At 40.9% G+C, this 72,089-nt stretch overlaps 3 protein-coding genes and 1 pseudogene across 3 annotated transcripts; 3 read left to right on the plus strand and 1 right to left on the minus strand.

Moving 5' to 3' along the window:
• Nucleotides 1–10,579: 10,579 nt before the first annotated feature.
• LOC146630108 (uncharacterized) lies at nt 10,580–13,247 on the plus strand. The gene is made up of 2 exons (XM_085356772.1): nt 10,580–10,631; nt 12,058–13,247. Exons 1-2 carry the CDS (start codon nt 10,580–10,582, stop codon nt 13,245–13,247), a joined length of 1,242 nt encoding a protein of 413 aa, XP_085212898.1.
• A 21,003-nt stretch (nt 13,248–34,250) lies between these two features.
• On the plus strand, nt 34,251–35,033 carry LOC146630109 (somatostatin receptor type 3-like). Its single transcript, XM_085356776.1, has one exon. It carries the CDS (start codon nt 34,251–34,253, stop codon nt 35,031–35,033), a length of 783 nt encoding a protein of 260 aa, XP_085212902.1.
• Nucleotides 35,034–36,357: 1,324 nt separating this feature from the next.
• On the plus strand, nt 36,358–39,089 carry LOC146630110 (ras-related C3 botulinum toxin substrate 2-like; annotated as a pseudogene).
• A 7,510-nt stretch (nt 39,090–46,599) lies between these two features.
• Nucleotides 46,600–47,835, minus strand: LOC146630111 (serine protease 1-like). The gene is made up of 4 exons (XM_085356778.1): nt 47,663–47,835; nt 47,244–47,305; nt 46,837–46,979; nt 46,600–46,755 (listed from the first exon to the last, which is right to left on the minus strand). The coding sequence occupies exons 1-4, from the start codon at nt 47,833–47,835 to the stop codon at nt 46,600–46,602; spliced, it is 534 nt and encodes a 177-aa protein (XP_085212904.1).
• Between the last annotated feature and the right edge of the window lie 24,254 nt (nt 47,836–72,089).

Here is a 72,089-nt window from a genome sequence, read left to right on the forward strand (position 1 = left end):
GGGGTGGGTGCAGTTTTCTCTGTGGTGGGGTTGGGTGGACTATCCAGGGCTCTGTGGAGCCGGAGGGCGCTACTGCACTGGGCCCCGGTCTGATGGGCCTGGGCCCCCCTTCCCTGGCGGGTCGCGAAGGGTGGGAGTGCCTACTGGGGTCAGCGGGGGAGCTGGCCCCAGGGAGGGGTTACCTGCCCCTCCCTTCCTTCCCTCCCCATCTCCAGCTGCCTCCCTCTTCCCGCTCCTCCACAACCACTCACACATGCAGGGCCTTGGAGTGGGGGTATGTCACCAGGGTGCAGAGGAGGCTACCCCCCCCCCGTCCCCTTCTGGCTGCCTCTGCCTCAATTTTATCCCACAACTTAGACATTCACATTATTCACACTCTCATTACACATACATATAGGATCTTGGGGGTGGGCACAATCACGGAGTCCAAATTACCATCAGGGTGTATACCTCACCCCTGACGTCGTTGCCCACCTCTCAATTTTAAATACACTTAGTCATTGAGGGCTAGCAGGAGGGACTATGCGCTTACCTGCTGCTCCTTGGCAGGTAGCTCCATGCCCTCCTGGGTTTTAATTGCACCTTAGAACACATATGCATCAACACTACAATGAGCGGGTGGAGGGAGGTTTGGAGTCTTCTCCCACCCCCATTCTCTGCGGCCTGCTGGAGCGGGAGGGCTAGTAGGAGGAGTTGGCCGTCCGACTGCGGTCTGGGGTGTGGGGCCTCCCTGCTGCTGCGGAGTCGGGGTGGTCTGCCTCTCCCCACCGCAGGGAAAAGGGTAACACCACCTGGGTCTGGGTGCAATTCCCCCCTCCAGGGACAAGGGTACCTAGACCCGGTTTGTAGAGTACGCTTGGGGAGTGTGATTGTGTGTACAGCGTCTCTTTATGTCTGTCTCCACGTTGGTTGAGTGTGGAGTGAGTGCATATGAGAGCATGAGGGTGGGAATGGATGTTTGTGTCTGTGTGTGCCCGTATGTCTGTGTCTATATGTCAGGTTGGGTATCAGACGCCACCTCTCTGGGGACACCTCAGGCCCTCCAAGGTTTGGAGGCCTATCTCCACCCACCACCACTTCCCCTGCCGGTGGCGGACTCCCTCAGGTGTCGGTGCGTTGGTGGTTCTTTGTATCTGGGGGTGGGCGTCCGGGTACACACCGGCTCACTCCTTGGCGGCCGCTTGTCGGGGCCTGGGGCCTGGGGCTCGCTCGGGCCCCTTTGGAGGTGGGGTGCCCCCGGCCTCTCGGCCTGGGGCTCGGTCACTCAGGCGCAGCTGGGGGCCGGCGGAGCTCACGGGCGCGTCACTGCAACTCCCCCTGACTTCTGCTCCGCGGCTGCTGGGCGAGCCCTCATCTGGGACTCTCCTCAGCTCTTACTGGAACAGTGGCGCGGCTGCCCCTCTGTTGGTCTTCCTTGGTCTCTTGTGTTCTGGGGGCCTCTGGATGTCTGGAGTTTTGATCTCCTCCATACCCACTTCACACCCTGGAGGACGGGGCTGTGGCCCCCCCACACTCCCTAGCAGATCATTACATGGAGAAACCTTTGGAATGCAAGCATGCTGATCCACACAGGTATGCACACATGGGTATTCACAGACGCGGACTAAAGCTTTCTTGGCTGCTGCCTCAAAGCACACTGTGCGCTGTCTATCTTGCGTGCTGCACAATATCGTTTATTATTTAGTAAATATTGATATCTATGACTAGCTAGTTTATTGTGATGGTGCTTTGTTTTCTCTATTATTATGTTGCTCTTTGTTGTTTGCTGTCTCCTCTGTTTGTTTTTTTTGTTTTTTGTTTTTTTCTCCATACAGGTGACCCAGGAGTTCTTTTTTTTTTTCTCTCTCTTCCCCCCCCTTCTCACCGTCTCTTCTCCCCTTTGGTTTTCTTTCTTTCTCTCCCCCTCTTTCTCTCATTCATTCCCCCTGTCCTATTTATTAAAAAAAAAAAAAAAATGACAAAGGATGAACTGAAGCTCTGCCATCACGTAATGTCGCATACTGCTGTTTCTGATGTCATTTAAAAAAAAAAAAAAAAAAAAAAAAAAAAAAGGAAGAGGGTAGACCCCCCCTCATCCTAGATAACACAGTAAGGAAGTCCAGCAGTTCATTTATACACAAAAAGCACTTAGACTAGAACAGACGTAATTACGTTAATCCTACCATAAAACAATAAGAGAAGGTATGACCTCTCTCATGCTCCCAGGATGTAGGTGTGGAATGCACACCAAGCCTCTGTAGCCTGTTAAAGATCACACAACTTATCACTACACAATTGATTATACACCTCTAAGCATCTATGGTTAAATATTTCTAAGCATAAATGACAATCAACAATACAAACTCTAACAGTACGCTACTTTGTTCTAGCGACTGTAAAAAATAATTGTATTCATGAAATAAACTAGACTTTCACAGTCTGCATCTTCCACAGTTTTCATGCTTTTGTTCACTCCAAATTTGACACAAACCCACAGACAACCAGAGTTAACTATGTGAAGCAATCACAGACACTGTAATGGCTGATTTTTCTAATAAACACAATCAGGTTAACATTAAGGTTTAACATTGAAGGAGATTTGTTCCATAGTCACAGTTATACTTGTATTTCCTTTACTTACATCCAACACTACTATGTTCTGTTTCAGTCCAGGTGCTGGCAGTTTATCCTTTGTTGTTTGGACAAATAAGCTTAAAGCTAAACCTTCATGTTTTTGATGGGAAAGTTTGTTAAACCATTGCTCAACTTATGTCTGCACAGAGCAGATAATTATGATGTACTTGTAAAAAGACTTGATAAGCAGGTCACAGCTGAATCAAGGGGTAATAAAAGTAAGACCACGCGGTCTCAGCACGACTACACATGCAGTGGGTTATCGCACACATTTGAAAGACTCATTGTGTAACTCAGGATGTGACCCCTTATAAAGGAGACAGAGAAGTTCTGTTGTTCAGTCAAGTAAAACCTGGTGAAAGCGCAATTCTAAGACTCTGGTCGTTGCTTAAGTGTATAGATAAAAAATCATTTTTTCATACATTATTTTCTTACTATATTAGTATAATCACCAAATCGATCATTTCATATTTATCCCCTGAAACGATCTACATTAACTTTTCTATCCCTAGAAATGTGTTTCCAGAGTCCCAGGTTTAGTGACTTCCTGTCCACCATCACATCAGCTGAGTAGTTGTCAAATTTGAGGGGAGCAGAGAAGATCAGACACCAGTCAGCAGGTCAGAGGCCATCTCTCATTTCACAAATCAATCACTTGATTTATAAATGGAACAAACACCCCATCAGACCAGGTAATGACCCATTATGAGACAACAGCCGTCTGAGAGGAGATGTTCTGTATCACAAAACATGGAAAACAAACAAACTCTAGGCATTCTGAAATATATAAAGCTCAACAAAAAAACAAAACCATATCAGATCCTGATGTAATTCATTTTGTTGTTGTCTTTATTAGTCATTTAAAAAGAGGTCTAGAAAAAGTGTCCAGAAAGAGATTCTACTATTTATGCAGCACTGCCCCCGTGTGGCAACAAAGACACACAACAGCTTCATTTCTCAGCCTGTTGCCTTCTTTTTCCTTCATGATGTAAACAGTGAATGAACTGAAAGAAGTCAACCCATAAACTGTTAAACTGATACAACAGTCATGATGATTATGTAACAAGTTGTAGTTGACTTTCTGGTGGTGGTTTTGGTATACAATTTAAAAGCCATTTTCTTTTATAAATACACCATACACTTTGTTCTTGACCATTTCTTTTCCTCATATCCTTAATGGACAGTGGAGGAACACTACATCTAGCTTCTGTTTAACATTTATCCAGGCGCCCCCTCACTGTACCTCTACAGAAACCAAGGGAGAGAGACAGACACACAAAGATTTCCACTTGAATCTTGATCTCAAAATAGAAAAAGTTTTATCACAAAATAATTACAAGAGCTCAGCCAGGTGAGATATAGCAGAACCATCAATTCAGAGTCTGACAGTAAGGGTGAAGACGAGCCTGACTGTTGGTCTGCTCCAAAACAAGCCCATAAGCAAGCTTTGAAATAATATGTTACAAAATTGTGAAACTGCGACATGAAATTTGATTTGAAAATGAAATTCATCCTGATCAGGAGCTGTTATGATCTAAATGGTGTTCTAGATCCAGTAAGCATTCATTCAACTTGTCTGCAGCAAAATTAAAAATAAGTTACCACATGTTGTTTTTTAAATTGGTAAATAATTGATAAAATGTTAAAAGTACTGGTTGTGTTTGACCTCATCACCAGGATGAGTTGGAAATACTTCAAATTCCCTCAGGTGGCCTTTTGCTGGTTGGATTGCCACTACAGTCTGTAAACTGTGGAGGTAATTTTGTGAGCTCATTGGATGAGCAGTTTCTGAAATACTCAGACCAGCCCATCTGGCACCAACAACCACGCAATCTCTTTCCCCCATTCTGATACTTGCTTTGACCTTCAGCAGGTCATCATGAACATGTCTGTATGCTAAAATACTTTAATTTGCTGACGTCTGATTGGTTCACTAGACATTTGTGTTTAACGAGCAGGTGAACAGGTGTACCTGGCAAAGTGTGTGTAACCCTCAGTGTTACTGACATGTTCCACACTGATGCACAACAATACTCTGTGCCCCACACTGTTTTATTAAGTATGTCTAATCACTGTGGACATTACATGTACCTTCTTAGAGGAGAGGTCAAAGGTCAGTTACCTTTATAGGTTCCTGCTATATGTTGTGACATATACACAGCACAGTTGTAGGAATGATAGTTTCTAGATTAAGTTGATAAAGTTGACCTTGAAGACCACAAGTTTGAATGGATTGTTAACATGACCCCACTCTACAGCACTGCAACATTTTAACATGAGTTATTTAAGACTTTCCAGGTATCCTGGTTACAGAAAAAGATTGATGAGCAGAAAAAAAGAAACAAACTTTAATTGTTTCTGATTAGAAGCTGTACAATCCGGACTGACTTTAACAAATGTGCTATAGGCTCAGCTGGAAAATAGTGAGCTTTACAAGACTGATTTTGTTCCAAAGGCTTTCACAGACCTCAACCAATCCTAAGGCTAATTAGCACGGCTAGAATTTTAAAAACATTTGTTAAATGTTGTCATTGCTAACATATACCTGTTTTAGAGCATGCTGAGTAGCGAGAATGCAAAGTTATTGTTACCTCTAAAAAAAATGTGAAGATGTGATATTAGCATGTACGGAGCCCCTCTGATGACATGGTCCAAAAAATAAATAAATTGTGGCCACAAAATACTACTTCGTGGCCACGAAATGGGTATAACGTGCGCACGAAATGCTTATTTGTGAGCACGAAACACTTGACCAATAACCGTGATCCTTCCCAGGCCCTTGCAGTTGGTTGACAATAGAATCTATCCCAACGTCCGGGTCGTACTTACGTCTGCAATGCAACTGGGCTCTTAATATCCTGTTTAAATGTCTCTCCATAATAATGGTTCCTTTCAGTGCCAGGCTTTTCAAAATGCATGTGTAGCTCATTCCCAGCCTAAAATTGTCAGGGATCTGGGTCTGAGGGACCTAGACCTATTATTGTGTATTGTTTACTCCACTGTAAATAAACGCATTTTGGGTCCTCCTTCCCCACACACCCAAGGTCTGCCACGCAGACCATGACAAAAATAAAACTCAATCATACTGTCTCTGGCCATGTTGTACAGGTTTAGCCTACTCTTATGCTTATGTCTCTACACAGCTGTCCAATGTATCAATATGATGTGCGCACGTCATCTATTTGTTGCCACAAATGCGTAATTCGTTGCCACGTTATACCCAATTCGTGCCCACAAATTAGCATTTCGTGCGCACGTTATTTCGTGCCCTCGAAATAGTATTTTGTGGCCACAAATAAGTATTTCGTGGGCACTTATACTATTTCGAGGGCAGGAAGTAGTATTTTGTCACCACAATCTATTAATTTTTTGGAGGATGTCATCAGAGGGGCTCCGTAAGCATGAGCTATATAGTATCTCCAAGAGAAAAGCGATCAGCTGATCATTGATCAGTTTCATGATTTAAGTAGCAACAGGAGAGAGAGGGAGAGAGAATGGGAGAAGAAGAGGCAGCTGGCCACGTAAAGACACAGAAGAACTCCAGCTTTGTGTATTTGTTTTTCATTCAAGCTGAAGTCCGGGACAAATCGGGTTCCTTTTCAATACGAGACGCGGCCGGTCCAGCGGCCACCACGGGTCTCTCCTCCTCCTTCCTCCCCTTTCCCTCATCCACCTGCTGTACTCAAAATTTGTACTCAAGTACAAGTACTGTTACACTGGTTAAATTGTACTCAATTACAAGTAAAAGTACTGGTGTTAAAAAAATACTTGAGTAAAAGTACAAAGTACTCTTCTCAAAAACTACTCAGAGTATTAATTACTTTTTAACAGACTGATGTTTTATTCTGTCGTCAATAGCAGGCATTCAACTCGATTCACCAGTATAAATATTTATGTTCAAAGCACATTTCTCAGATGAACAAGGTATAGAAAGGTAACTTGTTTTGTAAATAAATGTAGATATAAAAGAAGGAATTTTGTTTGTTAAAACAATGACAAATATGTTTCTGAACATGCGTAGAACCATTTAAACTTTTCCCCATACACTGAACAACAGGCAGGTGAGTGTCTTAAACTCTTAGCATTTCTGTCACACTTGAACCTTTTGTTCAGTTTCAGCAAGAGCTGGTTTTCTAAATTGACAAAGGCAATCCGACTTGGTTTGGCTGTGAAGAGTAGACCAGCACAGCTAAAAAGTCGTTCACACGCAGCAGAAGCAGGCAGAGCTGTGTTCAGTTTAAGAAAGAGGTTTTTGATACCTGAGAAGGAGTGCAGCAGCTCCATGGTGTCTGTGGCACAAGCAAGGTAACCATCAAGCTCAACTGCACTTTGCAGCCTTCTGGAGATTGGTCTGGAGAAGAATTCATCTTCATCAGATGACTCTCTTTGCTGATCCTCACTCTCATGCTCTGTCGTTTCAAGATGTTGTTTGATGTATGTCAAGGCTGTAATTGCAAGTAGATAACACAATTTTGTTATTTAAATTTCAGTGATTATTCCTGAACACAAATTTAAAAACGGCAAATTCTCAAAAAGGATTGTTTAGTATTCAGGACAGACCATCAATAGCTTACAATGTATTAGGTGAAATACTCACTTAAGCATGTGTTCAAATGTAAAAATACACAAAAATGGGATCACATGAATCCTTACCAGCCTCTGTTACATCTGCTCTGTCAGTCCAGGAAGTCTTGAACTTGGGTAAGAGGACTGCAGCTGCAGCCAACTCTGGATCCTCCATCATCGCTCCAAAACGCTTTTGAAGGCCATTTTGCAGGGCTCTGATGAGTGGCACACATGTCTTGCTTGATGTCTCCAGCCTGCTAAGTTTGGACAGTAGTTGTTGGATTACTGGCAGGAGCCATCCCATAAAGGAAGTGGACTCAGACTGAAGAATGTTTGAAGCTTTCACCAGTGGCTTCATGGTGGTACAGTACTCCCTAAGGAATGCAACTTCTGCAGGACTCAACCTGTAAGACACAACAACAAAACCCACCATGACTATAATAGGGATCTTCTGATTTAATATTAAGAGTCTGCTCACGTTTTTAACCATCCATTAAGGAAAATTCACAAAATTTGCAACCATATTGGTAGGTGTCCAATTTTACTCACATTTTCACCTTGAACTCCTCACAAATGCTCCTGATGGCATTTTCCCCCTTCTCATCAATGATGCGTATTATCCTTTCAATGGCAAGGTAGGTTGAATTCCATTGTGTTGCATTGGGACGAATGATCTGTAGTTCACACTTGTCCTCTACCACTTCATTAGCCAAATGAGTTTTGTTCCAAATGGCCTGGCATTTTGCAAAGGTTGCACGGGAGAGCCTCTTGTAGGTTTCATTCATGCTCTCTGCTAGGGCAGCATCAGATGTTGCCACAAGGTTTAGCAGGTGACATGCACATCGCTGATGAGGCGGGAGTTGATACTCCAAACCAGAGTCTTCATCAAGAATTGCACTTGCCTCATGGTAGTCAATATGGTCAGTCAGGTCAATAGTTTCTGGGTCTGCTTCATCTTCAGCTTCATCTGCATCATTTTGTGCCCCAAACATGTGGAAGGCCTTGACAAAGTTGGATCCACTATCAGTTGTGGTTCTTACAACTTTGCCTCTAATCTTGTATTGGCAATGGATATCATCAAGCGCACCAGCAAGCATGTCAAATGTGTGAGACCCTCTCAATCTTTTGCATGCTGGTGCTGCAGATCTTCTTTCCAGGGACTCTTCCTCCAATGGCATGTGACTCCAAGGTAATTTTTCTGATGAGCTGACCAACAATCAGTAGTGGTAGCAACCAATTTGACTTTATCCAATGCTGCAACCAAAGTCATCTTCATGTGATCAGCAGCTTCACAGATTCTGGCACGGACAGTGGGTCTGGAGATGACTTTGGCTTGAGGTTGTAATGTGGTAACCAATTCTTTGAAAGATGGCTGTTCTAGCACTGCAAATGGCTGTAGACCCTCACATGTGAAATTGATGACAAGCATGTCAACAGTTGCTTGTGGAACATGTTTGTTTGCAGCTCTCAACATCAGGTCTGGTAACTTGGCTTGTGTATTTGCTGAGAGCTTGTTTGGTGTGGCTGTGGTCTTTCGCTGACGAGATGTTGATGCCACAGTGATATTGTACTGCTCAATCTTCGATGGATGTTTCCTCTGTAGAGATAAATATTATCATACGTCAGGTTCATACATTACTTCATAACATCACTGTGATTAACACTACAGGAAAACACATTTTTAAAACATCATTCAACTAGACATGAGCTAATCTTTGATTGTTTAGCATAGTATAAAAGAGTGGTGAATTTGGTCAAATCTTGCAGATATATTGCTGTATTTATTTACAAATGTAAACCAATTTTGAACGATCATTGCAAAAAACATGAATTTCTGTATACATTCTAAGTTCTGTAATCTGTATACTATTTATAAAAAGAGTATCGACCAATGTATCAGTATCTAAATTTTTAACTCCTTTTTATCAGTATCACCCTAAAGTTTTCAATATTAGTCGGGTTCTAAAAATACTAAGAGAGCAAAATATGTGTATATAGCAAATGTAATTTAAGAAAAGGGATCACATACACAAAAATGCTGCCCATACAGCTAACAAATAAAAACAATCCACATTATGTTCTTTAAAAAAAAAATCATATTGGGAAACATATAACCCTACTGATTAAGAGCCATGTCACTATGATAGACCTATATCAGGCCAATGATCCTGATCAACTGATCCATCGGGCTCTGATACATGTCAGCTGAGAGCTGGAAGATTAATTTGAGATGCAGCTCAGCACTGTGTTCAAATTTTGTTTTTGTTTTTTATATAGGCCAGCTGATTGTAGGCCTGTGAGTTTTAAATGACTACAAATTTAATTTATTGTAATGACGGTGGTTATCCAAATAATAAGCTAAAACATTCCTACGAATTTAGCTCAATTATGCACACACACGCACATTAGCTAGCTCCGTCTTATTTTAATATCAGGCTAACCAATGGCGGTGACAATATCTTAGCCAAACTAATAACCTTAACACACATGAAAAATAAGAAGGCAATATTGTACACGTATAGTTGTAAAACCTCTTACCTCAATGTGTTTTTTTAAGATTAGACGCTGAAGTCTTGTAAGCTGAAATGACTGTAGAGGTCAAACAAAGTTTGCACTGCATCTGGACGCTGTCTCCTTTTCTCCCTCTGCACATGAAAAATTCCTCCAGGTATGGCCACGGGCACGCGTCCTCCGTCTTTTCTACGTCGTTTTCATGGTTGACAGTGTTGTCCTCTGTCTCCATTTTGGCTTCTTTGTCTCCAAATCTTCCGTCTATAAAGTAGTTTGTACTCCACCATGTAGCACCTCCAGACACCTGTGCCTGCTGCTGCAGCAGAGTTTATCTTTGCTTATGTCTTAAATTGGCCGGTCGGGATTGCACGGCCTTATTGGCTGCAAAAATGCAGACGAAAGGTTTGAATATTAATTCAAATTGTGGGCGTACTCAGTAGTACTCAGTAGATTACATGGTGTAAGTTGTACTCAAGTATGAGTAAAATTACACACTTGAAAAATTACTCATAAAAGTACAAGTACCCAAAAAAATCTACTTAATTACAGTAACGTGAGTATTTGTAATTCATTACTTCCACCCCTGACAGTAAATGACCATAAATTAACTGTAATTACACTGTGGTGAGCTCCATTCCTATACTTCTATCACGTGCACGTGTACACGTTGACAACCGTAACCATGGCCGCCGAGGGTATATAAATGCTGCACAAGGTTCCAAACGTCCGTTTACACTTGCTCGTGGACTTGTTTCGACCTGCTCCAACCTCAGCCTGTGGAAAGCTAAGTTTTGCAAACCATTTTACTAAAAGCGGATATAACTTGAACGCATAACAAGTACTTCATCTGTGGATCGTTTGTACTTGTTTTTGTTTTTCAAGTTTGAAGATGGCTCGCCGTGGACCCGGACTCCCCGACTGTCACCTGGACTTCGCTGCAGGTACGTTTGAAAATTTCTTTAAATGTAAATTACTGTAATAATTTAACAAGTTCCAGTGTGAATATCAAGTTTTAACGTGATCAAATATGTGTATTCAAGATTGTTTCCCGTAAATTGTTTGTATGTTTTAAATTTTCCAGGAGAGGTGTAGAAATTATTAACGACTGGTGTATGAATATGAAAAAAAGGTGTTACTTTGATTTGAAGGCTTCAAATTTGACACTTTTCTTTAAAATGAAATGGTTAAAAATAGCTTAATGGACTAAAATTTGTAAAATGCCCAAAAATCAGTTTCTGTGGTAACGGCATCTTCAAGATGTCATGGCCTCAGAACACGCAGGCGTAAACACACAGATCCAGGTCCCCTCCTGACATCCTTTTCTTCTCCGGATCAAAGGCTTTATTGACATAAACTATATTTTTTCTCTGCTGCAAAACACAAAGATAAAAAAATACAAATAAAATAATATCAAAAGAATATGAAAACAGTAGTAATAATGGCATTAAGACCTATCTTCTGTTACGGTAATGCTTTTAACCTTATTAGATAGCAGAGAGAGATATTGTACACAGGGATATTTACACAGGGATAGCATGTTTACCACAGATTAGATGTATCTGTCCTTATGGCAGATACAGTCCTTGTGCACATTTCTAAAAATGTGGATTCTGAGTTAAGAGTTTCTGTTTGTTTGTTTGTTTGTTTGTTTGCTTGTTTGTTTGTTTGTTTTTCACTTGACCATCATTTTCAGACATACCTGCAGAGCTTTGTGTGTGCAATTCTTGCCAACTCTTGCCAAGAAGGTTGTGTTTTTATTTAAAAAAAAAAAAAAAAAAAAATATATATATATATATATATATATATATATATATATATATATATATATATATATTTAGGACATGCAATTGGTACATGTGGTCTAAATGTTACATTATGGTTTGCATCCACATATTTAACCTATGAGCTTTTTTCAAAATGTGTGACATCGTGAATTGTAAATAAAACAGGAGAATGAGCTGCATGGTTAGTTATAAATGTACTGTAGTATATTTATATAATAAGTTACTCATGTCCGGCTATTTACAAATCAATACCTATTATCCATTACCTATTCCAACATAGTGTTTGCATAAAGGCTTACAAGGAACAAATAAAACAAATTGAATGTACACAAAATACAGTGTCATATATAGTGTCAATATAGTGTCACCTTAAAAGTACACAGAGTGAGCTGCCTTGGTGGAGGTTTGGTGGTCTTCTATTAAAAAACTTCACTTAAAGATTGAACAAGTAGAAGTGTCATTCAGTCTGACATAAAATGCTTTTCTCTCATCCTCTGCTCAAACTAACAGATGTAGGTCTGTTGCTTTAACACTGGGTGTCTATTACATTCCTAATGTTATTTTAAAAATTGTTTCCTCACAGGGCGTCTTGACTATGTGGTTGAACGCCCTGCAGAAGAAGGCCTTCCTGAAGTCATCAGGATCCTGGATGACAGTCTCCAGAGCACCACCTCTTCTGGTGAAGCTCAGGACACTGATACCCAGCGTATCAGCGAAGGTGAGTATGGTGAGTATTTTATCCCTCTCTCACCCTCACCCTCTTCTGATGAAGCACCAGATGCTGATGACGGTGAACAGCAAGGTGAGTATGGTAGGTATTTTATCCCTCTCTCACCCTCACCCTCTTCTGATGAAGCACCAGATGCTGATGTCGGTGAACAGCAAGGTGAGTATGGTGAGTACCCCCCCTACCTACCTGTAGACGATGAAGAGTTTAGTGAACAGACTGACAATTCATCTGACTGGAACGACTCAGAAGAGTGGGGGGATTGGCTTAGCGATGACTCTGGGTATGACACCATGGATGAGAGAGATGATTCCCCTCTCATCCGGGAGCACCCTCCAGAGCCGTTTTGGCACGATTGGCAACGTCCTATTGCTCCAGGTGCTGCCCCCATCGCCATGCCGCCTTTCGGCCAGGCCAATGCCCCACTCTTCCCTCGAGTTGTTGCCCCAGTTGGTGATCCGCCAGCTGCTCCTCCCTCAGCTGCTCCCTCAGCTGCTCCCTCTGCTGCTCCCTCTGCTGCTCCCTCTGCTGCTCCTCCCTCAGCTGCTCCCTCTGCTGCTCCTTCCTCAGCTGCTCCCTCTGCTGCTTCTTCCTCAGCTGCTCCTTCCTCAGTTGCTCTCTCTGCTGCTCCCTCTGCTGCTCCTTCCTCAGCTGCTCCCTCTGCTGCTCCTTCTTCAGCTGCTCCCTCTGCTGCTCCTTCCTCAGCTGCTCCCTCTGCTGCTCCTTCTTCGGCTGCTCCCTCTGCTGCTTCTTCCTCAGCTGCTCCCTCTGCTGCTTCTTCCTCAGCTGCTCTCTCTGCTGCTTCTTCCTCAGCTGCTCCTCCCTCAGCTGCTCCCTCTGCTGCTTCTTCCTCAGCTGATCTCTCTGCTGCTCCTTCCTCAGAAAAGAGAAGCAGAGAAGACATCTGCACCGAAGAGGTAAGTGCAAAGAGGTGCAAGGTGAGTGACCAGTTTGATGCCCCTTCAACATCCTCAGGTAGTTTTGGAGTCAGACGTTTCTGGGAGAGGCCTTTTAGCCTTTCCATGGATGACAGTGACTCTGATTAGTTTATGTTAGAATGTGTTTTTAAACTTTGTCTTTACAGATATAAGAACATGTGACTCGCACATGTGAAATGTATTGCTTTTTTTGTTGATATGTGACATTAATATTAATATTACATTGTGAATTAAAGGTAGTTTTTTAGTTGTTATTACTTCCAGTTACGTCCAAGATGGAGCAAACACCCCACCCAGAAGACAGCCTTACCCCAACCAACCCGATGAGAAGGATGGATGACCAAGTGAAAAACGGGAGAGTGGTGCTGTGTTCCAACTATGTAAGTTATCACCTCACATTGACAACAAACTGTATTGAAGACAAAATTCTTCCAATAGTTGGTATAAATCATCATCCTATGTCAGCAGCACTGTAGGTTTAGCTTTATTTATATTTTTCATGTGTATACGTTGGGTTTAAAATAGTTTTTTTAACAACATACTGCAGCTACCAACAATGAAAATGCTGTTTTGTGTTAAAATGACGTCTTTCTTGTGTTATTACTTTGCAGGGCAGCTGAGAGTGGACAGAGCTGCACAGAGGACCAAAGATCCACTCTCAGCACTTCATACCTGACTGGCCACAGCACCAACCCTCCTCACCCAGGGTGAGGAGGGTCCTGACCCCGCCTGCACAGAGGGAGTTGTGAACATGCACTTCTGTGTTGGTGGGTTTAGGATCCTCCTCACACTCACACTGATGAAGACTGTCACTGGAAGATGTCTCCATTGCATCAGCAGGACGTAAGCATTTGTAAAATATTACAGTTTGTGATGTTTTGTACATATTTTTATTGCATCATTTAAAACTATGAGATATAAAATAAACCAATTTTCATAAAATTTTCTGTGTATTTAGTTGTTTTCTTAATAAGTTCTTTGGAACATCATTGCAACCTGTCAGCTTTTTATTGAGGATTTAGAAAGTTGCTGGTGGCCCGAGTGTGTAGAGTGGGGTGTTGTTTTTGTCACATGGTGAAAGTGACCTCATGGGGAGCAAAGAGAACAACTGAACAATTTGGGGATTCACAGACTTTCGTAATCGCTAAAAACAATTAATAAAAATTGTTCTGTGTGAACTAAAAGCTCAAATATAAACCATCCTGACACTGACACAAATGATCTGCTGTTTATAAGCAGGACAGTGTTTTCATGAGCCTGGATGAAGCTAATTTGCATGAGTTTAACCTGCTGGTCAAAAACTTGCATGACTCTGATATCACTCTAACTTTCTTCTGTTTATTTATTCATTTTTGCTAATTGTAGTAGATTAATATGTTCACCAACTGATTGTTGGCCTGAATGTTTGAATGTTTGCAGTTTCAGGTCCTACTGATCAGTTTTAAGTATTGTAGAAAGTGAGCAGCAATTGAATCAAGTCCTGGGATGAAATGGGACAAAAGGGTAATGTGACAGCCACATTAGTTCCCTTCCCTCGTTTAACAATGTGTAAGCAGACTGCTTTAACCTGCAATTTACTGCATGTTGTTAGGCTGCATGGTACAACCACAGTCTGCTAACCACCCGTGGTGATCGAAGGTTTTGAGGTCTTGCTTGAGCTACTGATGAAGTTTTATCAAAGCTTGTTAAGTTTCCCAACCACATTTTATCCTGATGGTCCAAGGCTTACATCTTTATGCTCACAGACGTACTTCTGTAATTAATCAGTGACCGATTTATTACTTTAAGTTACAGTGTGAGGGGCATTAATGAACATAAATCAGATTTAACTGGATTATGTGTTTAGGTCAAGAGACACAGACCTTCATCTTTAAGAGGCTCTTCTTGAATATCTAATCACGATGTTTGCCATGCAAGTACACTGGGCGGTTGTTTTTAACAGAATCATTTGATGATTCTGATGAAATGAAGTATTGTTTCAATGAGTTGTGGCACCATTCTTGCTTTAGCAGTGAAAGGAGTCAGGTAGGGCTCCATCAGGAAGAGGGCCCCAGAGGTCCTATCCCCCCGCCCACTTCCCTGGGGCTTGAACATCAGTGGATTTCCACTTAAGCAAAGCCTCATCAAGTTCCTGCAAACAGCACCACACACACACTATCATGTACAGAGTGTGGATGCTGTGTCTAAGACCACGATCAATGTGTTTCCACCATCTGGTGCAAGCTTCATCTGTCTCACTGTGTTCTCCTAAAGGCCAAGACAGCAGGACAGTGAAATCAATCTCACTTATAGGTGCCAGAAATCAGAGGATGTGAGATGGTGGTAATCAGGTTATGCATTTGTTGTCTTCTCAGCAGGTGGGAAACATCTCTATTTGTTTGTTTATGTACATGTGTATCAGAAATCTATTTTCCTGTACAGCTCAGGATTAAGGAACAATGTTGATCTAATCTAATGAAGATCAGTGCCTTTTTAGAGTCAGTGAAAATACTGACATTAGTGACGTTAACCCTTGACTAAGAGTTTCTTAGTCAATTGTTAATGGGAAACACATTTCCACACCACCATCTTCTAAGCTGTGATGCTACATGTGCAGCAGCAAACGTCCAATTAGTACCGATCAGAAGGTTGGAGGTTCGATCGCAGCCTGATCTGATCTGTATCTCAAAGTATCCTTGGACACGATACTGAACCCCAAACTGCTCTTTCATGTGTCCATCAGAGTATGAATGTTAGATAGAAAGAACTTAGGTACAGAAAAGTGCTTGTATGAATGGGTGAATGAGGTGTATAAAGTACTTTGAGTGCTTGAGTAGAAAAGTGCTATTTAAGAACAAGGATGTGCAAGAATTTGCTAGACACGCTCTTCTTTTTCCAAAACTAAAAATGTTATTTCAAATTTGGCAGCCTGTGTGTCAAAGAGACTGAAGAGTAACTAAAGGGCAAAGTCCAGGAATACAGCCAAACTCAGGAGACCAGTTAGGAGCACAACTGAGCAAAGGTGATTCAAAAAAATGGAGAGAAACTCTGCCATGCAGTGCCATGCTGAGCAGACTGGTTTACAGCCACAAGAGAGACTCAGCGTTCACAGATAATAAAATCTTCAGGGAGCAAAGCTCTCAGAGAAGCTATAATGCAATCCACAGATAGAATACAGTCAATAAGCTCCAAGTGAAATGTTAAACAGTGCATGGATAGCTTTTTGTTCAGCTTTTTCGTCGTATCCTTTTTCCCCCTTTCTAAAGTCTCTTCAGAGGCTTTGCAGTTTGTCAAACAGCAGCTGGTAAAAAGGCTTTTGCAGTGAGGCAGTGAGCCTGTTCAAACCAGATTATGCTTGATTTGATGACTGCAGAGAACTTGGGGCTGACAGCTCAGATTAGGATCGGTTCTCCCTTGAAAAGGCATTAGTGTGTTCTGTCATGGCAGGATTTCTGTTCAATGTGCAGGTAGATTGAAATCAAAGGGCACCAAAGACACCCAAACCTGAGGGATCATTACGTGACACCCAAAGCATCTGAGCAGTCTTATTCCTTCATCTGTACCAAATTACTCAGATTCACAGACGTCGTGCACAGCAGACCTGCAATACAACAATGAATAACAGGAGTTACGCCTGCGTTTGACAGGTCAAAATGTCACAGGGAGCAGTTCAGTTAAGTTTCATTCCCCTCCAGAAATCACTTCATGCATGATTATCAGGAACCTTTGAGTAATGACAGCACTTAAGTGAGTGTTTCCTTACCATATTCCACTTTGTCACCAAGTTTTAGGATGAGAATGTTTTTTTTCTACTTTATTTTTTTTTATATCGTTGTTATTATTTCTGTTGTAATTTGTGTTTGTTTTTTGTTTGTTTGTTCAGTTTTTCAGCCCTGTTGCATTTTTTTCTATTTCCGTTGTGTTTTATTCAACTTCTGTTACATTTTGCAGGATTTTGCAGCTTTTTCTATTGACGGGTGTTTTCTTCAGGGCCACCATATTATCATTATCTTTAAAACTGCATTTGAAACTTAATGCTGAGTTTTTACTTTCTGCAGTTGAAGTTATCTAAAGAAACTGTGTGTGGGTGCAGCTGAAAAAACGTCTTTTGGCAAATAACACAGAAATTCTGAAATCCTCTACTGCTTATATCAAAGAGAATAAAAGAAACCAAAGCTAAACTCTAAAAGATTATTTATTTCAGCTTGTTTACAGTTATCCACACCTCACAGCTTTTTATGGGTTGATAGTTTTCCTGATCCAATCTGCATACTCAGGATCACAGAGGTCCATGAAGGCAGCCGGTGCTCTGCATACAAAGTCCGGATCTCCCACAAAAGAAGAGACCCCATAAATCCTGCCATTATGAACCACTCCTCCACCAGAGTCTCCCTGCAAGACAGAAATACAGTTTCCCAGGTTTATAAAATCTTTCTGTATTTTGAATGTTTAATAAATGCAGCTGTGAGCTGAGGGATCATGCAAACTCACTCGACATATATCTTTCCCAGGACTTTGTCCACAGAACCAGTGCTGATAGCTCCTGACTCGGTGGACCTCGGGGAATTATTTCTGTAAAATATCATTGAGCTCTGTACAGCTGACAACCTCAGTCTCTGCACAGTGAAGAGAGGGTGATTCACCAGGTTCTAGAAAAAAGGGACAATTAGTTCAGCTTAAAGCACTTTTTAAAAAATGATGCAGATTTGTATTTTATGCAGAAATGCAGCAGAAAGAAATAAAATGGTCTGAGCTCACAGGAAAAGCTTGTTTTTACTTTGAACACATTAGAAATGAAGCAAAATACAATTTCAGTACAAATATCTGCAACATCTCTTTACTAATAAAGTAACAGTTTGGATGGTTTGTTTTCTTTTTTCTTAATACAACAAATTTGTTAAAAATCATCTTCCTTCTTTTCTCATTAGCTAGTCCAGTGGTGGCACCATAACCTGCGACCTCAACTCTGGAATGACACAAGAAGTGTTTGGACACTTTTCTCTCCTTTTTTTGTCAGTTACATACAAATACATATATTGATTGTTTTGCACGTTAACTTTGAAATGTTGCCCTGAGGCCTGTACTATGAAGCAGGATCTCATCTCTCCAGGTAACTTCAGAGTTCTATATGAAGGATTTTGACTTCTTACCAGAGAAAATTGTAAGAGTAACCCTGACCTGCTGTTATATTAGTTATGTCCTTTATAGAGTTTTAGTCACCACTTTATCATCACGCACCACACCTGGCTAGCATGCTTGGACTGTGCTTGCTCAGCGCATTGGGACACCATTCAAGCTCACTGCAGCACATGCTACTTCCTGTTTTAAAGGGCCTTGTAGCAGCCCTTGTTACATGTGTGGGCACGGAGCGTGAAGCAGAAAGCACAGCTTAAAAGAGAAGTTGATATACCCGGCGGCGTGACACTGACTGGTGTTTTACACCTTTTTTGGCTCCTACCTCAAAGCACACTGTGCGCTGTCGATCTTACGTGCTGCACAGTAATGTTTAATATTTAGTATTTACAGTTATATTCCCATATATCATCGTGATGTTGTTTATTCTATTGCTCTCGTTTTCTTCTGCTTGTTTTCTTTTTTCTGCAAATGCAAGTATCCAGAGTCAAATGCTCCTATAGGCCATAGCAGTGAATACCACATGGCACCATTCCTACCTCTGCATAGGAACAGAGACTTCTTCATTTCCAGCAAAGACCTGGGATATGAATACACCCACCTGCTAGATGCTAGTCAAAAGCTAGCAGAATCATTGCACCCTTCCCTCGATGAGTTGCGGGACGTGTGGCCGTGGCTGCTTCTTGCAGGGCTTTGTGGAGGAATTTTGACAATAGCCATAGCTGCTGCGGTCCTAACTACAAAACGATGGTACAAAGGATCATCCTGGTTGCGTGCTAGAAGCTGGAAACATGCATTTGCTCTCCCTGAAAGACAACCACTTATCCAGAGCAATGAAATAGAGGAGGCCAACCAACATAACTACCAAACAACTATGTGAAGGCAAAGCCTGTCTAGCTTAGCCTTATCGATCTATGAATTTTAATATAAAAGCACAGTGAATTTTTACTTTGAACTATATGCTGACTAAAAACAACTTCTATGATATCTGATATTTCCAATATATTTAACTGTATTACAAGTGGGAATAAAAACCTGTGCATGCAGTAACTTTCAAAAATGGAAAAAAAAATGTTCAGACCGCAGAGATCAAATGTAATATTAGTGCATTCCATAGATTATCAGCCAACAGCCTTGAAGACACACTTAGTCTCTTTTGGTTTTCAGCCTAGAACGAGGAACCACCAGCAGGTTTCTGTCAGAAGACCTCAGTGACCTGCACCTTATAGATGGAAGCAAATGAAGTTTGATCTCAGCTTCATGCTCTTGTTCTGCTCGTGCTCTGATTTGAATTACATGTTCTACACGCTTCACTGTATCTCACTGTCAGTTTGTCAATTTGTGACATTAATTCAGAGGAATGTGGTGTAAACCAATGATTTATAAACCTAAAACAGCTCATGATCACTAACCAATGCTAACTTTGAGAAGCAATGCAGAACATATTGTGCCCTCTGTGTGGCTAATGGAGCTCTTAAGAGTAGAAGAGCAAAACAAGAGAAAAAAACAACCTCACTCACGAGTCTGCGACTGCGTGCTGACAGAGAGCGAGTGGGTTACCTCTGTGTGACTTCAAGCAGCAGAGGGTAAGGCTCTGACTGTGGTCTGCATATATGTGCCGAGCAGCAATTCAGAATACCCACCGTGCACAGTTTCTGTGAGGTTTGGCATAACTCGATGCATTGAATCATTTTTATATTATACAGACAGAATTATGCAGTAAGAACCAGCAGTTAAATATAGAAACCGTTGTTGAATACTCACTGATACACAGAGGCAAGAGAAGAGGCAGCAGACACAGTGTTCCTGCCATTCACCCTCTAACAACTGCCTTTCTGTCTGAATGGTGACCATTGTATAGTCACCAGTGTCATGATGAAGCCTTATCATGCTGCATGAAAAGCTGCAATACTCCACACATTGATGCAAAGTTACTCATCAGCAGTTTTTGCTTTTGCCTTTCATAAAGTGCTGGGAGGGAAATGAAGCTGAGAAATGAAACTTTGAGTATTGTGTAAACCGTCGATTTATTATAGAAGATCTACAGTATGAACTGACCATAAATGTATTTTGGTCAAGACCTGAATTAAATTTCATCCAAAGGCTTGTGGCTCAAATTTGAGCAGGGCCTGACAGCTTCAGTAGAAAGACGCTGAGGGTCCTGTCACTGTTGTTGATGTCTCTGTCCTGAAAGATCACAGACTGCCCTGTGATTTGTGGTGTTTCTTGTGGACTCGTAAAAGGATTTATTTATATGATATAGTCTTCACAGATGTCAGATCTCAGGCCAGCGTGAAAGAATTTTGTTTCATCATATAATTACAGTTCCTGATAGTTGGACCAATCACAGCCAAATGAAGTGAAGCTCTTCTGGTGATGGCCCAACACCATCATCTGTACTTCAGCAAACTGTCTCTGTTCTCTGCACATAAACTAAAAATATGACTATATTGTCATGAAAACGTACTAAAGGAATTAATAGTGCCCTATGTCTCCATGTGACTGTAATCTTATTAAACTATATTATTATATTATTTCAATTTCATTTTTATTTATACAGAAAACAAATCACAACAACAGTCGTCTCAAGGTGCTTTGTATTGTAAGGTAGACCCTGCAATAATACATACAGAGAAAAACCCAATAACCACATGACTCCCTGTGAGCAAACACTTTGGCGACAGTGGGAAGGAAAAACTCCTTTTTAACAGGAAGAAACCTCCAGGAGAACCAGGCTCAGGGAGGGGCGGGGCCATCTGCTGCGACCGGTTGGGGTGAGAGAAGGAAGACAGGATAAAGACATGCTGTGGAAGAGAGACAGATTAATAACAAGTATGATACAGTGCAGAGAGGTCTGTTAACACATAGTGAGTGAGAAAGGTGACTGAAGAAGAAATACTCAGTGCATCATGGGAATCCCCCAGCAGCCCACCGCATTGCAGCATAACTAAGGGAGGATTCAGGGTCACCTGGTCCAGCCCTAATTATATATTTTGGAAAGTTTTAAGCCTAATCTTAAAAGTAGAGATAGTGTCTGTCCAAACAGGAAGCTGGTTCCACAGAAGAGGGGCCTGAAAATTGAAGGCTGTCTCTCTATTCTACTTTTGAATACTCTAGGAACAACAAGTAAGCCTGCAGTGTGAGAGTGAAGTGCTCTAATAGGGTGATGGTACTACAAGGTCATTAAGTTAAGATGGGGCCTGATTATTTAAGGCCTTGTATGTGAGGAGCAGGATTTTGAATGTGTCCAAAGCCTCCCTCAGAATGCTGTCAAACTGGCAGTTAAAGGGTGTCCAGCATCCTCCCCCACCACCTGACCCAACTCACCATCAGGTGACCATCAGTTCATAGCTCAGCTCTGTTCTTCACCTAAGTGTCCATAAGATACAGTTGAAGAACCCAAGCTGTTTGTTGAGGTCAGTATCTCTCAAGTAAAGTAAAAGCAAGTGTCTTTAAACAAAAGCTAAACTCCAGATATTTTCTATTTTGAGCTTAAGATGATTCGATCGGTTAATTAAGTCCATTTGAGTTCATTTGTGGCACACTTGTGGATGCATGTAAAACCACACCCCCAAACACAGAGCTTCTTTCTTTGACATCATAGGAAAATCAACCAAGACATCAGGAAATGAATTGTAGACTCCACAAGTGTGGCTCATCTTTAGGTGCAATTTTCAGATGCCTGAAGGTCCCACATTCATCCATTCAGACAATAATACGAGAGAATAAAAAGTACAGGAATGTACAACCATCATACCGCTCAGGAAGGAGACCTACAAACCTGACCCAGTTACACCAGTTCTGTCAAGAGCAGTGGGCCAAGATTCCAGCAAACTGTTGCAGAAAGCTTGTGGAAGGACACCTGAAGCGTGTGGCCCAAGTGAAACAGTTTTGGGGCAATTTTACCAAATAATAAGGAAGTGTATGCATACTTCTGACTTTGATGAAAGTTAAAGAAACAAAAAACAAACAATCAGAATCAGAATCAGAATCAGAATACTTTATTGATCCCTGGGGGAAATTAACAAACAAACTTCTCTCTCTTTATTTTGAATGTGTAAACAGAATCCGCAAAAAGATGTAAACACAAAGCGCGGCTCATTCACCTGGACATGCCGTCAGGTGCTGAAAGCAGACGTCCAAAGCGAAATAGTCAATTCACTTTGAGCACGTCATTTTCAAGCAGGACGATTAACCCTAACCCTGTGAAATAGGACGTTATCTATAAGGTTATAATTAAACTGCTACGCATATAAGCTACACAAAAACACCACTATGTGTTGGAACAGGAAGTGATACTCTACCGCAGAGAGAGCGAACACCAACTGGATGGCGCTGTAGTCTGCACTATAGCTTTGTATTATTTATTCATTAATGAAAAAGCACACACATTGCAGCTCTTCCTGTTTGCTTACTGGATCTAGAACACCATTTAGATCATAACAGCTCCTGATCAGGATGAATTTCATTTTCAAATCAAATTTCATGTCCCAGTTTCACAATTTTGTGACATAATATTTCAAAGCTTGCTTATGGGCTTGTTTGGAGCAGACCAACAGTCAGGCTCGTCTTCACCCTTACTGTCAGACTCTGAATTGTTCTGCTATATCTCACCTGGCTGAGTGGGGACACACGTACTAAAGGTTAGAGTTCCCACTGCAGGAGCTTGGGTGTGAGTCTGCCGCACAGGTGTAGGTGCTTGAAAAGTAACAATGTTGGAACTGTGTGCTGGAATGACAGACAATAGAAGAACACACACATGCAGGCACACCTTCAGAGTACTCTCTAAGGAGACCCAAACTACTTATGCACCACTCAGCATATCTCACACTGTGAACATGACATTTGCTTCAGCCATGTTCATGAAGCCCATTCTCACTATGCCTTGGGTTGAACTGCATTTTTGCCTTAGTTATTGCTAAGGAGGAAGGTGAAATGCACTGGCTGACGGTCGTAAAGTGACTGCCTCGTTCAGTTAAAAAGTCTGGTCTGAACATGGACTGTTAGTCAATGGCCCCTCCATTTTTACTTACAGCTATTCACAGAGGCAGAAAGACGAGAGAGCAAAGCAAAGTGCCTGCTATGTTCGTATGAATCTCTATTTTTGAACACTTTGTTTGCATTTCTGAATCAGAATTAAATGTCTAAACAAACACAGCATTTTAAAATTGCTTTGTGTAAAATATGTGACACTGTGATTGCACTATCCCTGTACTTTGTTATACAGTACTTCTTACCGCCAATTTGTCTTGAGGACTCAAATTTAAGTGCACAAAAAGTAAAAAATGAACCTATGTTAATGGCACTTGTTTAAAAAGCATAAAGTGATGGTTTTCCAAAGCTGCTGCTATGAGTAATGGCTCCAGAGATTCAGGTGCTTAGCTGTTTGTTCATTTGTGCACTCCCCGCAAAGGTATTAACAACTGATTAGTGTAATGGGAAATTTTAAGACTGTGTGAAGCTGACCTGACTCAGTGAAAGGCTCCATGTTTTGTCATTCTGTCTTCATGCACTCAGAAAATATTTATGCTCAAAATGCTGATTTTAATTTAATTACATGTCAACTTTCTGTGTCTTTGTTTTTTTAAGTCCATGAAAAAAGTTTAATGGAATCTGGCCAAAAGAAATGTACTTGATTGGTATGTATTCAATTTATTATGAGCATATCTTCCTAATAATTTGAATAAATAAACAGATTTTATTTATTGTTATGAGGGCAAAGAATAATCTTTCAGGTATACCACACGCTCATGCATCAGTTATCTTTCGCACACAGCGTTCTGACCGTATTGTGTGATCGTGGCAGTGATGTGTAAATATTGGAGGTGCTTTGTAAAAAAGCACATGGACCTGCTGGTAATTTGAACCAATGCAAAGTCAAATTAAAGTCGCAGAGAAAACCTGATTTATGTCAGATTTCCACAACATTTGCTCTCAGCTACGAGAGAGGATAATACAGGATGTGATTAAGCCGAGCATAACCATTATAATATAATGTATATATAAAACATCTAAAACTGTTTCTAGAACTAGGGTTGTGGTTTCTATTGGTTAAGAGAGTTGCTAATACGTCGTGTCTGCAGGGTCCTCGAAATTCCAACAAAAAACAGAGAGAAAGAAAAAAAAAAGAAACACGGGCGCGTGTGTGCGCGCGTGGGTATTGTAGGTGGAGGCTGTTCTTACAAACCCCCTCAGCTCTCAGAGCTCTGAGACAGTCTCCGCTGTTCACGGCTCCGAGTGAGTCTGTTCTCAGCTGAAGTGCAGACCGGTGAAACACAGTGAGCGGATAGTTGTAAGTATTTTTTTCCCTTCGTCATGTCTTTAGTCTCTGTTTAGAGTGTGCAGGACAGCCTTTTTAATCCACACTGCCGCTAACACAAGCCTGTGAAAATGAAGCGTCGTTAAGTTTGTCTTACTTAGTAACATAAACTTGATGGCTCGTCCAAACAAAAGCAGCCATTGCCGTCAGCTGGATACATTTTTATTTGCAGAATTCACCTGTGATAGCGGACAGCACACAGCCATAAACTCATGCTTACATGTAAATACATCAGCTGAAGGTGGCTGGTGTCGTGTTTAGGTTCACTTTAGCAGTCTGTGCTTTGTGTGTTGCTCGTGTCTTTCTGTTTTGTCCTAGTTGTTGCTGTGTATTGGTGGGATTTATTTTAATCTCTAATACTCTTTATTAATGTGAGATATATTTCGCGCCGTGTCTCTGGAGGTGCAGCAAGCCAAAAACATTATCAGTCACGGTGCTCATCTGTCTGCTGCTGATACAGAACTCCTGGAATTACTGTAAAAATGAGGATTTTTGTGTATGTGGCTTTTAAAAACGATACAGGTGGAAGTGGAGGCCTTGATTTGCTCTAAAGGGTCACACATACAAAAAGGGGACTGGAATAGAAATTGAACTCAAACTAAAAACAAAAAATGCAGAATTAAGAGGAATAGGAGTCACGAGAGAAGAGATGAGGAGAAACCAAGTGAGATGAAGAAGGGTGACATGCAGTGTAGGAGATAGAAGAAGAGATGAGGGGAAAACAACAACAGGGTAGAGAGGAAATAAAAGAAAGAGGAAAGAAGAGGAAGGAATATGAAATCTGCTCCACTATCACTGATAAGGTTTAGAACACTGTTATTGAAGCCCTGCTGCTTGAATTAATGGACTGCTGTGAAACAGGTAAAAAAAATAATTAACCTCTACGTGACCCTTTGTTTTCTCTTTCTTTCACTGTCCGAGGAAACAGAGCTTTTAATTTAATTGGTCACCACTCTTTAGCTTTTAAAGCTTTTCATTCTCGTCTGTTCACCTGTGGTGCGTTTTTTTTTTTTCATAAACTGCATGTGTCCTGCACTCTGTGTAGGAAGAGGATAAAAGTGTTGCTGATATTGGTTTTAGCAGAACTGTGGCAATGCATGTAAGCATTAATGCACCCCCCCACAAATTCCTGTATACCTTCCCAAAAATCTACCCTGCACAAGCAGTGTGACACTGTGGGTGCTGCAGAGTCTCCTGTGTTTTTTAACTTCAGTCACTGCCTTAGGGCCAAATGACTCATGTGTGCACACGAACACCTCCCTGCGTGTTTATCTATCCATAGATAAGTCCATCCATATGTGTCGTTCGGAAAAACTAAAATACAACCAAAACCATTCTGTGACCATGTTTGCATTTGCAGATCTTTGATCCACATGACATGCTTGTAAGATTATTGATCACACTCTGTGCAATCTGTGAGCACTTGTCAGCTTTGTAATAAAAAGTGTGGAGGCGGGCAGCGGTGTGGAGGTGACTGGATCCAGTCCAAATCTGTTAATTAAACCGCAACAGAGGAAGTAGATTCCCTGAGGGAGTAGGACTAATGGATAGCCAATTAGCTGATGGTGTATCTCTGCTCAATCTATGCTCTCCCGCTTCGAGTGAAATTGCTTTAAAAAAAAAAAAAAGAACATTACTGTGTATTACATGTCATAAACAGTGTACACACATCACAAACCCACTATTTTCCCCAAAGAAATATGACAAATGAATATTTATAGTCCAAATATTTGCCTTGCTGAAAGCATATATGTGTTTTTGTGAAAATACAAGCTTAGGATCTTTGTACTTTGGGCTAAAGTAACTCACAAATGTTTACTGGTCTATCTTGCAAAGATGGGGCTATTTTTAGTAACTGTAGATATTGAATAGGCTAAATTTAGTAAACAAAAAGTACAATATTTCACACTGATAATATTATCACTATTTAAATGTTACCTAAAGTCAAACACTGTACATAAAATTTGGACCCAATCACAACAAGAGCACATACTCTTTTGTGGACTACTGCTTTGAAGCTTCAAGTTTGGCATTTTGGCTGTCACCATTGTTTTTCTTTGGAAGTAAACAATGGCCATATTTGGATGAGAGGCTGTAGTGCTAGCAGCTAGTTAGCAGCTAATGTGGTTTATCTTGATTAGCAACTTGCATACATAGACTGAAGCATATTCATACAGTATTACAATTTAAGTCACAGACCTTTTTGTGACAGAAGACATATAATTTGCCGGATAAACTCGTTAAAATGGTCCAAAAGAGCACAAACATGTTTCAGTGATTTTTAACTAGCTGAGGCGTTACCTAGCATTTGCTAGCAGCTTTAGCGACCCTAACCCTGGAGACTGCTGCCAACCTAGAATGTACTGACTTTGGTAAGCTTTTTTTAAATGTTGTGTCATTAGCATTATTGTTGTATTTTATAGGCATATAATGCAAATTCACAGATGCAGGAGTGTGTTTCAAGCTCCAGTCTCTAAATGTTTTGTCTACACGAAGTGTACATATACTTAGGTGTGTTCATGTCCAAGCTCAAAGCGTCGCAGCAAGGAATTCAAGTGATGATTTTGTGCAGCATCATCGTCGTGTGATGATCAGTTGTATCCACAATTATAACTAACATTATAAACCATATGAAATAAATGGACAGATGCACATAAATGTATATAGTTTATGCTGCAATTCCTTGGGACCTTCTTAATGACAGCATGATAAGTAAGGCTTTGAAATCTATTTTGTGCAGTGAGTGATGGTTACTCTTCCCCATTTCCCATGACCCTTTATGAGATACCCTCTGCAGCCTGGTGGCCACACCACCAACAGTCTTTGCTTTTTCCTGTCCTATTTTTTATATGCTAGGAATAAGGGTGGCAAAAAAAAGAAAAGACCAGACTGACATTAAAAGAAACAATAGAAATGCCCTAAAATGCACTTAGTGAATGTAACAATAATGAGCGGCCCTTTGGGCAATCAGCAGGCATTCACTTCCCCAACGAAACAGTTGCCAGACAGGCGTCTGTGTTAATGGGTACCTTGTGGCCTCTAGATTGCATCAGGAGGTTGTTTGTTCCAAGCTGTGGATTGAACAATTACGAGGTATTATGCAGGCGTCAACAGAGTTTTCAGTGAGGAGGAAACATGTATTTACCACCAGTATCAACCATGTAATCATCACCAGGCCTCTTATAAAGAGAGTCACCATTAATGTTAGTATAAATGCTTTCCAAAAATTCAACTATTGAATTTTATTCAAGGACATCTCTTTTCCATCTCTTATGCTCTCTTTTGTCTTTAAGAGAGGTTAATCACACCAGAAATATGAGAGGTTAAAGCCAAATTGATGGTTGTACAACACGTAATGGTGATAGGAAAAAAACAAAAACATAAAAAAACATGGAAACTGATGTTAAAAGTGTTTATTAAAGCATCGTGCACCAAACCGCTGTCAGCATGAATGTGGATTTTTGAAAGTTTTCAGCTTGTTCCTTTGAAAGACACAACAGCTGAAGCTCACAGCAGGTGCAAGCTATTTTCATTAGCAGAAACCATAACAATAGTATCCAGGCTTATTATGTGCCAAGCAATTGTCGCTTCACCAGCTAATCTCTCAGAACAATACTGCTAGTGTCGCTTTGCAGTTATGAGCAAGCATCATTATGGAAATAACTGAATTTGGGATTCAGTGATGTTGTGGATGAACAGCTGGAATGATCGATATGGGAGTAGAGAAGTGTGTTGTCCTGCAGTGTCAGCCGTGGCATCCAGTTATGAGTACACACACCTTCAGTGAATTCCATCGAGGGACAATAACTGCTGAGGTGGTGCATGACTCAGTATAATAGTCTTTCCTCTGGAAAAGGCTCTGAAAATCTCAAGATGACATCTTGGCTTCAGCTAATTCAAAGGCTAACTGTAAAGCCTATGCTGAAATACACTGAGGCTTCAGTGAAAGTGGATTTTATTTTCTACTGATTCATGAGGAACAAAGTGACATGCATTTGTTGGTAATCACAAACTGAGTTTGCAGCATTGAGTTTAGTCAGAGTTGAATTAGAGCAGTGAGAAAGTCTCTGACGTGAAAGCCTAAAGGTGTTCAAGCCAGCACAGGAAAACATGGGACTGATGAGATTAAGAAAAAACACATTGAACTGTAATGTCGTTAAAGTGTGTAGTGAACAAGTGGATAGAAAGGACTGCTGCTTAGACCACCGACAGTTTGAAAGCGTTGCATAATTTTGGTAGGTTATGAACTGCTGCTGTTGCCTCAAATTATACTGTACAAATGGACTGATTCTTATATAGCTTTCGCTTTTCTACTCTCCCGGAGTACTCAAAGCGCTCTATACAACATGCCACAATCACCCAATCTCACAAGCACTGTCTCTAAACTGAGTGCTTTCTATCGACATTCACACACATTCATACTCCGATGGATGCATCGAGAGCAACCTGGGGTTAGTATCTTGCCCAAGGATACATGAGCCAGGGATCGAACCACCAACCAGGCCTCTCATTGTACTGCCTCAGCAAATAGGTACAATTTCACCAGTTCATTTGTAAACCCTGTGCTGTCTCACTTAAACAGAGTTTTTTTCTAGACTTTTTTCAGTTTTTTAAATATATTTACATTCAATTTATTAATTTTAAAAAAAAAACTGCAAATCAAGGTTTTAAATTAAATTTTTTATTCTTTTTCATTGTGTCACTTTGTAAAATTAATATATATTATATTTTTTATTCAGTCTCATATGTGGCATATGGCATTCACTTATTATTAATAGTTAAATTACTGTAAATGACAACCAGTAAGTTACCATTAAAGTTTAATGATCAGGCAAAATACATATTTCAGTTACACGTGAGATTTTTTTCTATATTTATTTTTTTCAGCACAGCTTCAACGTCATTTAAGTTTTTTCCTGCTTGCACAGAATGATAAGGTTACGAAACCACAGAAGATTACCGTTTCACGCCCTCGATCCAGTCTTGAGTCTTTTCCAAATGTGTTTGATATTCAAATTTGTATGCTTGGCATTTGCTTTTCCCTGCTGCAGCCACAAAATGAGGTAAAAAGTGGGGAAAGTGAACCAGAACACTGAATTAGTAAGCCATATGACTGGATAACCTTGTTTGCCAGAATGATAGAGTAATCCTTGAGATGTGAAATAATAAAAAAGTAAGTACCTTCCTATTTTTAACAAACTTTCTAGCTTCTGTTTCTCCGGATGTCTGCATTAGGAGAGAACAGACTATGCAAAATTTGCCAAAGCAGCAGCTCAATCATATTTTGTGTTGAACCTATTATTTTAAGATTTGTTTTGAAAACTATACATATTCCATTCTATGCCACAAATGGCAGATAAATATAGATATGTATAGCAAACAAGTGAACATTTAGAATTGTAATCATCACTTCAGCTAGCATCAGACTTTAAATAACAACCAGTTAACATAAATTTACCCTGAGATCTCTAAGACTATATTATCTTCACTCTGCAGATGCACAGAGGGCAGGTTTTGTGTACACACATGCACAAATGCATTTGTCACACACCTGGCCTCTCACACACAATACTCTTTGTATTTGAATGTAAATGCAAGGACTCTTCAATCAGCAGTCATTCAGACTCTCACTTATCTCGTCAATTTGCTCCATGCAGGGACCTTTAAGCCTTGTCTTGACCTTATGTTACCATAGCAACACCTCCTGGGAGGGTTTTCACAGAGCTGCTCGTGCAATGGCAGACAAGAGAAGTGATGCACTTCAGGAAGAAAAATTGTCAGTCTGCTCTTATTGTGTTTATCAGAGATTAGGGTGGGAGGCAATAGCAAAGGCAAAATGAGGAGAGTGTAGGGGAGTGTGTGTGTGATTAGGTTAGCCTTGCTGACTGTTCACATCTCAGTGGGACATTCAGTGACTATCTAATGTATGGTGTGAGTAAAAAACAAAACAAAAGATACCTGCAACCACTCCAGTTTGTGTTATGGAACCATTAAACTTCTTATTTCCCCTTTTATATATTAATTAACAGATATTCTCGTTATGACAGTGATGTGAAGCCTGTGATATGTTAGAAAATCATTTGTCTTCACTAACCATGGATGTGAATTGCATTACTATAGTTTTTATATGTTCAATTCCATTTTATTATTATAGTGCCAATTCACAGCCACAGTTGCCTCAAGGCGCTTTCTATCACAAGACAAAGATCCTACAAAATCATAGAGAAAAACCCAGCAATTCACTGTGAGCAACCACATGGCAACAGAGGGGAGGAAGAACTCATTTTAATAAGAGGCAACATGTGGCAGAACCAGGCTCAGGAAGGGGCAGCCTTGTGCTGTGACTGGCTGCTGAATGAGAGGAAAGAGAAGGAGGAAAAGGGAGCATAGAGAGACAAGGACAGAACTTGAAGGTAATTGTGGATTTTTTTAAGCTTAATAAATGATGCACATACTAGCCACAAGGTTGGATTACAAAGAGAATGCACTCCAAATAGTCACAATGTGTAACCACAGAAAGGTTTTGGTTTCCTACTATTTGTTCATTATCTATCCAAAACTGTTTTTTTAATAAATTTTGGAACCATAAAAACCAGAACGATAATTTTTTTTATATTTTTTATTTATGGAGACAGGATTTAAGAGTGAACACTGGCTCTTGTGCCTCAGCTGATTTCTAATATTTTGCTGAACCACTTTTACTGCATTACAACATTCTTTTCTTTTGTGTACTCCTGATACGCTTTATTGAAAAGGACTTATTGAGACTTTATACGTCACTCAAGTTCGCTGACTGGAAGAAAAAATCAATGACTGAGGCCAGAGAAATAATTGGTGCCTCGATTTAATCTGTTGAACCATTTTAGCTCCGTGTCTTTGTACAGTGTGACACCTGAACGTTGTACAACTCCATATTCACAATCACAGCACTGTTTGTGATACGAAGCCTGTCAAAGGTTAGTCAAGAAGACTGTCTCACGTTTATACCACCCATTCATGTTCCCTCTCACACAGCACCTAGTTTATAAAGGCGACTGACTGATGATGTTCCTCTCTGTGTTTATCATAGTTTGTCTCTTATCCAATTTTTTGCACTGTGGTCATTTAAAAAATGTCTAAGCCTCTGCTGCTGTCTGTGGTCATTTCCTTGTCAGATTGATGGAAAACTCTTCCACCCCATTCATCCTCACTTTTAATCAGGACCTCTGTCCTCAGGTCCATCCATTAATCTCACCATTTGTCATGCTCTACATCACATCCATCCAGATCTCCAGCATCATCCTTCACCCCTGCGCTGCTATCACCACCGTCTAGACTCCCTCCAGGGGATTTTTCCAGTACAGCTCAATATATCACTACTCCCTTATATGATGATGTCACAATAGGATCTCTTCACTAAAGACTCCTTACACAATGTGCACACATTATAAAAAAATCCATCTTAGCCTTCTTTCATTTGAATAATTTCTGATTTAAACATGAGGTTTTAAAAGCCTAAATAACCCCAAGTATAAGTGTAATTCGATATTAGGTACAAGTTAATATTTCTATATTTATCGACTTCTTGTCTTTACCCTGTTGCTTCATAAAAGCAGTAGCAGCATTAAGCAGTTGAGATCCACGGCATATACCATCCTCTGGCATTCACATTTAGTAATTGAGGTCATGACCTATGGATGGCTCTTAGGTTTGGTCTAAAAACTGTACATAAGGATTGACATTCACCATGATTTGATCACGTGTTTGACCAGTGAACACTGTGGTCTTATTCTCCACTGGTGGTACTGGTGCCCTTTAGGTTGTAATGAATGAAATGTAATTAAAGCAAAGCAAAAAAAATCTCCAAACACTGAAAGAGAATTCAGTCATGCTTCAAAGTGTGTACATTTCCTGTGTGCTGCCAATATTTGTACTTATTTTAATCTAAAGTAACTGTCTCTGGGGGATTCTTTAGTGGTGTATATAATTCACCTTACCTTCCCCGCTCTTCCGCTCATCTTCACATCTGCATTAATGTACTTTACTCAGTTGAGGTCGCAGAAGATATGCCTCTGCTATTTTTCCCCCATAGGTCAGTGCATTTTGTTCCACCAATTATTAACCATCGCTGTGAGGGATGAGGGTGTGCCTGTGTGTGGAACAGTGGTGATTAAGAAGCTGGGATGGCTTCATAAACAAGTCTCGTACTAATAAAACTAAATACCTTATGTCTGTGTTCTGGTGCTCGCTTGCTTTGTTGTGACGGAAGGAAGGTTGTTATGTTTATTAATAGCTTAGTATTCATCAAGCCACTGGGCAGATATGGCCAAACTTTTGAAACTTTTAGGTGTTGTCCAACATCAGCAGCAGTCAACGTTATGTGTACATAGAAAAGTGTGTCTTTGTCAATACATGTTGTTGCCTGTTCATTCTCTCTTACTGCTGTGTATGCCATTGTTTTCTATGTTTTATCTTTCTTTGCTACATATCTTTTAGAGACACAGTTTTATATTTTATTAAACTGGCTCACTCATTCTCTTGCCAATAGTCAGATGAAAAATGTAATAGTGCTTGCACGTCTATTTTTGACAGAAGCCTGTTAAAACATTTAAATACCCCTAAAGCTCACATTAGCTAGTTATATAGTATTGTTGTCTAGATGCAAAAAAATGTCACTTGTGAGTTTTACAGAGAAGACATAAACACTAAACATGCAGCAAAAGTCTCCTGCCCACTTGAAACCAAGAACAATACAGCACTTGAGTGCCGGCTGTCTCCAGGCAACCTCAAGGTAACAAGACTTCCCAAGTTGCTGTCTATCCAATAAAAATTCAAAGTCCATACTAGCAAAGAACAATCTAAGACGTGATGGGAAATCTGTTACCTTTACACAGTCAGCCTAGATGTTTCCTCTAAAACAGTTTAGTTGAAGTTTCATGGACCTGGATTAACGTTACATTAATGATAATCCAGGTGCTAAATAACACCGAGCACCTTTCTTACTCCTAAGGGTTTTACATAAATTCTATACTTATTATTATGTACTATATTTATATTTTAAAGTTAAGCAACAAGTTTGCTGCAGTGTGTATAATTGCATGCAAACTGTGTGCTGTGTCTATTCCACCATGTAAAGCAGGGTTCCCCAATCCCAGTCCACGGGGGCCGGTGTCCCTGCAGGTTTTAGATCTCACTCTGGGTCAACACACCTGAATCACATGATTAGTTCATTACCAGGCCTCTGGAGAACTTCAAGACATGTTAAGAAGGTAATTTATCCATTTAAATCAGCTGTGATGGATCAAGGACACATCTAAAACCTGCAGGGACACCGGCCCTCGTGGACTGGGATTGGGGACCCCTGATGTAAAGGATGCTACAAAGGATGACGCATTTTCTCCAACAACAGATCTGCTCGAACAGAAACTGAAAACAGAACTCAGAAAAGGTCCCAGAAGAAACTTTATAGCTTTACAGACACATTTCAGTGGACGAACAACCAACACGGCTGATTTGTTGGAAGAGTTGATTAACTGGACATCTCCGAAATGTTAGAATACACCTTTAATGCATTAATTGCTTTATATTTCATGTCCACATGAAGTGTGCTAAATTAATTAACTTTGCTTTCTGTAGGGCTGCTGATCTTCTACTGATGTGAGCTTACCAACAACTGTTGCCTGATAGTCGTTAACGCCTCGATGGAGCTCGTCCAGTTTGCTTTGCTGCCTCAGGAAGTCCCTACAGCTACCTGGAGCAACACCTCTGCCCCCTCCTACTCTCATTTCCTGCTCCTTTCTACTCCCTCCGAACCGCTTCACAGCTTCAACCAAGATGACACTTCGTTTCTCCTTAACAGCTCCTGTCAAAATTGCACCAAAAGTAAACCAGGATCCCTCCCTGGCTTGGCTGGAATCTTCATCCCACTCATTTATGGCATCGTTTGTGTCGTTGGCTTGGTGGGAAACACTCTGGTCATCCATGTTGTTGTCAACTACACAAAACACGAGTCAGTCACAAACATCTACATCCTCAATCTAGCCATTGCAGATGAGCTTTTCATGCTGGGCCTACCCTTCTTGGCGGTACAGAACGCTTTGCTCTCGTGGCCTTTCGGCTCTCTGATGTGCCGAGTGGTTATGACAGTGGATGCCATCAACCAGTTTACCAGCATCTTTTGTCTAACTGTGATGTCAGTGGACCGATACCTGGCTGTGGTGCATCCCATCCGCTCTTCTTGGTGGCGGCGCCCCCACGTGGCTAAGGCTATCAGTGGCACCGTTTGGGCGGGGTCCTTTGTGGTGGTGCTGCCGGTAGTGGTGTTCGCGGATGTGCTGAAGGATGATGGGAACTGCAGCATCGTGTGGCCTGAACCAGCAGAAGTGTGGAAGACATCGTTTATTGTCTACACGTGCACTGTTGGATTCTTCTGCCCCCTGCTGGTCATCTGCTTGTGCTACCTGCTGATCGTCATCAAGGTATGACTTTTAGAGTAACACTGAAATAATTTGAGTTTTTAAGATAAAGGAGGAAGTATGAGGCTGCAAACTGTTTTAAGAGTATTGTGGCTGCAGTCAACTAATGTTGATGTACTTGATTGACATTTTATGATTGACATTTAACTGTTCATCCACTGTCTAAAAAAAGCCATTTCCTTTAAGGCCACTCTTACACCCTCAGGAAAGGGCTAGGGGATGAGGGGATTAACAATGATAAGCTCAGGGGACAGATAACGAGTCAACTATACTGTTATATCACTCCAACAAAGGATGTCAACAGACTAGAATCTGCTGAAAAGACAAGAAATGGGTAATCAAAGAAAAACTTCACTCTCACATAGGGCACTGGCTGCTCACTACTAGCTCAAACACAGCGCTAAACTCATCGTCAAATACGTCAAAGCACATCACTACACAAGCCTCTGCAGGCTGGGAAACAAACACCTAAGGTCACCACAGTACTGACACTGGCGTACACCGAGGAGCTCTTCACAAGCTTGTATCCAGCTATACACTGGCTCCTCAGGAGAAATGGGCGGCAGCTGAACCTGTGGGAGCCTGCTAGGGTTATAACAGCCACCCTCACTTTAAGCCAGCTTTCTTCTGTTCATTATAAACAGGTTGAAAGAGCAGGCGGTGGCTGTGTTCACAGCCAGAGCTGTGAGCATGAGATGACCATATTAACGATGTCCCCACATATTACACAGATAAACAAGCAGTAAACACTGTCCTAAACCTCACTGTGCACAGCGATTACTTGCACATGCATTGGCCACAAGGTTTACAAATTTGGGCCATGTTTAACATGAGTATCTAATTTTAACAGTATACACCAATGAGGCTTAATATTATGATCACTGATAGGTGAAGTGAATAACACTGATTATTTCTTTATCGGGGCACCTGTTAGTGGGTGGGATATATTACAGAGCAACTGAACATTTTGTAGTCAAAGTTTATGAGTTAAAAGCAGAAAAATGGGCGAGCACAGGGATTTGAGTAAGTCTGCAATATTAATAATATTAATATTGTGATGGCTGGATCATCTCCAAACTGCAGCTCTTGTGGGGGGTTCCCGGCTTGCAGTAGTATCTATCAAAAGTGGTCCAAGGAAGGCGCAGTGGTGAACCAGCAACAGGGTCATGTGCAGCGCATGAGGCTGCATAGCTGCAGACCAGTCAGGGTGCCCATGCTGACCTCTGTCCATTCATGAAAGCACCAAAAATGGGCACATGAGCATCAGAACTGAACCACGGAGCAACAGAAATACATGGCCTCTAAAGCTGTGCCCTCTTTCAGCAACGCAAACATGTTTCAGGACTGGTTTAAAGAGTACAACAACATGTTTAAGGTTGAGAAGCTCCGAGACCCCACCTCGCAACTTCCAGAACTTAAAGGATCTGTTGCTAGAATCTTGTTGCAGATACAGCACACCTTCAGGGCTCCAGTGGAGTCCATTCTTCAGGGCTGTTTTGGTATCAAAAGGGGGACCTGTGGCCTGTGGTCATAATGTTATCCCTGATCGGTATCTGCATGAGTGTGTGTGTACACTGTTACTGTAACTTGTTTATATGTAAACAAGGTTATAACTTTTCATCTTCCACTTTCACAGTTGCTAATCTTTTTGCAGTCATGATTAACATTGCTCATGTTGACTCATTGTGAATCATGTTGCTGCATCTGTGGGAAACATAAATGAACTTTGGGAACATAATGGCTCCTTCCACACTAAAACTCTGTCTCGGTTATTTTTGTTTAAAAAAAAGAACCTCACTCCTCTCCACAGTGACGTCCTCCTAAACTTACATTACTCAGAAAATCTGCCAACATGTGCGTAGATGCTGAAGCCCAACGTAAATGGACTACACTCTGTTAATATCACTAATGGCACAGGAGGATGAGTGTACTTAAGTAGTATTTGCACAGACCTAATGGAAAAGCAGAGTGTGCCATGGTTAGCAGGTGTTTCTACATTTTGGGAGAAAAACAGCAATCAGACTGCGTGAATGTTGTTCTTCCAGCAATCTGAACTCTTAACTCTATAAATATGTTTAAACAACAAACAGAATCACGTATATCCTCCCTAACCACCAGCAGGATCTCAGATAGTGTTGACTGTTTGTCATAGTTGTTCTATGTTTGACAGTTTACGTTATTTCAGTGACTTTTCTATTTCAGGAAATCCATCCATCTTTTTAACTACTGGGTCATTAAGGAGGCTGAAGCCCATCCCAGCTGTCATTAGGCAAAGGGCGGGGTAGACCTCGGACAGGCCATAAAACAGGATTAATCTGGTACACTAGTCTCTTTCTTTCTTTAAAAAAACATCTGTGTCTGCAAACATTTGTGTTATCAGTTTCATTTGAGCCTGAATACATTTGAATATGAATATGAAATTTCTCAAGTTTTTAAAAATGAGAAATTAAACTGTTATTCTACTATGAGACCACACGGGGGCAGCCCTGCCTTATTATGTATTATTCTCTCTTGCTAGACATGGTTAGGATGGCTTTTGTGTCAAACTAACCAAAGTAATGTTGTTGGTTAATGTTTTTGTGAACAGTGGTATTTCAAGTATGGTCCTGTTTTTTTCTCCATTACAGGAGTTTCACTGGTTAAACAATCAGTGAATTGAAAGATTGTTGAATGAATGAATAACCAATGAAATGAAAGGTTGCCTATGACTTGTTGGCTGATCGCTGACCTTCTCTACTCTCCCCACAGATTCGACAAATATTCAGCTAATGTGATGGTGGACAGCAAGCCGGTCAACCTGGGCCTCTGGGATACAGCTGGACAGGAAGATTATGACAGGCTCCGCCCACTGATCTAGCCACAGACGGTACAGACTCACACATACACACACAGGCACACACAGTAACTAATGGACATAAAGTTACACAGACAGAACTTATATAACATGTCAGCTAATTAAAACTGCAGCAGCTATTCTAATTCTTTGTCTCCTTGTCTCTCCATCCAGGATGTTTTCCTAATCTGCTTCTCCCTGGTTAGCCCGGCATCCTATGAGAACGTCAGAGCTAAGGTGAGTTTTGGCTGTTTTTTATGAGGCCTGTCTCTCAGCTGCCGAGGAACAAAATGTAAAAAAGAACAAACGGAACAAAAGCAGGAATTTATTATAGAGAAAAAAAATAGGTACTTGGATTACAAAATGGAGAAAAAGCCTAAACAGGTCTAATAATTGATGTGAATGAATGATTGATGCTGTGGGTGAAAGTTGGATGATGTATTTCTCTCATCTTTAATAGCTACAGCATATCTTTTGTTTTTCATGCCTTCATCCACCTTTCTGTAACACCTGGCATCAGAGCTTCATCTCCCTCCACCTTTGATTCTGTTTTTTGCCTCTAACACGTTCCTTGATTTTGCGTGTTCCCCTTTCTTGCCTCTTATTTAGTTTTCCTTTACTCTGTATTCTGCCAGTGGTACCCTGAGGTCCGTCACCACTGCCCCTCCACGCCCATCATCCTGGTTGGCACTAAGCTGGATCTGAGGGATGAAAAGGATACCATTGAGAAACTGAAGGACAAGAAGCTGGCGCCTATCACCTATCCACAGGGCCTAGCTCTGGCTAAGGAGATAGGTCAGTCACTCTTACTTTATTTGCTTGAAAAGCACTTTAAGATTTGAAGCTCTCCTCACCAGTGAAGATATGAAACTAGCAGATGAAGATGCTAGAGAACTTTGTAGCCTGACTGCCTCTGCAAATTTTTGTTATTCCCCTCATTTCCTGGCATCACAGTAAAAGTATAGTAGCTGTAGTTGACTATAGTGTTCTTTGAAAGTTGAACTTATTCTTCTCCACTACCAGCAAACCTTTCTTCTCTTACTTTGTCTTTGTAGTTCTTTCTCTTCTTTTATTAACATATATGTGTCTTCGCATGTATAGATGCAGTCAAATACCTGGAGTGCTCAGCCTTGACCCAGCGTGGTCTGAAGACTGTGTTTGATGAGGCCATTCGTGCCGTCCTCTGCCCTCAGCCCGCCAAGGTCAAGAAGAAGCCCTGCTCGCTGCTGTAAACGGTACGACTGAATAAAACACAGAGGAAGAGGAGGAAGAGAGATTAGACGTTTGAGAGAAGAGAGAAACAAAGTGAACTCGCTCATTAAATCAACACATAAAGTAGAGTAGAGGTTTGAGGGCTTCTTTTCTTTTCTTTGAACATAAGTCTGAAGCTATTCAATCAAGCCTTTTATTTGTCACATGCAATGTTTACATCTGCAGTGAAATTGGACCCCCCGAACATACATACGTATCAGCTCCAGCCTTGAGACCACAGCTGACACCGATATGGTAGCTGCATGAAATGATGGTGGTTTTCCTTTAGTGCGAACAACTGCATGTCAATTTCACAGTTGGTCTAACAGTCCGTCACTGGTCTCTCAGTCTCCCGTTGGAGAGCTTCTCTGAGATGTTATCAATCTTGTGCTCAGAGAGCAGAGACTGCCGTGAGCTTCTCCAAGATCGTATCCGTGCTGCGTTCAATGAGCCCATTTTGAGAAGTCACGACCCGTCCCATCATTTCCATCACAGCGGGCAGCCTTGTGGGGTTTTGGAAAGCCAATTCTGCTATCTTTGATAAGCCAGGGCCAAGCCAACTCCGAACAGCAAGAACCCTGTTATCATGGTTCCGAAAAGGTAGATGTCTACAATGTCCTCGATTGACAGTCCCGCCAGGCACACGACCCTCCAGTTCCTCCACCCGTCCATTGTGTATCCAGAGGGGAACGTCCCTCTAGGACACTCGGACTTACTCAAGCCCAGGCTTCTCGTTGAGAAGAGCGTGTCAATTGCATTCAGGGACCAGTTGTTCAAATCCATAATTCCTCTTTTAGGTTGTAACAGACCGTGAGAGTCATCCAGGGCAAAAGTAGAAAAGTAGACGAGACTAGACAAGGACATTGAGAAGCCAAGCAGGAAAGAGAAGGAAGAGGGAGAGGAGAAAAGTGCGACTGCCTTCGTCCAGAGCCAAACGAGAAAGGAAACTGTAGACACTTATCACTAAGAGGTGATTCAGAAGTTTGTTCTTGCACATATAATGGACAGAAACATTAAAGAGAAAAGAAAAGACATAAATGAACACAACACAAGGCAGAAAAGTTTCACATGCACACACAAAAAACAAAACAATGTATGGTGTGCAGGTTTGCTATTGTTTTAGAAATGCCAACGAGCTCTTCAGTCCAAATCCAGACGCTGCCCAGACAGGATTTCTTTGTAAAATATATCAGTTTAGAGATTATAGACCCTTTGAGTTTAAGTGTAAGTCTGAGAGCAGCATGCTGCCTTCATCTAAAGTACTGCCAACAATATATATGTGTTTCATGAAACCTAAAATAAAAATAACTTTTGTAACTGAAATAAACACAGTGTTTCAGTATGATTTGTTCACTGTGCTGTTTTCAGGGTGATGAATGTAAGGAGCAGAAATGGTCGTTTGTGAGGAAGCAAGCAACAAGCAAACTTGTGTCTGAATAAGATTTATTAACAAATGTATTATTTGTTGTGCTATTAAAATAAAAATAAAACATTTGATTGCACAAAAGATTCACATTATTTCTCCACAACATGTGACCTTTTGGATTGAATGCCTATACTCAACTATGGGGGATATAAAATTCTCATTTTGATACAGCTGCTGATATCGCCTATACTCTATCCTTATTTACATATTGTGGAGAACAGCATCTTTTTCTGGTGGTGAGTTGAAAATGTTCAGACTCAAACAGCACTTTCAGTTTTGCAGTTTAATGTTTGACCAGCTTTTTTGCCAAAACACCTTCATGTTTCAATCATTTTAGTAATCCTGCGGATATCAACAGTTAATCATGTCACATGGTGCTCAGCTGTGATTTTATTTGTTATTTAATTAATACAGTTTAATGTCTTATAATATAGATAGCTACACAGGCATACAGAGAGATTGTTTACTTTATTAATCCCCAGTGCGACTGAAGATTAAACTGAATATAAAGCATTTAAAAGAAGCTCAATCTTAAACTCATAACAGAACAGTAATGTTAGTCCATATAAAACTGATGTGGAATATTTTCCTCTTGAATTATTAGGTTAACTTTGATATTTTGTGGTTAGTTTGCCAGGATGATGACTGTCACCTCTCTGCCTTTCTGCAAGAGGCTCCATATGCCGCTGTTCTAGTGGATACTGTAAAAATAAATAAGCAATAATATATGATAATACATTATCATTAAACTCTTAACTATACAGTAGTAGTAAAAAATATTTTATATTTTATATTTTTCCAAATATCAATGAAAGTATAGGCATTCATGTAATAATAATAATAATAATAATGAATTATGTTTCATTCACAAAATATTTTCTCTTGCCAGTTAGTATTGTATTGTAGTGGTATTGTAATTTTCAGGAGACTGACAGTAACAGAAATTGATTCCATAGACAAGAAATCAACATGGACGTGGACCGCCACACTGCAAAACATTTGGTAATTTTTTCTGAATGGTTTATAGTTATGACCCTATTAAGGATACACAGAAGACAATGGACGAATGGACAAAATAAAACATGTAGAGTACTTTTCAAATTCTTTTTGGTGTTTGCTCAAATATGGGACCTCCAATGGAGCTCTAACACCTCTGCGGTCTTAAAGAAGGCCCAACAGCGTCTCCACTTTCTGAGAATCCTCAGAAAAATGGACCTGAAGAAGGAGCTGCTGACCGTCTTCTACCGCTGCTCCATTGAAAGTGTGCTGACATATTGCATCGGTGTGTGGTTCTCCAGCTGCACCACAGCACACAGAAAGGCACTCCAGAGGGTCATCAACATGGCCCCAAAAATCATTGGACATCCTCTTCCCTCCCTGAAGGACCTGTACAGCACTCGCTGTCTCAAGAGGGCACGCAGCATCCTACGGGACTGCACACACCCAGGACACCGGGTGTTTAAGCTGCTGCCGTCTGGCAGGAGGTTCAGGCTGCTGAGGTCCCGAACAAATAGACTCAAGGACAGCTTTTACAACAGGGCAATAGCCCTGATCAATGTAAATAGCTGACCTGACTGGATACCTCCCTGGACTTTTTAGGGGGAGGTAACAATGTTTAAAACGATAACAATAATATTTATATTTATAACAAGGTGCAATAATAATTAATGTGCAATAATAACAGTGTGCAATACACATACACTTATTCTTCTTTTTTTATACTAAGTTAATATACTGTGTTGTGTTGTTTGTTACGTTGTGATGTGTCATATCGTGTCGTGTTGTGTTATATGTAGTGCCGACGTAGGACAGTTTTTCCAATTTCATTGTACTACTGTACTATGTATGACTGTGCAATGACAATAAAGAGTTATCTTATCTTATCTTATCTTAAATAAGTTTTTTTAATAATATAATTTAACTAGACCATACCTAGAATTTTTTGTGGTACATTTCCCTGATGACAGATCCTGATTTAATTTCATGGTTGGAAGGACCAGGAAAAATTCTAAAAATTGTTTGAGTTGAGACAAAATGACCCTATTAGCAAATCACCATCGGTTTAAGAAAGGACACAAAACAATTCAGTTAACATACAAAATCTGATATGAAAGAGGCAATATAGATAAACTACTGTCAAACAATAACATTTTTTGAGATTGAGCCCATTTGAATATAACAGTTTAATTTGACAGACAAGCACATCTATGTAATACCATAACAGTATATGTTGGTGTACGTGTGTGTGTGTGTGTTCAAGACATGTTTGCAGTTGGAAGTGTAGATTCCTTTTGTGAACAGAAGACAGTTCTTAGATAACTCAGTGCTTGTTACCCCGGGCTCACGCTTCTCCATGTCGCAATCTGATAGATGAGTCTGCTTTTGGCAGTTAGCAGGAAAATGGTACTTGTTTGACTGCATTGTGCAAAGTGTAAAGTTTGGTGGAGCGGGGCTCATGACGTGGGGTTGTTTTTGTGGAGTTGGGCTCCACCCTGAGTCCTGACCTCTGCCCGTCAGAACACCTTTGGGATGAATTAGAGCAGAGACTTTAAGCTCATCCATCATCAGTGTCTGACCTCAAAAATATGTTTCTGGAACGGTGTTCTGCATGCGGTGTTCCTGAGTTCACTGATGTTATGGTGTGTAAAATTTTCACCACTGGATGTCAGTAGATTGCAGATTGCGGTTAACTTAGTTCTGTTTTTTTATACCCATCCCAATCATCCTAGCTATGTTGTTAGGATGGTAGATAGGAAGCACTTAAGCACAGAAAGAAATTGCTTATCTTGTATAGAGTGCTTTGAGTAGAAAAGTGCAATATCGGAAGAAGGCCATTTACCATAATGTCTCAGAACCCTACTGTGTTTGCAAATCAAGTAATTCTGTGAAATGATTGATTGATGACTGTCCTTCTCTGATCCCCACAATGCCTCACAACAACTTAACTAATGGGATGGTGCATAGGCAGCCAGTCAGCCTGGGCCTCTGAACACACAGTTGCTCAAGAAAATTATAGCAGGGCCAACCCATTGTCCCTCCTACAGATGGTATACAAGCATACTTGCAGTTAGAAAAAGTTAAACTTTAACATTAGTCTGCAAGCCTAAAATTCTGTTTGTGACCTTGGAAATAGCTTAATAAAAATCAAATCACATAGAGCACTTACATCATATCACACACACACACACACACAAAGGAATGAAATTCATCTCTTTGTGAATGAAATGTTTTTTTTATATGATTTGTTAATAAGTTTTATGTTTTTTTAATTTTTTGAAATATGTATAGCTAAAAAAATTTGATCAGGTAACAAATTTACAGTTATTTCAAAGTGTCCTCCAGTTCTTGCAAACAGCAGCAGTTGTCCACATGATCTATATGTCCACTGTATTTGCAGTTTTGTTGTGTGCTGAAAGCTCATAAATGCTTATCATGTTTACTGTTTCTATGCGATCATGAAGATGTGTGGCTTTCAGCAAAGATACAACTTTAGTTATTTTGTGAGGTTTTGCCAGAATGATCAGAGGTTTTTTTTAATCATGCGAAGGACAACATAATTTTCTTCATTATTGACCCAGATCCTAACCCCAAGTTGCTCTTCGATGTATCAATTGAAGCATGAATGTGTGTGTGAATGTTAAATACAATGCACTTCAGAATAGGAGAAAGTGCTTGTATGAATATGTGAATGGGGCATGTTATATAAAGCGCTTTGAGTGCTCTTGGAGAGTAGAAAAGCACTATATACCAATCAGATCATTTACCATTTATCATCTGAGTCTATGATGTTGACATCAGTGAAGAGATATCTATCCATCCATCTACAAATCATTTTTAGCCATCATACTGAAACCAGGGAGATGACACTGGGGTGAATCCAGAGTACTTTTTTACAATCTATCCCAGCAACTGGCATTGTGGTTTTAGTCAGTTAATCCTGAGCAGTCCATGTGTTTTTGAATGTTACTGTACTGCATGCATGCATCACTCTTTTCTGCAGGCTGTAGCTTCATATACATGTTTGCTTGCGGCTTGTATCAGGATTCTTCTTTTCGGTCAGAAACCTTAGGCAGGGAAATACAAGAGAAAACAGGTCTAAATAGTCAGATGCCAGTCAGCCTAAACGAAGGGTTTTGAAGTGTAAGATTTGGCATTGTGTCATAATGAGGAAAATTGCAGTCTGTGTAAGTTTCAGACCACTACAAATCCTAGTGCAAAAACCATCTTTTTATTTCTACTCAAAAATCACTTTTATGTGATTAAAAATTTAAGAGTGTTTAGTATTTTCTGTGATTTAGAGATATTTGTAAATGATCACGGTAACCATAGCCCTTATTTGGGTGCTCATGTCATTGCCCACATGAGCACCCAAGTTTCTCAATAAGATATAAGAGGCCCCAGGTGGAGCAACCTCAAGCAGCCCACTCAGGGACTCCAAGACAGCCGGGTACTCTGAACTGTCATTCGGCACACAGACAACTGTCAGGACCCGTTTCTTGAACCAAAAGCACAGGACCTGTTCCTCTCTCCCATTGGGAAAAACTCCAACGCACAGACAGCAAGATACCCACCCCGGCCACTGTGCTTTGGCCTTCTCCATCACACTGTTTCAAGGCATGGAGTGAAATCACAACATTACATGCAATCCTGGCCTCCCTTATGAGAAACTGCACAAACTGGCTAAGCTTGGAAGTCTTCTCTTCTATCATCGAGACCTTTCTGTTCCACCTTGAAGTCAGCCCATCATGAAGCTTAGAGAGGATTTTTTTGATTCTCATTATAGTCATTAAGGACCTGTAGACCCTTAATCTGGCTTTCAGCAGCTTCACAGCTACGCTGGAAGTCTACAAACACTTAAGTTCTAAACTGTCCTTGGAGCCAATTCTAGGCCATGCACTAAGTTTATCTCTAAAGGCTTTGACAATAAGAAAAGAGTTTTCAAATCTCTCATCTAAAACTTCCCATGGTGCTTTATAAGCAGCCTCAGTGCCTAACAGGAAATAGTTTTCAACAGCCTTCTTAGCTGGTCCACTAACGTACTTGCACAAATAGTAGATTTTCTCAGAGGCTGGTGTGTTTTTTTCTTTTGATCAAAGTTTGAAAGGCAGCTTTCCAGTTCTTATACTTTGGTGGGTCACAACTGAATGTAGTTGGCTTTGGCATAGGAAGATGACTAGCACTAATAGAATCTGCTATGGCAAGTGCTGCAATGCTACCGTCATGCTGTGGCTGTATAATAGCTTGTTGTGGTGAACATCTGTCACATATGTGAGTTACATATGTGACTTGTGTGATGACTTGAGTCTCCTTCCTTTTCCCTTTCAGATTTTCATGCAAGTAGTAACTGCTTAATTTCTTCTCCTGAATCTTCATCTTGCTCTTGCTTTTACACTTGCATGGATGCCTTAGCAGCCTTAACTGTTTGAGTGCTTCCAATCACTCCAGTTCCTTGCACTTCTCTTCCAAAACCTTTCGCCTGGCAGCATTTTCAACCTCAAGTTTTGCTTGCAACTGTGCTTCTTCTTCCTCCATCCTTAAACATCATCTACAGGCCTCAGCTGTTTATTCTGCAATCTGTCTTTTATTTTCAGCTTCCAGCTGCAGAAGCTCTGCTTGCTGACACTGTTGTTCATGTATGATTTTCAATGTTGCTTGAGCTGCAGCGATTTTAGCAGCAGTTTCTTGTCCGCTCACAGATGATGCGCTGGAGGACTTAGAGGTGACTCTTGATGACCTCCGAATTTTCCTTTCCGTGCAGTCCATCCTTTCCAAAATGTTATTCTGACTTATGAAGCGGTGTTTCATCATTAGGTGTCCTGCAGCTAATTGATGGCATGTCACAAACCTGGTTTCCATCTTCACAGTGTCAATTTCACAGTTTCTGAAGAACAAAATGATCTACTATCTGAAACTATATTCACACCACACATAAGGTGTGTGGTTTTATACACATAAATTTACATTTCTGAGAAAAAGTGGTTCTGGGATAGAAACAAATCACACCACACATATTTCTTGTAGAGCTGATTGTTTAATTTTTTTTCTTGAAATCTTATTTAATTGAATTATTTTCCATTATTTGGTGTAATGAAGTTTTTTATCCAACCAATGTAAGAGCAGACCTTCAGAGAAACAGCTGATCCGCTACAGACACATTCCTCACTTCCAACATGAACACCATAAATCGTGTTGTTGAATAACACTCCACCACCAGAATCACCCTGAGAAAGAAAATATAATCCATAGGTTTATTTTAAAACATCTGATAATGGAGAGTAAACGTTAGCAGCATGGCAGCTCACCGGACATGTGTCCACTCCAGCTTCTTCATAACACATCGTGTTTCCATTTGGCCATAATACTGGTAAATCACATGGAGTGAGATTAAGCTCACAGTTAACAACATGCATCTTTGCACACCTGAGATGAGGCGGTTCATCAGGGACTAAAAAAAAAGAGGAAAAGAACAAAAGCTACTCAGTGTTTCATGCAATGAAATCAGATCAGAAACACGCTTTCACTCATTTCTGGAACAAAATGTGTGAAGCTGAGCAGCATTTAAAAAGGAGGGAAACTGAGAGTATATCCACCATAAAATCAAATAAATACTGCATGTCATCACAGTTGTAAAATTAAAAAGGTTCACAAGCCAAAATCAAATTCTAAAGTAAGCTAGAAAAATGAAAAAATAAAATAAAATAGGTCTTACGTGCGATGTTCTGTAGATCTACTAGATAACCACCAAGGCCTGCAATTTTAATTTCATTTCCTCTACAAATTAAAGAATAATAATTAATTAGTCCATCCATGTGTTGTGAGTACAAGATAAATTCATATGATTGGAGTCCACAGGCTGAGTATTTCCAGTTCACTATGACTAAAGCTAAATTAACTTTGAGGATTCAAAAATTAAACATTAAATTTCTGATTATTCTCTGAATTTTATGCCACTCTCATATTTTATTGTCCTTTACTCTGGGTCATGAATGCATCTCCTAAAGTAAAGAGTCTTATTCTCATTCTAAAGCATACTTGCAGATTTGCTTTAAGCATGTAAGAAAATCTAAATAATTCAGGTTACAACAACAGTTTAAAAAGAAAACCTATCATGCTTGTGTTGGAACTCACATGTTCGGAGGAATGGAACAATCAGGTAACTGAACAAGGTCAGTCCTGATCGATGCCGGTGAGATTTTCAGTAGCATGATGTCATGTTTTCCTGTTTGGTCGTCAAAGATTTGGTGATCAATAATTGTAACCATACTTCCTGGACCTGGATGAATTCCTACATATGCAGACATAGTCCTAAACAATGGAAATGGTTATAACAAAGTCTTTATTATGAAAATAAAGAACAAATATCAGTAATGATTTTTGCCTCTGGCCTTTTCGATTCTGTCTAATCTTAAGTTTTAAGTGAAATTCTCATTTTCTCACCATCCAGGTTGATCTATCCAACAGTGAGCTGCAGTTAGAACCCACTCTGTGTGGATCAGAGAGCCTCCACATCGAGAAACAGCTGTTCCTTTGGTTGCAGTTATTTTCACATGGTACAGATGCTTGGTGTTTTCACAGTCATAACCGTTGAAGATTCTTTTGTGTAAATCCAGGACTGCGCTCTCTGTGACACCTGAAATAAGCCCAGTAATTTACTTACAAATAGTTGCTTCACTGTCTGAACAACATTATCTTTCTCAGCCAGTTGTTAGGCTGAAAAGATTTATCATAAATAACTGATGAAATTCAAACATATTGTATGAGCGAGTGTTCCTGATACTGGGAAATTCTGACAAATGTACAAAACTGATATCAAAGGAGAAACAAAGAATTAGAAGGACATACATGATATTAACACAAAACAAGCAAAACAAGCCTTTATTAACATAGATGTGTCATAACCTAAGGAACAGTTCAAACAGACAAAGTTCAAACAGACAAAGTTCAAACAAGCACAGGAAGTGAGTGCAGTAGTTCACTTACCAACCCACAGGAGGAGAAGGAGGAACTTCAGATGAGCCATTGCTGTCATTCAGCTTGCAGTGAATGCTGTGCTGGGACCCTTTTAAGCCTCATTTTTTAGTTAGTGATGGATCCACCAATCAAAGAGCCTAATGTTATCAACAAAACCCCATTGGTTCGTTGGGACAGTTTTCATGCAAATGTTGAACATCTCTTCATCTTAACAAAAAAGTGTCCTCATTATTTGTAGTCTTTGTCATCCACATACTCCAGGAAATGATACTGCATTTGTTAAAATAAGTTGTTTTTTAACAGAATAATTTCAAAGTTGAAGTTAATTTATACACACACAACTTTTTAGGGTGTGTGTATATCTTTTTCTAAGAGTAGCATAAAGGAAAAACTATAAAACATCTGTTCTTCAATTAGCAAGATATTGACTGACTTCATTTAACAATGTATTTATTTTCTTTTTTGTTTGTATTTTGTATCACACTTTCCTGTATTTTAATAAGTGATACTGCTGAACAACTACGTCTGGCTCACTGAGCACAAAACTCGGGGCCTTAGAATTTCCTGTTCAGTTCAATACTTGCTTATGAGAAGCAACATTTTCAAGAAACAACACATATCAGTTGTGGTAACAGCCTTAAAACTTTTCTCTGTGCCTCTTTCAGTGGTCAGCTACTACTTTCTAAGTTTTTGTTGGTATTTCTTATTCTTTCAGCGCAGCTTAGTCATTCATGTTCGCATGGATAAATAATAATACTCATAATCAAATATAAATCAATTTTTGGATAAAAAGTTGTTTGACATCCTCCCTGATCATATTCTTAGCTTTTTAATAACAGCACAATTTTAATAATAATCAGTTTGTTTCTTTGATTTTTCATCATATTTTTCTGATATTCACTCTGTGCTGTTTCAGATCAGTTTGTGATGTGTCCAGGTGACAAAGCCTTTTGGGTCAAATTTGTGATATTTTGCTATGTAAATTAAAGTGGCCTTTGTCTTGACTGTTGTCACATATGATGATGTTTCAAAGGTTCTGCTATGGGCTCAGATGGTGCAACAGAAGATTAAATTTTTAGTTTTATTTTTTTCTTACCCGGACTAAAAACATATGCAGCAGTTTTTCTCAACTAGTCTGTAACACTTTCTGACACGTTCTTTAGACGGACTCAGGCGCACACCAGGAATTCCTTGTGAAAGAAGACAGTGCGTTTATTTACAGTGAGAAAACACCAGGTGAATATATGTACAGAGTGCCAGTGAAAAGGCGGTCCGGGGCTCCAGGGTCTGAAGGAAACAGGGAAAGGGTCCAACATGCTCCACTCTCTCACAGAAAAGTCCAATTCCTCTCCTCCGCTGCTCCTCTCGCTCACATACTCAAACTGTGACCACAAGTTTGCATCATGGCGCTGATCCAGAATCCTTCCCTTATTGTTAATTCCTAGTGCTATAAAAAAAAAGCGATAAGAATTAAAAAATGAAGTAATAAATATACAATAATGTATGTATGATGATTCAATTTGTTTGACTATCCACTCGGTGCAGGCACAACGTTTATGTATTATTGTATAAAATACAATCATGTATTTTCTTTAAAATGTGTTTTTTGAATATCATAATTACAATAATCCAATCCATAATTGTGTTTTCTTGTCATTGTCTTTTCAAAGCAAATAGGAGTTTAAACCACAGCAGTGAAATATGAGCTGAGTCAACTGAAGGTGAACAAGAAAGAGCCTGACAGCTGTTGTGTTGTGCAGTTTCACCTGCAGTATATAACATATCAGACTAGAGTTATGTCCTACAGCTTCGGTTCCTGAGAGTGTGAAACGTTAACATGGTCCTTGTGTGTGTGTGTGTGTGCACAATGTTTCTTTACAAGTGAAACTAGAACCACTAGATATGTGGTTCTAGTTTGGCTCTGTTGGCTCTGCTGCTGCTTTGTTTGCTTTACTTCCAAACTTTCTGCATTTAGCAGCATTTTGCTGTTAGCTAATCAAACAGAGGCAAGCAGAGAGAGTCTGTCACCTTCCTCCCTAAACTTGATTAAATATTACCACAGTGTAATAGTGTACATATAGTTGAGGACAGAGAGACAAAACAGGTGAGATGAGGAAGTGAAGAGAGAGCGTTATGCAGTTTTCCCACTCCCACCTGATAAAACCATCTGTTTTGTTTCTCATGACACTTCTTTCTCTCTGATTCTTTCACTGTCTGTGAAAACAGAAGACTTTATTCATAGAGTTGTTGTTTTTCAAGGTTTTTATTTTGTTCTGTTCCATTTTGGCATTTGGGGATTTTGTTTTGCACAGTATGAGTGCTGCACACTTTGGAGGAAGAATGAAATTGTTGCTAATAGTATTTTTGTCAGACTGTGCCATGTATGTCACCATAAATTCACTCAAAAGTCGTGTTTACCGTTCTAAAAGTGCTCTACATGTACTATGGTCCAGTGGGTGCTGCACAGTCTCCTGTTCTAACATTTAATCAGTCTCTTGGTGCTACATGACTCGTACACATGAGCAACTAACAGATGATCACTCGAAACAGGAAGTATCTGTGCTCAATTTTCAGTGTCATGGCAAACGCTGTGGAGGATATTTTATGATCACTGACCATAATTTCAAAATACTTATTTGAGAAGTCGTTGTAATATTAACTTTGAGCCTTTATTTTTGATGACAGATCATATTGACTGATTGTTCTGAGAGGCTGTGGCTGAGAATATATAAGATGGAATCAGAAAAGGAAGATGAAAAAGGAATAGAGAAGGACACGGGGGAAAGAAAAGAAAAATATAAAGTGCGATGATGCAGAGTAGAGAGAGTAGATGTGAGATGAATCAGTAAAGAAGTAAGAAAAGAGCAGCCTGCAATAGTCCACTGTTAGTATAACGTACAGTGGGATGCAAAAGTTTGGGCAACATTGTTAATAGTCATTATTTTCCTGTATAAATCGTTGGTTGTTACAATAAAAAATGTCAGTTAAACAGACACACACAGTGATATTTGAGAAGTGAAATGAAGTTTATTGGATTTACAGAAAGTGTGCAATAATTGTTCAAACAAAATTTAACTCACTAACAACCTTGGAAGAGATTTTTATTTGTTTATTTTGCATAGGCTATTAGTATTAGGGACCCACTAATCCAATAGTTTGATTAGATATCAGTCCCATATTTACAAAAAAACCTTGGTCAGATATTGGTGACAATGAGCTGATCTATTATTCACTTCTTTTTTTTTTTTTTTTTTTCTGCCTGTCCCATTTGGTTCTTTAGCCATCAGAATTGTTGTCTGAAGACCAACAAGGATACCCAATGGATTTACTTTGCCAAATGGATCATCGTGGCATTGCCGTATTGGTCCATTTGGTCGATCTTTGTTTTTATTATTTATTATATTTTATTTTCAGATGTTACAGACGGGACAGACATGAGTGAGGGATAGGAAAAGAAAGAGGAAGGAAAGGAAAAACAGAAGGGGAGAGGGACAGTGAGAAAGGGGGGGAGAAAAAAAAGTAAAAATCTCCTGGATCACCTGTTGAGAGAAGAATAGAAAACAAGCAAAAAAACAAAAAAAAAACAAAGCAACATACTAAACACAACACCATCGCATTAATCTAGCTAAGTGTAAACAGCAGTAAATACTAAATATTCAATGTTGTTGTGCAGCACGCAGGACAGATGTGCTTCGAAGTAGCAGCCAAGAAAGGTGTAATTTAAGTCTACGAGCAGTGAACACCCGTGTACATACCTGTGTGGATCAGCGCGCTTGTATTCCAAAGGTTTCTCCATGTAACGATCTGCTAGGGAGTGTGGGGGGGCCACAGCCCCGTCCTCCAGGGTATGAAGCAGGTATGGAGGAGGTCAAAACTCCAGACATCCAGAGGCCCCCAGAACACAAGAGACCATGGCAGACCAACAGAGGGGCAGCCGCGCCACTGTCCCAGTAAGAGCTGAGGAGAGTCCCAGATGAGGGTTCACTCAGCAGCCGCGGAGCAGAAGCCAGGGGGAGTTGCAGTGACGCGCCCGTGAGCTCCGCCGGCAGCCAGCTGTGCCTGAGTGACCGAGCCCCAGGCCGAGAGGCCGGGGGCACCCAACCTCCGAAGTGGACCGAGCGAGCCCCAGGTTCCAGGCCCCGATAAGCGGCCGCCAAGGAGTGAGCCGGTGTGTACCTGGACGCCCACCCCCAGACACAAAGAACCACCAACGCACCGACACCTGAGGGAGTCCGCCACTGGCAGGGGAAGTGGTGGTGGGTGGAGATAGGCCTCCAAACCTTGGAGGACCTGAGGTGTCCCCAGAGAGGTGGTGTCTGATACCCAACCTGACATATAGACACAGACATACAGGCACACACAGACACAAACATCCATTCCCACCCTCATGCTCTCATATGCACTCACTCCACACTCAACCAACGTGGAGACAGACATAAAGAGACGCTGTACACACGATCACACTCCCCAAGCGTACTCTACAAACCGGGTCTAGGTACCCTTGCCCCTGGAGGGGGGAACTGCACCCAGACCCAGGTGGTGTTACCCTTTTCCCTGCGGTGGGGAGAGGCAGACCACCCCGACTCCGCAGCAGCAGGGAGGCCCCACACTCCAGACCGCAGTCGGACGGCCAACTCCTCCTCCTAGCCCTCCCGCTCCAGCAGGCCGCAGAGAATGGGGGTGGAAGAAGACTCCAAACCTCCCTCCACCCACTCATTGTAGTGTTGATGCATGTGTGTTCTAAGGTGCAATTAAAACCCAGGAGGGCATAGAGCTACCTGCCAAGGATAAGCAGGTAAGCGCATAGTCCCTCCTGATAGCCCTCAATGTCTAAGTGTATATTAAAATTGAGAGGTGGGCAACGACGCCAGGGGTGAGGTGTACACCCTGATGGTAATTTGGACTCCGTGATTGTGCCCACCCCCAAGATCCTATATGTATGTGTAATGAGAGTGTGATCTATTATTCACTTCTGGTTTTACTTCAACATGCCACAGGAGGGCTAACGTAGCATGGAAGCAGCTAAGAGCACAGCAACAGTAGTGTGGGCGTGTTTTGCCCCACCCACAAGTTAATTATTGTAATTATTACTTGACTTGAAAAGAATCAGCCTTTTGGGATTTACTTACCTGGATGACTGAGCATGCATCATCTGGACGTAGCGTTTTCAGTGAGAGAAACGTTTCGTCACTCATCGAAGTGACTTCTTCAGTCTCAGCTGACTGCAGGTTTCCCCAGTCTTATAAACAGTACATTTGCAAAATGACTGAAACTAGCACCACTGATCCCATTGATCAATGGCCTTTGATCAGTAGTTGTTCATCAATGGTCATGAGAATCTGTATATTAATTACCAAGGAACTGACCTCCCAGACCATTGTTCATTCAGTGGTGCTAGTTCAAATTTAAAGGTTCCTTGTTGATTGATATGAATTTTATTTCATGTGAATAATCAGTAATTACTTATTAAAAGCACTATGTCCAGGTCATTCACTGTCATACAGGTTCTGCTGTGTTGATATATATTGGGCAGCCAGATGTGCCTTCTTCACCTCCAGAAGTGTTTTTAATTTTGAGATGTTGCTTAACTGGTTAAAATTGGGAGCTGAATTGGAAAAATGTTTCTTCAAAAGACCAAAGCTCAACCAGTAACAGCACGAGGTGGAGGAGAAGTGAGAGACAGACTTCTTTTCTTTGGCAGTTAATGTTGCTGTGCCCACAGTTCCTTATAGTGGTGAAAGATAAGTAAGTAAGCACTGAAAGTACTTTTTTAAAAAAAGAAAAGAAAAAAGAAACAGCTGCTACCCGACAGAACTCCTTAATGCCATTTGCAAGTCAAATTCACCTTTTAGGCTGGTAAGAGGACACAGGAGCATTTTCATCTTCATGATGTTTTATTGCTGTTTTACTGCTCTTGGAAATATCAGTATCAGTTCTACAGTAAAAACAAATTGCTCCTGTCATTATTTTATCAATGCAAACGTGGTCATGGTAAATGGCCTGTATTTGTATCGTGCTTTACTAGTCCCTAAGGACCCCAAAGCGCTTTACACAACCAGTCATCCACCCATTCACACACTGGTGATGGTAAGCTACATTGTAGCCACAGCCACCCTGGGGCGCAAGGACAGAGGGCGAGGCTGCCGGACACTGGCGCCACCAGGCCCTCTGACCACCACTAGTAGGCAACAGGTGAAGTGTCTTGGCCAAGGACACAACGACCGAGACTGTCTAAGCCGGGGCTCAAACTGACAACCTTCCGATTACAAGGCAAACTCCCAACTCTTGAGCCACGATCACCCCCACGATCGTAGTTTGCATCTGTACACAATGCAAACTACAGCCGAGGAAGGCAAATCAGAGACATCAATGTGTATTCATACACTTCCTTTCATAATACTCATTGTGTTGTCTATTGTCTATTCTCTGCTCTGCTGACTATATACAATTTTTGAAACAGAAGATACATCCATACATTTCACAATAACTACTGGAGCTGCTGCAATTTTGGCTTCCAGATGTAAGCCAGAGACATAATAACAGGAGAATTCTAGATGGAAAAGTGTGCACAGTATGTGTTTTGGGGTTTGAGGGTACTCACTGTTTCTGCACTCAAAGCTCACAGACTGACAAAAACAACATTTTATAAGTAAAATTTAGTCTCTTTAAATTTTTGTGCCACTTGTATAAAAAGGTAAAACAGTGGTAAGTTTTGAGTTTGCAGGAGATGTTTTACTTCCAGTCAGCCTGCAGATGGTTAGCAGGCGATACTCCTGCCGTTGGCTTATCAAACAGAGGAAAGCTGTTAACTTATTCTCCCTCAATGTGTGTTTGATAAAATTTACATTCTTATAGTTTTAAACACGTTATTATAAGCTGCTCTTTTTATGACTGTAATTTTGCACGCAAACACAATAATTTACTTTGGCCAAAGTGTCTTGCAAAATACTGCACAAAATATTTTGTAAGTTCTTCTTATATAAACTTTCAGGAATTTATTGGTGATGACAGATTATATTGACTGATTCTTCTGGAAGGACAGAAAAATAAAAACTGGAGGATGCTGAGTAGAGAGGGTGGATGTGAGATGAGGCAGTAAGAGAGTAGGTGGATAATAGAAACTAATAATAAGATCATCAAGAGTTAATAAATGTGATTAGTTTCATCATTTTTATTTTAGTTTGTTGTTTTTGGTGAAGGAATGATGAAATTATACCTTCAGCAACGACTAGTGAGGCGAAAATGAGAAGCTGTTGTGTTTCGGTGTGACCACACGGGGCAGTGCTGTATAAATGTTGTGTTTTCTTACCAGGCATGGTCTCTTTAAAAATGCCCAACAGAGCAACAAAATGACTTTAATTATATGCTCTGTGGTCAGTTGTCAGTTTGTGTTGTTTGTTAAGCTTTTTGTATGTCAGTATGTCCAGATAAACTTTGTTCCTCGTGGTTTACTTGATACAAACCGTCGTATTATGTGTCCTTGCATTAGTGTGATCAGGGCCGTGCAGAGAGGTTTAAAGGGGCGGGTGCTCAAAGTTAAAAAGGGGCACATTGAACCAGGTTGAATAACAACAACACACATTCATCAAGAATCTAATATGGGAAGGGCAGGGCTGTGTTGATCTGAGACTGTAGACATTAAAAAGTCCATAGGAGAGAAGGTAGCTGATTAAACAAGTGTCATGAGATAATAACAAAATGCAAAGATTGGTGACAGCGCTTGGAACCATAAGGCAACAAAAAACTGTGAGAAATGAATTAGGCTCTGCCTGTGAATCACTCTTTGCTTCTCTTCTTCCTTCCATCCCATCATTTCATATATCACTCTCCACTTGCTGTCTATCTGAGAACAAGGCACAACTTGCTATAAACTACAATCTAATTATCCACACCTAACAACTCTTGCACTTAATCTATAATAAAATGATGACAGTTTAATGTTATAGCCCTGCCTTTAGTAGCCTCACACAGCTCCTACTGTTTCCTCCTCATGTCCTTACCAGCCATGTCTGGACAATGTTATATCATGAGTAATATTTTTTTTTAAATCCATCTAAATAAAACAAACACATGCACGCACACACAGTGACATTTTAGACCTTCTTCAGAATACTGTATATACTATGGGCATCATGGTGCTGATCCAGAATCCTTACATTATTATTTATTACTAGAGCTACAATAATAAAGCAATGAGGAGGGGGAAGTAATAAATATGAAATAATGTATTTATGATGATTCCATTTGTTTCACTATCCACTCTGTGCAGGGCAAAGCTTATTACATTTTTAAACTGTAGAGATACAATCATTTTACTGCTGTAAAATCCAACTTTTGTCTTATTTAAAATATAAATCTAATATAATCTGCTTCTTAATGTATGTTCTTTAAAGTACAGCGTGTGTTTTTTTAATATATTATAATTATAATAATGCATAATTATGTGGACATGCATATTAGATCGTTTTTTAGTGAAATATAATCCCTCCAGAAAGGCAGGAAAAGCTCTGTAACTTGCTTTAAAACTAAATATGTTTCTAAATACTTTAAAACTAAATATGTTCCCTAAAACGGTGACAGAGCTACAGACCCATGACAGCCTTACACAGGTAGCCAGCAGCTATGACCAGCACTACTTGTGCAGTTAATAAAAGGTCAGGTAATGTTTGTCGCGCTGTTGCACACACAGCACGCTCGTTTGTTTCAGTTCGTCAGTTGCAACAAGACAGCTTACCAACGTGTACGTAATAAGCTAATACTCCTTTGTGCTACACACTACAGTGTACGCTGTACACCTACTTACTGGTTTTGTCGCATCAGTCTGTGTCTCTGAGTTAACTTGTGTTTCTCCTACAGCTCCGGACCGTTAAAAATGCGCGTGCTCTTTGTGAGCTCGTTCCCGGCTCGTAACCAGCGCGTTCTGCCGTCAAGGGCGATCATTGGTTAAATGTGATCATGTGACTGATGCAAGCCAGATCCTTTTATTTAGCAAAACTGTGATTAATAGTTAAATATTATTGTTGAGGGGCACAGACAGGACTCCGCACGCACACACACATATAAAAAAAAATAAAAAATTTTTAAAACTTGCCTCAACAAAAGGGCACTTTGGGCACCCATCAGGAAAGGGGCGGGTGCTCAAGCCCCTCTAGCCCCCCCCTCTGCACGTGCCTGAGTGTGATGGTGTCTGTGGCATGTCAAAATCAACTGAAAACAGAAACTTCTGACTTTCTGTTCCCCACAGATTTGCCAGCTACTCAGCTAATGTGATGGTGGACAGGAAACCTGTGTGTCTGGGACACAGCGGGACCCACTGATGCACATCTAGTAACACATACAGTATTTAATAATCTGTATTTAATCTTTTAATTAAAAAAAATAGGAACATAAATTTACTTAACAATGATACAGAGTGAGTGGAACATCCTGAGAAAATCATGACTTAGCTCTAATGTCAATTATATGTTTCAAATCATTTAATATATTCAAAACACTTAATAATAATAATGGATTGGATTTATATAGCGCTTTTCAAGGCACCCAAAGTGCTTTACAATACCACTATTCATTCACTCTCACATTCACACACTGGTGGAGGCAGCTACAGTTGTAGCCACAGCTGCCCTGGGGCAGACTAACAGAAGCGAGGCTGCCATATCACGCCATCGGCCCCTCTGGCCAACACCAGTAGGCAAGTAGGGTAAAGTGTCTTGCCCAAGGACACAACAACCAGGACAGAGAGCCCAGGGATTGAGCCGGTGACCTTCCGGTTACAGATGCGATTCCCAACCCCCTGAGCCACAGTCGCCCACTTGAAGATATTCTTTTCAACGAATGTCTAAGTTATTCCTAAGAGATTGAACTTAGAGGTAGTTCCATCTTTTTTCACATAACCACATCATAAACTTCATGTAAAATGCTGACTATAGCTCACACATATTCTCAGCACAGTCAGACATTTAAGACTAAACAGCAGGTGGGGGATAGTCATAGGTAGGGTTGCCAACTCCCTGAAAAATAAATAAGGGACACCTCGTGGCCAAGGCCGGGCAACCCAGTTGTCTTCACCCTTCCCAGTGTGGTAGCTCTTTTTTTTTGTGTGTGAAATTATTTTTTAACCATTTGACTTGAATTTGATTTAAGGAGATGCATATTCTTTGTGATATGACCATATGGGAAACAAATGATCATTTAGCCATTTATTTTTAGCTCAAAATGACAACATTAACACAGTAAAACAGGTCTCCTTCTTAAACAGAAGCCTGTCATGCTTAACTTTTGAGAATATAAGTAAATCTTTCTTTAAAAGAACTCTGTCCTGCTTAACTTAAAATTATATAAATTAATAGAAAGCAATAGAACGAAAAATATTCTTGTAACAGTGCACATATAGTGCATTTAGTACAATTGGCTTCAGTTGAGGTATTATTTCAGCTTTTCTAATGCTAATCAGCTGCTCCTGTTTGTAAACCCACTTGTTCCTATGATTACGCATCTTAACTCATCATCATTATTCATCTATGTATTACTTTTATGTATTAGTCATCTATTTGTTGTAATCATCTATCCTTGCAGTTGTTTATTACAAAAAATAAATTTTATTATCACACTTCTGGCCACATAGCGCTGATATTCACTGCACATGCCCATATTAACCTTAACCAGAGGGTTTAAAAAAACAAACCAGTGTTTACATACCATATCTGCTTCTGCCGTGGCCTGGTGGACAAAAAATTGGTTAAGGGTTCCCCGAGCTTTCACGCCCCTCATGTTCTTCATGTGCCCACCACTAGAAGCATGCCTATGGAAAAAGTGCGCCGGCACACAGTGCAGTGTGCGTTATAGGTGTTATCGTGCACTTTTCCAGCCAGGTGTTTTCCTTTTCCCATTCCTCCCTGTATTTTTGCAGCCTTTTTTCTCTTTCTCTGAGGGGAACAAACATTGCTGCTCTAATGCTGGGCTTACACTGTGCGATTTTTGGCCCATTTTGAGCCGATTTTTGAGTCGTGCGACCGATTTGGTGATCGGCTCGATTTTGGCCTTCATCGTGCATCGTGTAGTATACGTGGGGTAACGAGAAGCAATTAACACCTCACGACCAGCTCCTGATCATCAATCGCTCGTGAGGGTGTCACCACAGCCGCTCACACTGCTCACGCGCAAACACGGAAACGTCTGTGAAAAAGACGGAGCAGCACAGCTGTGCAGCGTGTGATCTAGACACAAGCGATGGAGGCACAACTTGTAGAACTTTGGAAACCTCACCCGAGCCTTTTCGATGTGGCATCACAAAATTATCACGACCACAATAACCATGAAAATAGTTGGATTTACATTGCTGCTTAATCACAACTGCCTGATCAGTGTTTTTCATTAGCAATTTAGCAAAGTTGATGGTGGTGGCATGTCTGTGTGAGTGAAAGACAGAGAGAGCGAGCGACAGATTTTCTGTTATAACCTTCATGTTATGGAGGCACAGTGTGAGCACTCAGGTCGCATCAGAGCATCGGGCCGTATAGTGTGAGACCTGCATCGTGACCTACCAACTTCTAACCCCTGCGAGTCAATCGTGCAGTTTGAGCAGGAGCTGAATGACGTGACTGAAAAAATCGCACAGTGTCTGTCCAGCTTTAGGTGTACTGTCGTCCGAGACTTGCACCGCAGTGTCGGCGTTTGTTTCCCTGTTGGCCATGCTTCTTTTTGTGGTCATCTGTTGTCTTCCGGTATTTTCTCCGCAAGCGACTTTTCCTCGACCAATGAGATGAGCGGTAATCTGAATTGTCATACTCAAATTGTCATAAGTGTGCTGTCAGCTCATTGGTCACAAAGCAGGAGAGGGGCTGGGAATTATGTTTTCAAACAAAAGCGTTAATTCCATAAACATTTATAGACTACTTTTGATTCTCACTGTATTACGGGACAAAGTGCGTCCCTTATTAGCTCAATACGGGACGTGTACTTTTGTTTCTAAATATGGGACGATTCCGTTTTTTAAGGGACGGTTGGCAACCCTAGTCATAGGAGAGGTGGAGAATAAACTTAACCTGGGCGTCTATTGTCTTGTGCAGTCTGGGAGATGATTGAATGTTAGGGTGGGTACAGTTTCCTCTGCGGTGGGGTCGGGTGGGCTGCCCCGGGTCCTGTGGGGCTGGGCGTTCCGGCTGCCGTAGGCCCTGGTCTGGATGGGCCTGGGCTCCCCTGCCTTGGTGGGTGCCAAAGGACGGGGGTGCCTACTGGGGTCAGCGGGGGAGCTGGCCCCAGGGAGGGGCATCTTGCTCCTCCCTTCTTTTCCTCCCCATCCTCGGCTGCCTCCCTCTTCCCGCTCCAACACACCCACCCACACAAGTAGTGCCTTCGGGTGCGGGTGTGTCACCAGGGTGCAGGGGAGGCATCCCGCCCCTCCTGTCCCCTTCTGGCCACCTGTGCCACAATTTTATTCCACAACTTAGACATCCACATTACTCACACTCTCATAACACATACATATAGGGCCTTGAGGGTGGGCACGTTAACGGCGTCCAGTGGACGGTCTGTGTATTCAACCCCACCTCTGGCGCCGGTGCCCACCTCTCAATTTTAAATCCATGTAGACATTGAGAGTTCTCGGGAGGGGCCGTGCTAACACCTGCTGCTCTCTGGCAGCAGCACCATGCTCTCCCGTGTTTTAAATGCACCTTAGAACAACACGCAGCAACACTACACATGAGCGAGAGGAGGGAGGTTTGGGGTCTTCACACACCCCCGTTTTCTGCTGGCCATCGGGGCAGGGGGGCTGCGAGGAGGTGTTGGCCGTCCGATTGGGATCTGGGATGCGGGGCCTCCCTGCTGCTGCGGAGCCTGGGGCGGTCTGCTTGCCTCCTGGGTCTAGGTGCCGTTTCCCCCTCCAGGGCGAGGGTACCTGGACCTGGGGTATAGAGTATGTTTGGGGAGTGTGATTGTGTGTACATGTCCATGTATGTCAATCCTTACGTTGGGTGAGTGCTGACTATTTGTATATGTGTGCATGAGGGTGGGAATGCATGTTTGTGTCTGTGTGTGCCTGTTTGTCTGTGTCTATATGTCAGGTCGGGTCTTACACTCCACCTCTCTGGGAACTCCCAGGCTCTCCAAAGTATGGAGGCCTATCTCCCCTCACCACACTCCCTGCCGGTAACTGATGCCCTCAGGGGTCAGTGCGTTGGTGGTTCTTGGTGTCCGGGGCTGGGTGCTTAGATATGTACCAGCTCACTCCCGGTGACTACTTGGCGGGGCCTGGCGCCTGTTGCTCGGTCAGGCCTTTTCCGGGGCAAAGGGGGCCCTCGGGCCTCCGGCCTCTGGGCCTGCGGCTCGGTTCACTCTGGCACAGCTGGCTGCCGGCAGAGCCGGTGGGCACGCCAGTGCAGCCCCCTCTGGCTTCTGCTCCGTGGCTACTGGGTGACCCCTCATCTGGGGCTCTCCTCAGCTCTTCCCAGGAGGGTGGCACGGATGCCCCTCCGGTGGTCCTCCTTGGGCTCTCGCACTCTGGGGCCTCTGGAGCCTGGATCTCCTCCATGCCTGCTTCATGCCCTGGGGGACAGGGCTATGGCTCTCTACATCCTGTTGCAGACCATTACATGCGGAAACCTTTTGAATACAAGCGTGCTGATCCACACAGGTGTGCACACAGGTGTTCACTGTTCATAGAAATAAACTACACCTTTTTTGGCTGCTATTTCCAAGCACATTGTGCGCTGTCGGTCTTGCTTGCTGCACAACAATATTCAATATTTAGTATTTACTGCTGTTTACACTTAGCTAGATTAACGTGATGGTGTTGTGTTTAGTATGTTGCTCTCTTTTTTTTGCTTGTTTTCTTTTCTTTTTCTCTCAACAGGTGATCCAGGAGATTTTTTTTCTCTTCTTTCTCTTTTTAAGTGCCCTTTCTCACTGTCCCTCTTCCCTTCTGTTTTTCTTTTCCTTCATCTTTCTTTCTCCCTTTCCTATCCCTAAGTCATGTCTGTCCCGTCTGTAACAACTGAAAATAAAATAAAATAAATTAAAACAAAAAAAAAGACTAAACAGCACAAGATGGAGGAGAAGTGAGAGTAAAAAATCTGAGTAAAAGTATCTTATATTTGAAAATTTCCACCACCTCTACTCCTGTGTTTGCAGTGCTGTGTTTCCTTAGTGGATCTAGATCAGGGGTGTCCAACTCCAGTCCTCGAGGGCCGTTGTCCTGAAACTTTTTCATGTGTCCCTGCTGCAACAGATCTGAATAAAATTAATAGGTTATTAGCAAGACTGTACAGAACCTGGCTTCTTGCCAAGGTAACATCCCCTAACCCTACTCAAGTAAATTAAAGTGAAGTCAAGTGTTTGAAAAAATGTACCTTTATTGTCACCATGTTTATTCACTCATGAGCTGCTGTAACATGATTCAAATGGCTGAACACCTCAGCATGCAAGTTCTATAGTCTTGCTAATGACCTACTTATGTTATTTCAGGACACCAGCCTTCAAGTTTGATGCCTTTTTTTGTCACCTGTGATCTAGATGGTCAAATTCTGTGTTTTCAAATAAGTAGAGTGTCTCTGTTCTCTGTCACACTCTGGGATGAATCACAGCTTCCATTATTAGTTTACAGTTTGTGTTTCTCATTAAACTTTGCATTATTTAGCACCTTTTTCCTATTTCTAAGCTATATCACAATATCTGTTCATTTAACCATCTTTGCACTAAAATGCTGTTATACACAAATCCATTTCAAGTCTGGGAGACCTTAGAGAATATGACAAACATTGTTGTGTTTTTGTCTGCATCTTTTTGGAGCATCTCAAGATTTTGTGATCTTTTCCGACACCATAATACTTGAAAGATGGTGTGCATGTTTCTTCAGGAAAAAAAAAGCTTTAACACAAACTGAATGTGCTGATGTTACAGTGATGATGTGTCCTCAGTCATATTGTTCAACAATGTCTCCCTCAGCTGGACTGGTGAAAATTAGCAGACAGGAAATAAGTGTCCCCTTCAGTCTGGGCAGAATGAAGTGTTTAAATGAACTGGTTAAATATTGATGTTGAATTTCTTATTGACTTTTCGTAGTGGTGTATCCATTTGTCTTTTTATCTCTGATTGTTCTGTTTAGGATCATAAGAATAAATCATTTGACCAATGATGTTGTGTGACATTGTGAGCTAAAAAGTTCAGCACTTTTTAAAGCACTCTTACTATTTTGTTAGTTATACTCCAAAACATTGTTTGAATTTATGAACTTATGATGTTTTCAGTGCTTTGGATCAGGTCAGCTGAGAAAAGTTCAGACAAGTCGATGACGATGTGAAATCATGTTTGAGATTTCAAATCAATATTTCAGGTCATGTATCAAGTAAAAAGTCACTAAAGGCAGTTCAAGTCTGTTTGGTGCTTCATCCCCAAGATTTTATCTTCAGTTATTTTCTTGAACTGAAACTCTTATTGTTGTAAACTGCTGTGTTGGTCTCTACTTTATGTTGCAGGTTTAGAACCTGATCGCAACTAGTCTGAAGTTTACTCTGTTCTCTGTTGTGATTAATGCCAATAAAAAGTAACAATTACAAGCCTGTGTTCACTAACAGTCTGTTCGATACTTCTAGAAGATATCATCTGTCATTTCCTCACTGAGGAAAATGAATGAAGAGAGAATAAAACAGGGTTGGTTGAGAGAGCAAGTGGATGAAGAGGAAAGGGAGTGAGAGAGAAAAATAGTTAATAGTTTGTGGTGGATTTTTGTATGATATGTATAACTATGTAACTATATACACTATATGCCTATCTGCACTGAACATATATACTCTCACTTTTCGTAGTGGTGTATCCATTTGTCTTTTTTTTTTTTTTTATCTCTGATTGTTCTGTTTAGGATCATAAGAATAAATCATTTTGACCAATAATTCTGTGTGACATTGTGAGCTAAAAAGTTCAGCACTTTTTTTAAGCACTCTTACTATTTTGTTAGTTATACTCCAAAACATTGTTTGAATTTATGAACTTATGATGTTTTCAGTGCTTTGGATCAGGTCAGCTGAGACAAGTTCAGACAAGTCGATGACGATGTGAAATCATGTTTGAGATTTCAAATCAATATTTCAGATCATGTATCAAGTAAAAAGTCACTAAAGGCAGTTCAAGTCTGTTTGGTGCTTCATCCCCAAGATTTTATCTTCAGTTATTTTCTTGAACTGAAAGTTTACTCTGTTATAACTTTTATATAATTTGTGAGTTTTTTTTATTCTGAATTTTAGTTTTCAGTTCGTTTCCACAGTTCATATATCATGTGTAAGCTCTCATTAGTTTCAGTCTTTGTTTGTATTTTATTCTATTCATGATGGTTGTGTTGACAGATTTGTCCAAATTTAAAGCTATAGATGTGAACTTTTGGTTCCTTTATTATTACCTGTATAAACGTTGTGGGATCAATAAAGTCTTATCTTATCTTATTTTATCTTAACACTAAGGTCCATCCATCCATCCATCCATCCTCATCCGCTTTATCCGAGGCCAGGTCGCGGGGGCAGCAGCCTAAGCAAAGAGGCCCAGACCTCCCTCTCCCCAGCCACCTCCTCCAGCTTATCCGGGGGAATACCAAGGCGTTCCCAGGCCAGCCGAGAGATATAATCTCTCCAGCGTGTCCTGGGTCTGCCCCGGGGCCTCCTCCCGGTGGGACATGCCTGGAACACCTCACCCAGGAGGCGCCCAGGGGGCATCCTTGTCAGATGCCCGAACCACCTCAGCTGGCTCCTTTCGATGTGGAGCAGCAGCTGCTCTACTCTGAGCCCCTCCCGGATGGCCGAACTTCTCACCCTATCTCTAAGGGAGAGGCCAGCCACCCTTCGGAGGAAGCTCATTTCTGCCGCTTGTATCCGCGATCTCGTTCTTTCGGTCACTACCCACAGTTCGTGGCCATAGGTGAGGGTAGGGACGTAGATCGACCGGTAAATTGAGAGCTTCGCTTTTACACTCAGCTCCCTCTTCACCACGACGGACCGGTGCAGCGTCTGCATTATTGCAGCTGCAGCCCCAATCCGTCTGTCGATCTCCGGCTCCCTTCTCCCATCACTCGCGAACAAGACCCCGAGATACTTGAACTCCTCCAGTTGGGGCAGGAACTCATCCCCGACCCGGAGTGGGCACTCCACCCTTTTCCGGCTGAGAACCATGGCCTCAGATTTGGAGGTGCTGATCCTCATTCCCGCTGCTTCACACTCGGCTGCGAACCGTTCCAGTGCGAGCTGGAGGCCATCACCTGATGAAGCCAACAGAACCACATCATCCGCAAAAATCAGAGATGAGATTCTGAGGCCAACAAAGAGAAAGCCCTCCGCCACTTGGCTGCGCCTAGAAATCCTGTCCATAAAAATTATGAACAGAACCGGAGACAAAGGGCAGCCCTGGCGGAGCCCATCACCCACCGGGAACGAGTCCGACTTATTGCCGGCAATGCGAACCAAGCTCTTGCAACGGTTGTATAGGGATCGAATGGCCCGTAGCAATGGGCCAGACACCCCATACTCCCGCAACACCTCCCACAGGACACCCCGAGGGACACGGTCGAATGCCTTCTCCAAGTCCACAAAACACATGTAGACTGGTTGGGCAAACTCCCATGCACCCTCAAGTATCCTGGAGAGGATAAAGAGCTGGTCCAGTGTTCCGCGACCAGGACGAAAACCGCATTGTTCCTCCTGTATCCGAGGTTCGACTAACGGACAAACTCTCCTTTCCAGCACCCTGGCATAGACTTTCCCAGGGAGGCTGAGGAGTGTGATCCCCCTGTAGTTGGAACACACCCTCCGGTCCCCCTTCTTAAAGATGGGGACCACCACCCCGGTCTGCCAGTCCACGGGTACTGCCCCTGATCTCCACGCAACATTGCAGAGGCGTGTCAACCAGGACAGCCCTACATTGTCCAGAGCCTTCAGGAACTCGGGGCGGACCTCATCAACACCAGGGGCTCTGCCACCAAGGAGTTGTTTAACTGCCTCAGTGACCTCGCCCCCGGAAATTGGCGGGTCATTCCCCTCATCCCCAGACTCTGCTTCCTCCTCGGAAGACGTGTCAGTGGGATTAAGGAGGTCCTCAAAGTATTCCTTCCACCGCCTGACAATTTTCTCAGTCGACGTCAGCAGCGCTCCGCCAGCACTATACACAGTGCAGGTAGAACACCGCTTTCCCCTCCTGAGACGCCTGACGGTTTGCCAGAATCTCTTCGAGGCAGTCCGAAAGTCTTTTTCCATGGCCTCTCCGAACTCCTCCCACACCCGAGTTTTTGCTTCAGCCACTGCCCGAGCCGCATTCCGCTTGGCCTGTCGATACCTGTCGGCTGCCTCCGGAGTCCCACAGGCTAACCAAGCCCGATAGGACTCCTTCTTCAGCCTGGTGGCTCCCTTCACCTCTGGTGTCCACCATTTGGTTCGGGGATTACCACCACGGCAGGCACCAACCACCTTGCAGAACATATGGTCGCAGGTCTGGTGATACGATTACAAAAGGTGTTTATAAATAATTCATATTTATGCATTTGTACAGTCCTGAAAGAGGCCCATACATTGAGCTACACTCGACATTAGTCCAACTGAAGATCATAATTTTATGTAGCAACTTATTTTCCCTTACCCCGCCTCCACAGACAGATGTGCACAGAGGTTCAAAGGCCTCGATCACTGAAGACAGGCTGCATCAAGAGTGTTACCACCAAAGTGCTTTATTTATTCACTTCAGCCAACCTCTTTTTTGTCCCCATTTATTTAAAATCTGCTCTAAGAAATATTTCCTGTGATCAACTTATACAATTTGGAACATTTGTATTTTCCAAATACATTATCCAATTATTTAACCAGGAAGACCCCATTGAGATTAAAAACCTCTTTTTCAAGGGAGACCTGGCCACGATAGGCAGCAGCAAGTGTCTCACAGTTACAGAAATTACTCAATTAAACACAGGCAGCAACAACACACATGCAAAAATAAATGAAAAAATAAAATTCAATAAAATTCAGCAAAATTCAATAAAATTCAAATAAAAATAAAAATCAGTTAAAATGACAATCATTTTAATTGAAACAGTTGCATGTTATGGACTTCAAGGATTCGTAGTTTAGATTTAAAAGCACTTAATGAAATGAATTAAGTCATTTTCCATTCGTTCTGCAGTTTGTTCCAAGCCGAGGGTGCTTAATGGACAAAAGCTCTTTTACCAAATTCAGTTCGGGCAAATGGAACAGAAAGCAACAAAGCTGGCCATCCTACCTGAGAGTATAACTCACAGTGGTGAGTCTGAAATTTAGGGTTAGTGATGAACCTCAGAGACACAGTATCAACCATTCGAAGACATTGAGCAGAAGCAGAATTTCTCCATAATCCAGCACAGGCAAAAATATTGCTTTGTATTAAAAGAGAAACACAACTTATTTTGAAAATAAAATCTGTGAACCAACTCTATTTTATTACCTTCAAGAGTGGCTACTGATGGGATTGTTTGGGCCCATTTCCTTGATGAGCTATGTTTTGTCTGCGTCGAGAACAAGTTTAAGCTGAAGTAATGAGTACTGGACAGCTGATTCTTTTGAGGGGTTTTTTTTTAATTACATAATTAACTTTTTAAATGTTTTGTATTGGAGTCCCCTTCAGGCACAGTCTTGCTTTGAAACATCAATGCATAAATGAATGTGTATTTAAAATAAAATACTTATACAAGACATTTTCACTCTCACATTCACCAGTGTGTGAATGTGAGAGTGAAAGAATAGTGGCATTGTAAAGTGCTTTGGGTGCCTTGAAAAGCGCTATATAAATCTAATCCATTATTATTATTATTATTATTTTTAATTGTTAACAGCTTAATTATTGTGCTTTGTATATGTTATGTATATAAAGTAAATGCAGCATGACAGAAGTTTAGTGCCAGGCTTTACATAAATAGTCAAATATGTTATGATCCATGTTTATCATGTGTGATGTGTGTTTACATTTGACGGTGTGTGTGGGGGTGTGCAGATCTCTCACCTCTCTTCAAGGTGTGGTTGTGTTTTTGATGCTGAAACAGATGTAGACTGCTGATTGGCTTAAGTAGGGTACATTAAATATTGTTGGTTGTTGGTTTGGGCACTGCTCGGGTCCACATGAAATAAACTGCTGCTCATGTGTATTTGTAGGTTCTCAGTCATCCAGGTCATGGTTGTCTAAGGAGCCTGGAAAGAAAGCGACTTCACTTCTTTAAGGTTCTGGATGATGTTAAACTTCTGATCCAAGAAGCTTCTTCACTTCATGAGCTTCCTTTGCTCATGTTCCACCTTTGCACAGTTTCATGTCATGACAATGCAGTGCAGATGTGTCAAACATACAACAGAGGGCGCTATGCACATTCACTGAAGTCAAGAAAAATACAAGTGGAGGAGGAAACAAACAGAAGCATCAAGAGAGAAAACTGAAGTGTTCAAAAAAAGTTAGTCTCTTATTGTAATAACAAACAACATTTAAACTTCACGTTGATGCTTCATGCTAGAAGTCTTTGAGCTGTGCTTTTATTGCTCAGCAAGATAATATTTGATTCAATTTAAAAGAAATTGTTTACTTTAGGATTTAGTGATATCTACTTTGAAATGTCACTGTACAATTTCAAATTAAATTTGAAAGCACAGCCTCATATGAAAACTGAATCATGATGAAATCCTGAAACCTATTTTCAAATGATGAAAGTCGGCTCTTCTTCATATTAATTTGATAACAATCAATATATTAAAAAAACTAAATGTTTCAGAGCTTTGATGAGGTGGAACACATTCTCAGTTTATTGTTCATGAGAGTAGTTAGAACAGCATTTACAAAAGAGAAGCAGTAGAGTGAAATTGTTTTGTGTAGCAGCGACATCTGGTGGAGCAATAGTGTTTATGAGCTTTGTGAGTATGAAACGTCTATTATTCACTTTTTTCTTAGAAGTATAAAATGAAGATAAGATGGAAATGAATTTAGACGTTTTATGAGATATGAAATACATATGTCTCCATGAACTACAATTTAATTTAAATTATTTTAGTTTTTTTGTTTTGGGGTATTTTTTAAACACGGTTTTTAGTTTGAAAACTGGATTCATTGTTTAGATTTGGGACAAAACAATGGACAATTTCAAGAAATGTATTTTATCAACAAAACTTATTTTGATAGTTACTGTGTTTATTTTAATGCTCTCTATAGCTCAGTGATTAAAAGAAAAGTTTATCTGCCACCAATGAGCCAACAGCCTCCACGTAAACATTTTCAGCCTCAACAATCAGCTCTGATTCATGAAGTTTATCATGTTCAGGCCCTGCAGCTGATTGGTGGCATGTCTGATCAGAAAGCCTTTCTGCATCTTCACAGTGTGAGTCTGAGAGTTTCTCAACAACAGGATGAGTTGCTACACACCTGACACCACATTCAAACACACACAAGCTGCAAATCTGACACAATATTTTAGACCAAAGAAAAAGGTTCACAATTTGCAGTTAACATGAAGATATTCTAGAGTAGAAACAACACACAGCACACAAGTTTCATGTAGAGATGATTGTTTATTCTGAATGTTATTTTCATTCAGTTATTTTCCATTACTTTTTGGATAAATTGTCTGGTTTATCCATTTCATGTAAGAACAGACATTCACAGTAACAGCTGGTCCAGTACAGGCACGTTCATAACCAGAACTGATTACACCATAAATCATGTTGTTGTAAATCACTCCACCACCAGAATCACCCTGAGAGAGAAAAATATAGTTTGTGTTTAAGTTTCTTCCAAAAGATTTAAAACATACAGAGATGATATACAGTAATGTTAGCAGTCAACTTACGCGAAGTATATCTACATTAGGTTCTTCCAGACACAGCCTGTTGTCATACGGCACATCTGAATAACATGGAGAGTTTCTGGTAGGCTCACAGTCAACAACATGCATGTTTGCACACTTTAGATGAGGTGGTTGGCCATCGACTAGAGAAAAGAACAAAAGTCATTCATAACCTTTCAAAAACTAAAATCTTAAGGAAAATGATCTTTTCCTTTATTTCTACAAACAATTCAAATATTTTTCAAGCAAAATGTTTTCTTAAAAAAAACTGCATCTAAAAAGGTGGGAACCTGGCATTTAAACATATACACTGTAAAAAAAAACAAAAAAAACAACAACTTTTTTTCATACAAATGAAATATAACTATAATAACACAGAAACCAAAATGGGATTTTAAAATAAACTGAGCTAATCAAGAAAAATTATTCTTACTTTCATTCTTGTTCTTATCTACCTGGTAATTCCCAAAGCCTGCCACCTGAACGACGTCATTTCTAGAAACAGAAAAAATTGTCACAAATTAATTCCACATCCACACGTGTCTTGTAAACACAGAATAAAATAATAAATCATAATGATGTACACTGCATGCTGGGGATTTCCAGTCCAGCTACAGCTACTAACTCTGAGTAACTGTGAGGGTTCAGATATCACACATCACTGTTTGCCACACGTGTTTCATTGTCATTCACTGCGTGTCATGGATGTAACTCCTAAAATCAAAACAAGGAATCTTAACTCTTGATCCAGGCTCAGTGATATTATCGTTGATGTCAGTCAGGTGGAGATGCAGGTATAATGTCAGTCATGGGTTTGAAACTTCACAAGTATGATGTCATCCTGTTGATGGACTACTGCCCTGACCTGCGTGATAACCATCTTCTCCTGCTGCATTAACTTGTTTGAACCTTTCTAAGTCCCGTTCTGAAAACCGTTCCATGGTTGGATACATTTTTTGTTTCACTGAGCCTCGTGTTATCAGTTAGAGCAACAAACACTGTAAGTGGCTTTCATGGTTTCATTTATAATATTATATCAAATTATATTTTCTTATTACCCTGCTTATTAGTTGTGGGTAATGGATTCCATGACTTCCCTACAAGATGATCTTATATACAATCTCAAAGCTTATTCACTGTTTTTTAAATTCACATTTGTTAAAGGACACCTCTATGAAGACAGATTAGAAGTTCAATATGTTGTATGATTTTCACTTTAGTCAAGCAGCCTTAACAGGAATCACATTTCTTTCAGTAATGACTTATTTACCCGTTACTCTCATAATACACTGTGTGACAGGCAGATCCAATATCCAGGACTAAACTCAAAAGCAGCTTTAAATATAGAGTACTCGGCGATACTAGCTCGGCTATTGCAACAGATAAACAGGACACAGCCAGAAAGAGATCCAGACAAACAAAAGTACAAAACAAACTTAAATGCACACAAAGTAATCAGGCAGATGGGACACATGAGGTAACACAGGTGAACTCAATCAGGCAAACAACAGGGGGAGCAAAACTGAACACAACACACACTGAGACTACCAAAATAAGAAGGGAAACAGAGCCAGAGGTTAAACTCCAGACATACAAACCTGGGAAGGACAAAAACCTGCTGCCTGTTACAAACAGACTACAGAGTACAGAGTTATTCTTTAGAGGGAATGAATGAAAATGATAATCATTTATTTTAAACTGGTATTAGTATGTTTATTATTACTATATTATATTATTTTTCTTAAATGGTCCTCTTTTATATTCATT

Source organism: Diplotaxodon limnothrissa, linkage group LG6 (genome assembly GCF_057381915.1).
Source record: "Diplotaxodon limnothrissa isolate DT_005_m linkage group LG6, D_limnothrissa_male_GT1.1, whole genome shotgun sequence".
NCBI classification, from domain to species: Eukaryota; Metazoa; Chordata; class Actinopteri; order Cichliformes; family Cichlidae; genus Diplotaxodon; species Diplotaxodon limnothrissa.

Bases quoted from the DNA above. Each gene is read 5' to 3' on its own strand.
- LOC146630108 (XM_085356772.1), top strand. From the start codon at position 10,580: ATGGCTCGCCGTGGACCCGGACTCCCCGACTGTCACCTGGACTTCGCT. The intron at 10,632-12,057 runs GTACGTTTGAAA...GTTTCCTCACAG, and splicing joins TCACCTGGACTTCGCTGCAG to GGCGTCTTGACTATGTGGTT.
- LOC146630109 (XM_085356776.1), top strand. From the start codon at position 34,251: ATGGAGCTCGTCCAGTTTGCTTTGCTGCCTCAGGAAGTCCCTACAGCT.
- LOC146630111 (XM_085356778.1), bottom strand. From the start codon at position 47,835: ATGTCTGCATATGTAGGAATTCATCCAGGTCCAGGAAGTATGGTTACA. The intron at 46,980-47,243 runs GTAAGACCTATT...CTTTTTTTTTAG, and splicing joins AGATCTACAGAACATCGCAC to TCCCTGATGAACCGCCTCAT. The intron at 46,756-46,836 runs GTGAGCTGCCAT...TTTCTTTCTCAG, and splicing joins CTGGAGTGGACACATGTCCG to GGTGATTCTGGTGGTGGAGT.